General features: G+C 32.2%; 4 protein-coding genes, 2 long non-coding RNA genes and 1 pseudogene across 6 annotated transcripts; 3 read left to right on the top strand and 4 right to left on the bottom strand.

The window, feature by feature from the left end:
* Positions 1–9,609: 9,609 nt before the first annotated feature.
* Positions 9,610–14,133, bottom strand: LOC115960306 (UV-B-induced protein At3g17800, chloroplastic-like). The gene is made up of 2 exons (XM_031079125.1): positions 13,619–14,133; positions 9,610–10,590 (listed from the first exon to the last, which is right to left on the bottom strand). Exons 1-2 carry the CDS (start codon positions 13,996–13,998, stop codon positions 9,786–9,788), a joined length of 1,185 nt encoding a protein of 394 aa, XP_030934985.1. The 5' UTR covers positions 13,999–14,133; the 3' UTR covers positions 9,610–9,785.
* A 16,588-nt stretch (positions 14,134–30,721) lies between these two features.
* On the bottom strand, positions 30,722–31,654 carry LOC115961935 (uncharacterized GPI-anchored protein At5g19250-like). The gene is made up of 2 exons (XM_031080824.1): positions 31,626–31,654; positions 30,722–31,226 (listed from the first exon to the last, which is right to left on the bottom strand). Exons 1-2 carry the CDS (start codon positions 31,652–31,654, stop codon positions 30,722–30,724), a joined length of 534 nt encoding a protein of 177 aa, XP_030936684.1.
* A 2,403-nt stretch (positions 31,655–34,057) lies between these two features.
* On the top strand, positions 34,058–40,772 carry LOC115960486. The gene is made up of 3 exons (XR_004085185.1): positions 34,058–34,176; positions 35,011–35,246; positions 37,851–40,772. It is a non-coding gene; the product is annotated as an uncharacterized LOC115960486 (long non-coding RNA).
* Positions 40,773–40,820: 48 nt separating this feature from the next.
* On the top strand, positions 40,821–43,120 carry LOC115961934 (annotated as a pseudogene).
* A 2,617-nt stretch (positions 43,121–45,737) lies between these two features.
* On the bottom strand, positions 45,738–46,229 carry LOC115961933 (ice-structuring protein 4-like). The gene is made up of 2 exons (XM_031080823.1): positions 46,184–46,229; positions 45,738–46,081 (listed from the first exon to the last, which is right to left on the bottom strand). The coding sequence occupies exons 1-2, from the start codon at positions 46,227–46,229 to the stop codon at positions 45,738–45,740; spliced, it is 390 nt and encodes a 129-aa protein (XP_030936683.1).
* LOC115960922 lies at positions 46,061–47,799 on the top strand. The gene has a single exon (XM_031079927.1). The coding sequence runs from the start codon at positions 46,430–46,432 to the stop codon at positions 47,714–47,716; it is 1,287 nt and encodes a 428-aa protein (XP_030935787.1). The 5' UTR covers positions 46,061–46,429; the 3' UTR covers positions 47,717–47,799.
* Positions 47,800–53,276: 5,477 nt separating this feature from the next.
* Positions 53,277–56,717, bottom strand: LOC115960797. Its single transcript, XR_004085238.1, has 3 exons — positions 56,419–56,717; positions 55,870–55,940; positions 53,277–54,217 (listed from the first exon to the last, which is right to left on the bottom strand). It is a non-coding gene; the product is annotated as an uncharacterized LOC115960797 (long non-coding RNA).
* Positions 56,718–72,089: the final 15,372 nt, after the last annotated feature.

Genomic DNA, 72,089 nt, shown 5'->3' with positions numbered 1-72,089 from the left:
TCATTTTTTTTTAATTTATATTTTTATAGATACAATATGATTTGAACTTATGACATTGACTTTATGATTATTGATTTTTATCATTAGACAAAGATGCTAATTATTAATCGATTTTTAATGTATACAAGATTCAAATCTTGATACCTTATGAGACCATAAGAGATTTTATCAATTGGCCTAATTAGAATCCACTCATAAAATTTTATTAGGATGCAAATTAAGAAACCTTGGTTACATATTTCTTTATCAAAGTCTTTACTTAGAAATTGGGATATATAATGGATCCTATTATTCTTTTTAAAAAAGAACTATATTGATTCTTCAATATTCTAATTTCCAGAAATTCTACAATTCCCTTTTTTTTAGTGGGTACGTATTTCTCAGTAGTCAACCTAGCTACTATAACAAGTCACCAAAAGAGCATTATATAACATTCATGCTGAATGTGTAGTGATAGACTGGTCCTTAGTTAGAAGTGTCAAGTATAACATCTTGAAATCAAGATCCTGCAGATTTTAGCTTCTTTTTTTTTTTCCTTTTTTTTTGTGTGTTCTTATTTTGGGCTAAATAAGATACAGATTTTAACTTGATAATTGATAAGGAAAATAGTTTTTTTTTTTGGAGGAAAAATAAGGAAAAGAGTTGTTTATAACATATTAAGCATAAGGATTAATTATCATATTCTATCATTTGATTCAAAACCAGCTGATACAAGTAAATTGAATCAATGGGCTTTGACTAGTAGCTTTATTATTATTATTATTATTTTATGCCGATGTATATTAATACCTAACCAAAACTTCATTAATAACAAATGAACCTTCACATGGCAGATTTCATTTCTTATCTTTTTAATGCGGGTAATACCTAATCAAATTACATTAAAAATATTGGATAAGAGAAATCGTCAAATATTTCACGAGGAGTTACATCTGCATCTCTGATTATTAGATCCAAAAATCCAGCTAACCCACATTATTTTAAAGAAATTACTATTGATGGACTGACCCTAATATGATATTTTAGTCCAGAGTATCATGATTAATTTCAATAACCTTCTCACTCACTTCCAAGAGTAGCGCCTGAATAGGATTCTTCTATGCTACCTCTAATGTTTTTAAGGCTAGCTAGCTACCACATACTCATGGTCCCATGGAGGCTTTTTTATTATTTGTTTTAGAATCCATTATATGGAGTTATTATATAATTTGACATAAGTTTCAAACTTAATTAATGTCATGTGTGACTATTATTATATGTATAAAACGAAAAAAAAAAAAAATAGGATTCTTCTTTACCTCCAAAGATTAGTGTCAGAAACTCAGAGTAAGATTCTTCTCTGCTACCTCTAAATTGTTTTTAAGGCTACCATACTCATGGTGATTTTTTGTTTCATTTTTAATTTTTTTTTTTTAAGAATCCATCATGGAGTTATTATTCAATTTGACATAAGTTACTATATAATAATAAATATGAAAAAGTTAATGTAATGTGTAACTCTATTATTATTTGTCTATGAAATAACAAAAATTTTGAATATTGTTAACATACGACCTAATGGAACATATCATCAGATTTTTTTTTTTTTTTTTTTTTGGAGAAAGAATCTATCATCAGATTTGATGTAACATATCATCAAATTTGATGTAGAAATGTTTTATTTAAGTCCATCAAAATTTCATGTGTGCAAATAAAAAATTAAAAAAAAAAAATTTGTCGAGTCACTATTTAATGTGTCCGTGAGTTATCAACGAAAGTGACAAATTTAGAATCATATGTGATCCCTATTATTAATAAATGTACCATAGTCCCAAAATAAATAAATAAATAAATATATTTATTTATTTATTTATTGTGGATATTATAGAAATTTCCTTTGGAAGTTTTGTAAACACATAAATTCTATCAAGAATGAGCATTTTCTACGCAGAAGTCAAGGTCTATTTAGTAATATAAGGACAAACCATGCATGATGCGTTTGAATGAATTGTACTCTCTCCGTTCCACTTTATTTGTCCTGTTTGAAAAGTCAAACTTTTTAAGGGAACATCATTTATTGTCTTGTCTACCTTTTAAAAATGTATAAGTTTCCAAAACTATCCTTAAATAAATTTATCAAAAAATTGAATTAGTAAATTAATAGGGGTATAATAGAAACGTTAGTAAATTAATGACTTTTATTTTTAGAAACGAGACAATATTTTGGAACATCCTAAAATGGAATAGAGGACAAACAAAATGGGACGGAGGGAGTAGTAACTTTAAAAGATGTGATTTAAACTTTGAAGTTTGAACATAAAATTTTAAAGTTACGAGTTTCTTTGGGAACAAGCAATTATACCATCCTTGCAAGTTACTTGCAAAAACTGGTTTTCTTATTTTAACGCAACCACGCGTTGCGGCTTTTGATCTTTTAACTTAAGAAGTCAAGCAATTGACCATTAGCTAAGCGATCATTGCTGTACTTTTCCATGAAAACTTTCCAAGGACCTTAAAATAAATTCCCTGAGAATTAACTAGTCTGCTTATTACATACTCCCTTCGTCTCACTTTGCTTATCCTCTATTCAATTTTGAAATGTTTCAAAATATTGTTTTGTTTCTAAAAATAAAAGTTATTAGTTTACTAATGTGCCTATTATACCCTTACTTTATTTTCAAAACTATTTGAAAAGAAAACTAACTATTTTTTTTTTTTTAAATCAATCTGATTGGGGCACTTTTTAGTTGCCTCATTAAGAATAACTCTTTTTAAAATAAAACTGATAAATTTATTTAAGGGTAGTTTTGTAAACTTATACATTTTTATAAGACAGACAAGACAATAAATGATGTTCTTTTTTCAAACATAACAAACAAAGTGGGATGGAAGGAGTATTAGAAAATCGTGTGTGAATCGTCACGTTTCGAAGCACTTGCTGGAAAAGAGAAAATCTAAAGCCGTACCTTTTTTTTTTTTTTTTTTTTTGCCATAATTTTGATGTAATAAACTGTGAGTTGTGAGGAAAAAAATACTAAGTTAATGTGAAATTGATAAAGCAACTGTGTACGGTATATCAAGATAAAATTGTGGTAAAGTTGCAGCAAAATTTTTTTTTGAGGTCCTAGATTAGAGGATTGCAAGCAATGACCACAATTTCTTTTTAAAAAAAAAATAATAATTCAATAGTCTATATATTACTAGGCAAATCTTAAAGAAAATCCAATTAGATTTTACAATTGAAAATCAATTTTGCGCTATGTATCCTAAATTATATATTTTTAGAGAGAAATTATTTCTTAATTTTGAAGTCAAATGTGGGAGCACATCATAAATATCTATCCAAGTGAGTTATTGCGTACAAAAACCAAAGAGCCTAAAATTAATAAACATAATTTTTTTTTAAGAGACAATTTACATTTTCTACCTAATAATATTCTTACAAGACTTTTTAAAGAGTTAAAAAAAAAAAAAATATATATATATATATATATATAAGAATGACTATTAATAATGTTTAAATTATATATGTAAGAATTATACTATGTATCTTAATGTATATCTTTTAAGTATATCAATACATATGCATAGGATTACAAGTTAATTACAATAATGGGAGGAGAAATTCAAAGTCTGATTCTTTTTATAAAGGTGAGTATAAATTTTAGTAAAGTGTCTTGTCATAATAAGAAATTTAAAGTTCAAACTCCGCCTATACCAAAATCAATTGGTGTCTTACCCTAATCATAACAAGCTATCACCATGGAGCGAATGCTAGAGTTTGAAATTTTGTCATACCTATCAAAAATAATTATATATTTATATATATATATATATATATATATATATATATATAATAAAGGGAAATTAATAGTGGTACAATTCTATACGCGTAACGCGTCCCCCTCGCTTTTCCTCTATTCTGAAGTTTACCTACAATTTGGTCATAAGTGGTCAAGTGAATTACGCTAGAATCCAGAGTTGTCAACCTCCAGAAACAAGGTTTTCTATATATATATATATATATTGTACTAGTCAAAACATTAATACTTGCCGAAAGGCTCGAAATATGCCATGTATAGCCAGTACAGGTCCAACCCTGTATTTTTTTCTATTACATTTTAGAGAAGTATCGATACCGGTTTAATGACTAGTATAATATTGACTTCCTTAATTTACATACAAATCAAACTTTTCATTTTCAATTAATTTCAATTAAACCCTTAGTTTACATACAAATCAAACTTTTCATTTTCAATTAATTTCAATTAAACTAGGCAAAAAAAAAAAAAAAAAAAAACACCAAAAAAAAAACCCAAAAAAAAAAATTTTTTGAGAAGACTTGGAAGAGAATTTGGCTAAGGAAGTTATGTGAAACTCAAAATGCAACTTGCAATCAAGCTTCATGAGAGGCTCAAGATCGTTTCCCAACAACTGAGATCATGATAGATGCACATGCCAAATCGGCAAGCTAAGCCTTAATGACCCGGTGAAATGTAAGCCATATTTGCATTATATTCCAAAAGAACTAATTAAGTTATAATTAGAGCTCTTCTTAGTAAGTTATATAGCCTAGTTTGGTTTAGTAAACAATCAAAATGAACCTAGCACCAGCACACACTATACACTCTTATCCAAATCAATTTACATTGTGCGATATCACAATCTTACCCACTTAAATTCCTAACATCCTTATCTCTATCCACATTGTGCTTTAGTGTCTTTGAGCCATATGGTGTTATTAGGTTGGCTTTGATACTATTTGTAAAAACCCAAGGAAACATTAACCCCATTTAAGATATACTCAACATGGAACCTAGTGTGGGACACAAACACACTTGTCCAATCCAATCCACAATTTGGGGCATGACACCAGCCACTAATATGAAACAACATAGAGAGAGAAAAGACATGAAGCAGTAGCGCAGAGAGAGAGAGAGAGAGAGTTCTTATTGATGTTTTTAATAGTAATTTTTAAATTTTTAAACACTTATTATAGGGAAAAAAAATTTGTACTATGTTATTTGTGGGCATTAACAGTACATTCTAGATGGAAGGCGGAAGAGCTATATTAGAAACATATATAAATTAAAGAATTGAAATGAAAAAAATTAAAATTATATAAACAAAAATGAAAACATAACAAAGTTAAGAGTGTGAAATTTTTATTAGCATTATATCGTTGCGATGCATTATTTAATCAAGATTCATGTGTAAACTAAAGAAAATATTTCAATAATATAATTAATATTGAATATAAAATATTTAATAAAAGAAAAAAAATTAAATTAAATTACATTAATGCACATCATGTAAGTCCACATTTTTATCAAAAACCAAAAATTATAATATATTTGTTAGGGACGATTTGAGAAACGTGCTGAAAATGCTAGAACAAGCCCAAAATTCTGCTAAAGTTCTTTAAAGTGTGACGAAATGAGGAGAGTCAAACCCAAAATTCCAATATTTAGTAAATAAAGGCTAGCTAGTGGTGCATCATAAGAACAAGTCCAAAGTGCTAGACAACAAAAAGATGAAGAAAATGCTATATTAAGTTTGAAACAGTTTTACACATACAGCAAAAATAAGAATTTAAGAGAGGTGGTGAGTAGGGGTGTCAAATGGGAGGTTTGGGTGGTCATAATTGGGTTGAGTATATAAAACTCATTTATCCATTAAAACTCATTTAACTAATTGCTTTTAACTCAAATATAACCTAATCCAATTATTATGGGTAAATCCCAACCCACCCAATTACCCAATTATCAAAATTACAAAAATGCCACTAAAGTGAAAATGACCAAAGTACTCTAAAATCTTCAAAAATAGCCAAAATAAATTATGTAACAAGTTGTTAACAATAGATAAAAATAAAATAAAATAAAACTGATGTTAGTAGTAATTTCAAATAAGAACTAATAATAATTTGCTAAATATTATAAAATTATTGTGAAATTATGGTGTGTACTGTATTTTCATGAGTCTTTGTTTTTAATTGTGGTCAGTCCAATTTAATATTTTATTAATAAATTTATTTATTTATTTATTTATTTTACGTTCACACCACAGCTATTGTGATATATTTTATTTTTAATTTGTTGTGGACTAGTATAATTGTAATTAAAAAAAAAATCCCACCAAACCCAATTCCACGAATTTCAGGTCCAAAACAGAGAAACACACAAAACCAAAAGAAAAACACACTTTCAAATTTGTAAAAAAAAAAAAAAAAAAACCAGAGAGGTTTAACAAACCCTAAGCAGCTTTACTTATTCGTTGTGTACTCTGTATAGGATTCGTCGGAAACAGAGGGCTCCGTCCATTGACAATCACCGCCGCGCGAGCCATGGAGAGAAGGAGAAGATCATGCGAGCAATGCAAATCTTCCATAGCCATCTCCATTTCTCGCAAGTGAAAAGAGTAAAAAAAAAATTTAAAAAGCTTTCGAAACCTGTTTGGAGGGAGAGAAAGTGAGGGGGGAAAAAAATCTCAGAGAGTGATGAGAAAACAAAAAAACTTTTAAAAATCTTTTAACTAAATTTCAAGAGGTTCTCTTTCGTGTTAGTAATGAACTTTTTTAACTTTATAGAGCGATTTAAGTGTTGTGTAAGTGTGAGAGTATAATAATGATTTCAGATGTTGATATAGGACTGTTGGGGTTTTTTTTTTTTTTTTTTATGGAAATAGCTGGGTTGAATTTAAGTATATATTTTTTGGGTTAAATGGACCCCAGCGGGTTTTTAGTTAAAACCTAATAATCATTGGACTTAATTGGGTTGATACCCATTTAACTCAACTAATAATTAGGTGGGTTTGGGTAAGCAAAAAGGTTTTAGTTTACTTTGCCACCTTAGTGGTGAGGGAGAGAGAGAAGATTCTTGTGTGTCACTATTTTCACCCCAAGACCTCAAAATGTTACTACTCCCTTCTTGTTGGATAGGCTTTTGTTTTGAAGTTAAGGTTTCAAGGGGAGAACGAAAATTGGTAGTATTAAATATGAGATGTGCTTTATAGGAAGCATTGGGATGTCCTTAGGGACTGCTCTTAGCAAAAGGAGCGAACTTATTGACCCCATTTTGTTAAACAAGTGGAAAAGTTTCAGATTTGCCTTAGGTTAGGTAAGGGGAGGAGTTGCTTTAGTCGTAAATAAGGAAATTCATTAATCAAAGCTGATTGGCTACACATTGCCAACTAATTCAGACCCTAAGAGAGTTGCTTTATGTGGCAGGGTGCATCAAAAGCCTTCTAAGAAGTCAGCTTGTTTTAAGGACCTAGAAATGGTTTGTTTGAAACTTTAACTATACATACAAGAAGAGTTACTTCCATAATGTCACAAGGGTTTGGACCATGCTTAAAAGAATAAATATAATATAATACGTAAATTGGGCCCACAAGGAGGTTGGGCTCGTTTGGAATTAGGGTTGTAGAAAATCCTTTGCAAAAACAACCATCAACAATATTATAAAATAATTTAAAATAAATAATGAAACTCTTTTTAAATATCTTGAAACTTTTAGAAATTTAGTTTAAATATTAAAAAATATATATAGAATTTAATATTTTTAAAACATTGGTAAAAGAGTTTCACTTCTTCTTTTTTCTTTTTTTTTTTTTTTTTTTTTTTTTTTGAGAGAAAAAACAGTTTCACTTAAAGTAAGTAAACCAGTGCACAAAAAGTCATATGGCAAATTATATCATACAACTTGTAATACTTTCATTGAGCTAGGTGGTGTAGGCCTAATGTGTACCACCCAACTATTATCATTAAAACAAAAAAATTGTGTAAGATTATTAAAATAATATAAAATAAATAATAAAAATAATTCAAAATTTCTTGAAATTCTTGTTAATAGAATTTCAATAATAATAATAATAATAATAATATTACTATTATTATTATTATTATTATTATTATTATTATTATTATTTCCAATAGAATTTCATTTTGAACAATCATATTAATTTTTTTAATGTGCATCACATGTCATAAGGAGAGAAGAAAAGGAGAGTAATATAATAAAGGGAATCCACTTGCTGCAACCATAACATGAAAGATACAACTTTTATTAATATAGTAAATGATATCATTTGATTTTGACGTTCGCCTATATAATTTATAATTTTATTGTGAAATTTAGATTACCATAACTAAATGCCATATTATTATATAATTTCACAATCCCCATGAAATATATTAGATGTATTATAGTTTCAATTGGAATTTTTTATTTTATTTAAATTGGCTTTAGTGACTTTCAATTACTTATAGTTAATAAAGACTCATTGAGAATGTGAATTAAAAATATTCTAAAATCTCATGGTTTAAAAATAATTTTATTTTAAATTTAGAGTTTAATTTGAAATCATCTCAAAGTATAGGAAAAATATGAAATTGATCTAAATCTTTAACCAAGGATGATCCACTTAGGACAAGGATAATCTAACTATTTGCTGGAGAGAGAATAATAATTTTTTCAAAAAAAAAAAAAAAAACCAATTAGAATGACGGACTTCTACGCATTATCTATGGTACTATATTCCAAAAGACGAAAAATTACCTTCTATTAATTGTTGAAACTAAACTTGTCCCATTAATTAGGTCAAATATATGCATCCAAACAATATGACAACTACTTAAATTTTGTTTTTGCTGGCACTATGCTTATTCTAATTGAACACTTCGTTTCATGTAAGAGCGACATTTGGTTTATCCGAATGAACTGTGGACATGCTCAAAGGTTTAAAATTAGCTGTTAGATTTGCCAGAACTATTTCATTATATCTTCTATTGGTAAAGAAAATGTCCAATACTTTCTTTTGTATTATTATTATTATTATTTTGAGAGAGAGTTTTACCTTCAATTTGCCTCACTTAAATCTAACCCGTCTTTCAACCACTTTACGTAAAACCTATTGGCTAAGGGTTTAGCTTGGGTCTGGTGCACTAAAACATTGAACGGAAGCTTTACCTATCTGCAAAAGATCAAACTTTTCCTCCAACATTGTTTGAAAAGAGAGTTTCTCGAATTGAGTATCTACGAATACTTTTAATCAATGACTTTTTTAATGGTCCTATAACTTATTCTGATAACTTGATAATATGATTTAGTAGAGGTGGTTTCTCACATGTTTAGAAGAAAGCTTTGTTCCTGAGAAAACACCAATACTAGCGTATTGCCATTACCCAAGCATACTTCATAAGGCTAACATAAATAGACATGCCCCCATAATTCATGATCAAACTTATTAATACACCAATTGAAGAGACTACCATCAATAAAAATGCCAATTTACAATAATGAGAAAGTCTCTCCTAAACCCACTTCATAATGCGGGCACATCAGATAATTTTCACAGTAAAAAAGTCTGGAGCAGCCACATATGGTAATTTTCTGACAGTAATAGCCAAGAAGACAATAATAGTCATGACATTATATGTTAGAAACAACTACCAATTTAAATGATTAAGAATGCATTTAGATATCGCTTATTTTGTTGAAAACTGCAAACTGAAAACAATAAAAAATTACTGTTCATGCTTGAAAGTACTGTTCATGGGGCAATAGGTGCTGGTTTAAAAAAAAGAGCTGAAAACGCAAATAATCTAGACATGGACGCACAAACCAAACCGACCATAAATGAGAGAGAAAGTAGTTACCATTCAAAACTATACATTATTGTACACTATACATCAGAAAATTGTTCGAGTACTTGCAAACCAGAGCAAAGCAGATGGCAGAACCTCTATATACAAAGAAAAGCACTCAAAAGCCACAAATTTGCTATTTATAAGCCTCCCCTTTCAACTAATTATTCTCCTTGAGTTTATACAAATTTTCTATGTATTCTTCTGTGTCCCAAAGGAATGAGCCAAAAGCAACAGCCTCCAAAACCAACCTCTTCATACTAGAAAATGAAGTCAAGATCACCTCATCATTCTCAATTAAACCTGTCTTCTCATCCCCAAAAAGTGCACTACTATGACTCTCAATCAAGTTCACAGCCTCCTTAGATTTAAGTTTTGCACATCTCTGCAATGTCTCAGGATCAAACCCCATCACATAACATTTCAATGGTTCAAGTTTCATTTCCGAGTTACTTGACCCTTGACTACATGACACAGATTGTCTGTTACTGACACGGCCAAAGAGAAGGGTTTCCAATCCATAAGAACACAGCTCTTGGAAGTGAAGGGAGGTCTTGTGACTGAGATGAAGATCCTGGTTTGCCAAACCTACGGTTCGCTCCAAGCAGTGTCTCAACAAGGCGGACTTCAAAAAGTAGCCATACAAGATGGATGCCACATATACTTGGCCAAGTGTGAGCCGTGTGATCTTTGTTATTGCCCAATTTTCTGTGACACTAGAATCTGCTCTCAAGCCAGTGACAGCAGTGACATGTTCCTTAACCATATCCAAAACCTCCAAGCTGTGAATGGACTCCAGCTCCCAGTCCTTCGAAGGCCATATCTCTAGTCTGCCATTATAAATGCATCTAGAAAGCCTTGGAACCAAAGGAACTTTGATTTCAGAAAATTTATAAAATATTGACAGGTACATGACATCTTGAACAGCTATTTGGCACTCATGCTCTTTTAGTTGTGCAATCCTCCTGGCATTCAGATATATTTCAGGTCAAATAGAGAGAGAGAGAGAGAGAGAGAGAGAGAGAGAGAGAGGATAAAATACTTTTCTTCTGATAAATATATATACCAAAAAAAAAAAAAAAAGTTCCAAAAATGGCTATTTCAGTCCACAAACATCAATGGAAGATCAGTGCTAGTTTGTTTAATGTAGTGAAAAGTGTTGCTTAGCAGAAACCCTCTACATTGGTGAGCAACTTTAGCTATAACTAGCACATTCAACAGTGTAAGTAGAACCTAAGTGTTCCGTAGCCAACCATTCATATGGAAAAGGAGGATGAAACACATTTTCAACAGGAACCAAACACTGTGCTCTACTAATTTAACTATTGTGTTATAAAGGATTATGTTGTCCTTTTAAGCAATGGAATTCACCATTATAAGGCTCAGCATATGATATACTACACTACAAATGAGCTTCAAGCATTTGATTTAAATTTCTCTTTTGTTATCAATACATCCTCAATAGTTTTTCAGAGTTTAAGAACATGATATTGAAATGTTGAATGGTTGAAATTCTAACACAGCAAATGGTCAGGAGTCAGACATTAGTAAAGTGAAAATTAACTATATGATCCCAACTTTTTGTGGTGTTCTCTAATAAAGCAAGACTGCAAGACTTTTCAGCCACCTAAAGTCCAACATATGGTACACATTCACCTAGATCCAGTGAGCTGATATTAACCTCAAGTATTGGTTCTACAACATCCAGGAAATTTTTGAACTTGCATCTTAGCCATATATATATATACATTTTAAACTCATTCAACTGACAGAAAGTAATACACATTCAAGAGGGGCACAGGGTAGAATACTTGGTCTCCATCCATAGAAGCCAGGTGACTGAGCAGGTCCATCATAAGTCCATGGACTACTATTATACAATTAATTGATATAGACACTACACCTCTCCTACAGTGAGTTCGCCAACACATGATCACCTCCCATGCAATCAGTGTCGATCATTTAGAGTATTAGAATAGCAGAAACTAAGAAGGTTGTTAAATTACAGATTATCCTAAAAGCTTAAGCTTAAGCTGTCATCAAGATACTCTAAAATATTTATATTTACAAACAGATGGCACTTCTCATTAATTCCATAAGCCTGAAAGTTCAAATGTGCATCAGATTAAAATTTCTAGCTAGCATGCCCATAAAGTTAGTAAACTTTATATAGCACGAGAAGTTTCAAATTATTTCTCTCAATTTACAGGACACCCAAAGTAGTAATAAAGCATTGAATTGCAGTCCTTCATTACATAATCTTTCAAATAACAAAAATGTAAGCCAATTGCAACTGAATTCATCATGAATGGCTTCAAATCCTGTAAAATACTCTTAGGTGCTCAAGTTAGGTTCCACACTAAGCTGTTAATAGATCTTATCTTCACTTGAAAGGGGGATCAGAAAGACCATTTCATGATCCAACAACAACTTGGTTCACAAATCCAACCATCTGATTCAATTCCACACTCATAAAATTTTACCACCCACAAGATTTGAATGAAATCATATGGATCGAATTATCAAAACAAACTGATGTTATCACACATGATCTACAAAATGGAACCTATCATAGAGTTGAGCAAATCCTAATTCACTAGAATTCACAAGCATAATCAATGGTAAGAAAGGAAACAAACCTTAAGAATCCAGAATAGGTCATGCATTTCTCCAATCAACCTTATTAGTTACGACAAAGTTAAAATTGTCTCTATAGGTTATGAAGTTAAGTTAGAGCTTCAATTATAATGTCACTAGTACAAGACTCTCATAATCTTTCATACAGACATAATATCTCCTTTAAAAAAAGGACCACCTCTGGCAAAACACAAATTAAGAAAATTAATTGTTCTATTCAATGAGTGTCCAAACCAAATCTTTCTTTTAATTAGCAGTTTCCCATGCCCAGGACAAAATTTATTTAGGTACCAGGTCATGTCAAACTAGAACATCTAATCTTATATATATGTCTCAATATAACGGCCTGCATCTTGATGTAACAGAGATGTCATTACATGAGCACATGACAATTGATATAGACATTTCTTATTTTAATTGTAAACTGCAAAAATAACCGGTCGGTTTGAACCCATGACCTTATCTTCCATCCATTCTTGTGGGCATTTGAGTTAGAGCTCATTGGCCCAACCAAATTTGTAACGGGACATTATCTTGTACAATAATTGCATAAAAACGCCTCTCACATAGGGACGGATCCCATGTTTGTTGGTCCACACCAATGTGAGAGCAACATAAGACAATAAATCTTATGGAAGACTAGTGTCACAATTTTGCAAGTTTCCTTTTCTTTGCATTTCAAATTGGCTAAAATATTGTTTTGATCCCTACTTATTTTAAAAAGAGGTTCTTTAGATATTTTTTGGGAGTAGAGAAAGGAGCAGTTTGGGTCCAGGGGCCGTGGACCCAGTCAGATAATGATATGGGTCTAAAATTGGACATGTGTACTAGACCTAAGCCAAACCCATTTAGGAAAAAGTTAAGTTATTTTATTATTAGCTTATTTTTCTCCTAAAATGGGTTCCGTTGCACTGTTAAGTGTTCCATTGCTCCAAAAGTCGGCTTTTACCCCCTTCTTTTTTTTCTTTTCTTTTTTTTCTTTTTTAATAAGCGATTCCAAAACTGACCGAGTATAAAATTTGCAATAATTTAAGAGCGTAAATGAACTTCAAATTTAGGGACAAAAAACTCAATTCATGCAAACTTTTTTAAAGACTGATTCAAATTTAAACCACATAAAAATTAAAAAAAAAAATCCCAACAAAAGAACCAAAGAAAATTATATAAAAATAAAACAAAATTCATAAATTAAAGTCAAAGGCCAACAAATTCACCAACTCCACATGGATTCGTGTAAAAAAAATTATTAATATATATTAAAAATTAAGGCTAAAATAACCAAAAGTTTTTTTTTTTAATTTTATAAATATATACTTTTTTATAAAATTTAAAAAAAGGAAAAAAAAAGTAAGAAACCTGTGAAGGGAGGCTTCGTCAGAGTGAGAGCTGAGGAGCATACGGGAAACGGCGGCGTTTCGATCATCAGCCAAGAGCTTAAGTTCTTCAGTGACAGCCACGTGGAACAACTGCCTGTGATTCTGCAACACACTGCTCAAAAACTTCCCCGCCTGTGACCGTTGCTCTAGCGGCGAGTTCAGGCTGCTATTGCTATTGCTATTGCTATTGCTACTGCTAGAAGACTCGCAGTGGTGGCTAGCGCCGGCACTGGCAATTACGGAAACGCCCCTGGGCTTGAGGGAAACAACGGAGGGTTTGGTGGGGAAGGTGAGGGTAGTTTTGGGAGAGAAGTAAAAGTAAAGTGAGCGAGAAGGGAGAGTGGTGGTAGCAAGGTCCATCAACTGATAAGGTGGGGGGATGATAAGAATGGGATTTTGGGATTTGGGTTTGGGATGAATGTGAAGTTTTCAATGATTTATATATATATGTGGTAGTGCTTATGGATAAGGACTTTTGACTTCTTTTTCGTACCTTTTTGCACTCGGACTTGGAGTGTGTGTGGGGGGATATTTATTGGAGAGAGAGTACAACAAAATCTCTAATTATATCAAAAATCGAATTTTGGGAAAAAGTATGGTAACTTTTACAATTTTTTTTTTTCTTGATTAGTTTTCTTGAGCTTCAAGTTTTTGTTTTTATTGTATCCATTTAGAAACAGTTTATTTAATTAAAATTAAAAAAATTATTAAAAATATTGTAAATAAAGTCAAAAACTAGTTAAAATAGTACTATAAAACTTATAAATAGTATTAAAAAGTACAATGAGACATATAAATAGTAGCAAAAATAAACTAGATAGTAAAAAAAACTATTTTTTTCAATCAATGCCAAACACAACCTTAGTAATTTAAGAAAATATGAGAAAAGCAAGGAATTTTTGTTTTGAATTATGGGTTTTTAACCTTAATTTGGTTCCTAAAAGAAAAGAAATTTTCGAATCTAAAAATAAACTAATTTCAAATATATATTATATTTTTTAAATTAGGGACACATGATAGCTTATATGACAAAAAAAAAATTAATATCATTGTTATTTACATATTATTTTAATACAATACCAAAAAAATTAGAGAATAAACCAATATATTTGAAATGATAAGGACTATTTTCACGGATAAAATATACATTAGGAACCAAAATGGTAATTTACCCAATAAAAGGCTTTTAGATCTTTTACCTATATTTCCGTTTCATTAAAAGTAAATTTTTTATTAAAAAAAAAAAAACTCTTAGATTTATTTTTGTTTGTTTTCCTTATTGCCATTAATTTATTCTCTATCATTAATAACTTGTCATATCAACAATTGTGAAATATTTTATAACAGAGATTAAATTCTATAAGGATGGAGTGTAAAACTCATGTTTTACACCATCCAATAAGCGATTGCCACATTAGCATTTTATTTAAAATTCAATACATCCTACCACACCTAATATCATCTCAATAAATTCTCAATTTGGTTGGATTTATATATGGATACTAGAATTGATTGAGTGTAATTGTGTTTATTCTTAAATATGTGATAAGATAATGTGGCATGTTGGGATTGAAGGGGTAAAACATGGGTTTTACACCATGTCCTTAAAGAATTTAATCTCTTTAATCTCCCATAAGTAAATCTTCAATATTGTATATTTGGCATTACTCTTTTACTTCAAATACATTCATAATATCATACAAGTTCTTTAAATTGTGACTAATATCTAATAATACTGAATATTAAAATTAGATGAATAAATGGAATATTTATTGGTGGGTAAGTTTTAGGAAAACAACTTTTTTAAATCTTTTTAAAAAAAAAAAATCTTTTAGATTTTTGATATTCGAAACAGAAGTTTGGGGATTTAAACCCTAACTCATTCTTCTAAATAAAAGAGAGTAGGATATTATCTTGAACTATATGGCTCTTTCTTCTATACATCTTCTTTTAGTTGATATTGGTTATATTGTAATTCAAATAAAAACCCATATTTAACTCTCTAAAAAATAGATATTTCACAATTATATTACTTATTTAAATGATTTAATTGATGGCATGAATAAATGCTTGATAAAAGTGTTAACTCTGTGATTTATTGATCGTGTAAAATACTTTGAATTTTAATTTCCTAAGGAATGCATAAATTAATTGAAATGCATATATAGATAAAATAAAACATTTCATAAATATCATCCAGATTGAATAAAAAAGATTACCTTAATTTATAAAACGAAAAAACTTATGATGTATGATCTTCTTCTTTTTTTCAAAAGTAAAAATTATGAGAAATGAATGTAATAATATAAAACAAATAATACAATTTCTTTTACATTTTTTAAACTTTTAATAATTGAGATTTAAGATAGTAATTTAAAACTATTAGAAATTTGATAATAGAGATTTAGGTAGCTGCTAAACTAAAATAAATTTAATAAATTTTTAGGGTCAAGTTCCTTTTATTTATCTATATATATTTTCTTTTGCAAATTAATGTAATATGACGCATTTTCTTATAGTGAACCCTCAACCATCCGATCATGAAAGTTCGATCGTGATTTACCATTCAACTCTCTCCTTTTGAAAGGTAGAGGAGTCACATCCGTGTACAATTTGGACACTACGGCGGGCACACTGGAATTTTGCCACCCCGGCACACTGTAATGTAATGGACCAGATATTTTATTCTTTTGTGGAACTGGAATTTTGGCCTTTTTCATTAAAAAAACAAAAGAGAAGAAACTTTGTCATCATATTATTATTATTCATCATCACGTATTAAAGAAATAAGAAAAATATCTTGATTAGCTTCAATTATTGTGAGAATGCGACAACCAAGTAATAACCCTTCAGTCACTCTAGCTTATCAACTAAAAAAAAAAAAAAACCTTTCGGTCACTATTAAAAAATTAAAGAAAGCCAAAAAAATATTTTAAAAAATAGGGGGTTTAAATTTTCTAGTTCAACCAATTCATATTTTACTTTTTTTTAATAAATTAACCATCAGAGAGGAAGAATTTGAATTTTGAACGGGGAAGGTATAAAAAATGTTTACTAAACTCTAAAGAGTCTTTATAATTTAACTTGTTGCACCTCCTCCTTTGTACATAATATGGTGAGTTCAAATTTCTCTCTCCATTATAACTATCCAAACTAAAAGACCTTATGAAGTGAGTGATATTTATAAATTGAATAATATCAAGTACAATCTATAGCATTGAACCGTAACAATATTTGGTCCAAGTGGGAACCTACTTATAATAGCAATAAATGAAAAAAAAAAAAAATCTACAGAATTTAAACCCTATCATTTTGGGGTAGTCCAAATTAAATGCTATAAATTTAAAAATATCAATTTAATCTCTACACTTTTAAAAAATTACCAAATTAAAACTTATAGTCAGAATTGGGTAACACCGTTTGTGGAGAGGGAAAATTTCCGACCTATCACAAGCTGACACATCATGCTACCAAGTCTACAAAGTACGGCCAATTACAAAACACCACGTACTGCTACTAGGTTTTGCTATCACTATTCAGAAACCAACAGAAATTTGTCAAGTATCGTTGAAATAGGGACATAAAATGCATGCAAAAACCAATCACACATCGGCATGTGAAAGTAATGACATAAGCAACCTGACGCATGTAAGCAATAACACAGGTAGTCCAATTGGGTGCGGACATGTGTTACCTTGAAAATCAAAACATTTTGGTCAATCAAAAGATGCCACATGTCTTGGATAAAAAGTCTTAAAGCTCCTCTAATCAAACTGTGACACATGTCACCAACCAAATTTCGCCACATGTCGCTCACTCACCTCCAAACTCCTATAAATAAAAGTCTTCCTAAGGCATTTACACACACCAACACATCTTGGAACACACACCAAGACATCTTGGGAGAGATCTTGGAAGACACCAAGGCATCCATGTCACAAGCAGCATCAAAGCAGATTCAAAAGTACAGAAGCTCTGTTAGAATCAAGCCCTGAAGCCTCTAGGAACTTAAAGAACTTCAACCTCGAATACAAAGAACATTCAAACTAGAATCGTCCAATCTACCTACCTAGATCTTAAAGTTTGCTGAAATTAAGCTCAAAAGCCTTCAAAAACTTCAATAAACCACAAATCAGCGAAGTTCTACAAATTCAAGGCCCAAAAGCTCCAAAGAACTTCTACCACAAACCTTCGAATGTGACGAACATTTGAAGAGAAATCATCCAAAATATCTTCTTAGATCTTAAACATCATTGGAATCAAGCTCAAAAGCCTCTAGAAACTTCAAGAAACCACAAATCAGTGAAACTCTATGGATTCAAGCCTCTAAAACCTCGAAGAAATTCAACCACAAACCTTCGAAGACAAAGAACAAGCGAAGAACACAAAGAATACACGAAGAACGTGAAGAACAAAGGATTTCTAACAAGCTCATAGCCAAAGATTCGTTGTAATTTTGTTTCAAAGATCTTTGTGCCATTCTTCAGCCAAATTGAAGGATATTTGTTGTTCAAATCAAAATCACATTACCATAATTCCAATCAACAAATCTTTCAAGGAAATTGAATCAGAGGATCACTCTTTTATAATTACAAAGAATTGTACCACATATTCATCAATACAAATTTGAATTTGTGAAACTATTTTACTTGTTTGACCTTATTTCAAACTCGAAATTTACTCATCCACACCGTTATAACCTTAACTTCAAAAAGTGGGAGGGAGAAAGAAAAAATTGAGAGAGAAGTGAGAAAACTGGATTCGTCATAAAGAGAGAGAAAGGCAGGACTACTGACGCTGGAGGCCACTGCCGTTGCCAACACCGACAGCCTCCCCATTGCAACCAATGGAAGAAGTAGTGACATAAATATGATGAAGTTTTTGCATCAATGTTGTTTTTTAGCTGTGATTTAAAAAGTGTTACATAGGGCTGTTATTATGTTTAGTGGTATGGTACCCAAGCAATTCCACATTTGCTGTTGGTGAAATTGTATCCTTGTCTTTAGAGCTGTATGGGAATGGTTAATGATAATTACGAAGTTAATGAAAAATGGGATTAATTGCAAATCAAACTCGTGTTGATAGTAAGTTGTGTTAAATTCAATTGTAAAAGAATAATATTTTGGAATTTCAATGTCCTTGCCATTGCTTTCTTCTTCAAAGGGTTGCTTAAACTGGTATTCTTCTTAGTATTTTCTTTTTCTTCTTCAAAAACCCACAACGTTAGGGAAGACTGTCATCGTCGCAAACATTAGAGGTGGTGATGGTGGAAATGGAGATAGCATCAACGTATCTTAGCTTTACAATTAGCATGATTCATTAATTTGGGTTGAAATCAAATGTCATTAAGTCTATAAGAAAAAATAATAACAATAATATTATGCTTCCATTACAAAAAACTGGACCTATATACTAAAAACGCCACCATAGGCCCATTTTGGCTTTACTAACGTTTGCTCTAGTGGCATATTGTACCGCAACTATAGAACTATAATGGCGTTTGACAAACACCACTATAGCCTTTTTCAAAAAAAAAAATTGGTCCTATAGGTCTACAGTGACGGTACAATTATGGCATTTGTGAAATGCCACTATAGCCAAAAAACCACCCAAAAAAATTTTGATTACAAAAAATTAATTTTTGGTAATCAAAAGAATTTTTTTTTTTGACGTGAAAAATTTTTTTTAATTGATTTAAGATTGTAATTAAATTAATATTACAATTTTAATTAAATTAAAAGATACAAAACAAACAAAATACAAACACTATAACTATCCCAGCAAATTCAAAATGAAATACAATCTCACCTAAAAAAATTCAAAATCAAACACAACATGCTCACATCCAAAAATTAAGAAAAAAAAAAATTAGCAACTCCAAATAGAAACACTATAGCTATCCAGCAAATTCAAAATGAAACACAAACCCACCTAAAAAAATTCAAAATCAAACACAACATGCTCACATCCAAAAAAAAAAAAAAAAAGCAACTCCACCCCAACACATTCAGCCGCCATAGACCAACCTGCAAAAAGAAATCATCAAATTGATTTTGAATTTTTCACTACTTTCTTGTTTCTATTAACAAAGATATTATCACACTTGAGATAGACCTATCAATAAAAAAAAAAATAAATAATAAAATAAAAAAGCCAAAGAATTAACAAAAATTATTTAGAAATCTCAAAGACCCACGAAGCAAAGTTGACAGCAACCAAGGAATAGACCAAAACTATTATCAAAAAATAAATAGACAAAAACAATCATAAATAGACCAAAGCAATCATAATTTTTTTTTTTTTTTTTAAATGCTTACCTGCAACTATACAACCAATGGCTTCAAACACCATCTGCAAATTTGAACAAAATAAGTAAGCTGCAACACCATCTGCAAATCCAAAACCCATAAACATTAACACCACCACAAATAAAACAAAAGAAATAAAATCAAAATGGAGAGGAAGAGAAAATAATCAATTCAAGTGTGAAGTGAAAGAAGAGTGAAAGAATTTTTGTTTTACATTTTATTTATCAATTGATTTTTTTTTCTTGATAAATTGATAGTTACAACAAGGTAGAGTTATTTATTTATTTTTTTTTAAATGGGACTGGGGAGGGGGATTTGATCATTGTAAGAGGTTCTAGATGTGTTATTATTGTTATTTATCATTCACTATTAAAATGCACCATCATTCAACTTTTATTTTAGAGTATTCTCAACTTTGTTTTTTGTTTGTTTTTATGAGAAAAGATGCAAATCATAGTGTCTAATATTGGATAAAGGTTGATGATGTCGTAAATATCACCAGTGAGCTACACGATCCTCGCACGCTCGTAATGATATCTGCACAGAAAAGAGAGAAGACCTAACAGAGAGCATCGGTGTGGTGCCGGCTGAATACCCTCCGAAGATCAAGTTAGAACTATTCTCACAACTCTAGAGTGTTAGAGAAGGGTAAATTATGCGTACCTTGATCTGTGACGGTATTGGAGCTTTTATAATAATAAAAGGTTGGCATCTCTTCCTTGGCGTAGAAGTCTTTTCCCTATAGGAATCCTCTTATATAATTCCAAACATGATGGACAAGACTTTTCCTTGTAGAGAAGATCTTCATTTACGCGTGTATCTTCCGGAATCCTCTTCACGCTAGGATCCTATTTACCTAGGGATTCTATAGTGATTAAGCGTGTGTCGCAAGTATTTTTCATCTGGGGTTTCTGCTATATCCATCCATAACGGGCCATTGCACAAGTTGGGCTTGCCTTCTATCGGCCCACAGACATGGATCCGTCAAGCCCATTTAATGGAAGTCCGTCAGGCTATATTTTTACCCTCTTCAAAGGTCATGTTTGCAACATGTCTTATTCCATTAATCTATTCCTAATTAACCTTTACCCAACAAGTTACCCACCTATTAGTTTGCTATGTCTAGGATTTTTTTTTTTTTTTTGGTTGAAGAATTGCCAGGTCTAGTTAGAGCACTCACATTAGTTCGTGTAAAATTTTCAGTTTATTTTAACAAAAAATCTACTTTTTTTTATTTTTTTTTTATTTTACACAACCACTTTTCCAAAACACCCACATTAATCAATTTATTTTAGAATATATTTCAATAAAATATTTTTTCTTTATTAATTTTTTATTATTTTCTCTAATAGTCATACTTTTTTTATTTTATGCTTATATTTCAAGTAAACCACCAAAATCGGTGGCTCGGCCAGTGGAGCCTCTTATGTTGGAGGTCCAATGATCGAACAGTTGAAATAGTGTTTCCTGCGACCACCATTAGATTGGTGTCTTCGCCCATTGTGCCGCCAGCACTGGTGGCCAGACCACCAAAATAGTGTCTTCAGTGACAGCCAACAGATCGGTGTTTTCGACCATCATTTTGCCATCAGTAAAATATTTCGGTGTGTCGTTTTAGGGTTATGCATGAGAGAGAGAGAGAGATTATTTACTATTAGTATGATTTTAGTTTTAAAAAAAGGAACTGATTTGAATTAAAATTTTAATATATACTTTAATAAAATTCCAAATAAAATCATGCTTTGTTTGAAAAAAAAAAAAAAAACTTAATTATAATTCTTTTCTAATTAAATTATATTGTGGAGATATTTACAAGTAAGGAAGCTTCCTTTCCCCCCACCACTAAAACATCTGACCTTTTTTTTTTTTTTTTTTTTTTTTTTTTTTTTTTTTTTTTTTTTTTTATCTCACAAAATCACATCTTTTCTCTACTTCCTCCCACGGTCTTTTCTCTTCATTTTTTTTTTTTTTTTTTTGATCTTTTCCTTTGTTGTAGCTCTCAAGCACTTGTTTCTCTCTTCTCTAATGGCAGTAGCAAGCTCTCCAAGAGCAAAGAAAGCAGCAAACTCTCCATGGCAGTGGTCACGGCAGCTTCAATTTGAGTTTGGGTTTGGGTTGATGGGTTTTTTTTGTTGAAACTTTGATGTTGAGTTTTCCATTGAAGGTTTAATTTTGGGTTCGGATTGATTTTCTTTGTTTTTGATTGATTTTGTGATTGGAATATCATGGGTTGTGATGGGTTGTGGTGGTGGTGATTAGGCAGTGTTGAGAGTATGTGGGGGAAGAGAGACTGATGAGAGCAGAGGTGAGAGAAAAAATTAATAAAATAGTAATATACACATCTACAGTAATCGTGCAAATATGCACAATTACTATAGCAAATGTGTATATTTACACAACAATAGTTGGACTGATGTGGAGTAGATTTAGGAAATATTGTGTAAATTTTGCATCTTTTTCTATTTTGTATAATTTTGCACCCACTGATGTGAGTGCTCTTAGATAATATAAATTTGGGTAAATTACAAGGTTGGTCTCTATCTTTTATACCATATCAATTTAATTCCTGAACTTTCAATTGTGTCAATTTAGTTCTTAACTTTTTCAATGTCGTGTCATTTTAGTCCCTACCATTATCTTTTGGATGGAAAAAACTGATATATCAAACATAATAGTAAAAAATTATTTTTTATGCTACATCAACTATTATCTGGATTGCCATATCAGTATAACTTATAATAAAAAATTGACTAACCTCACGTCCAAAATAAAATGATAATTAAAAATTTATTTAACATTTAAATATGCCACACCTGTATTTATATGAAAAAAAATCCAAATAATCAAAAATTTTCATATTCTTTATATTTTCTTTTAATTTTTTCTGCACTTTCCCGATAATCAAACATATTACATATCTACTCTTTACCAAAAAAAAAAACATATCTACATACGTTTTAAAAAGTCCAAATAGGAAAACTACTGTAGACAACTTAGGAGGAGCCCCATGTTAGAACCAAGGCAAACCTCCTGTAAGAAAAATTCGGCAAAAACTTAAATCAAAGAATTTGCAGGAGGAGATTTATTAGCTTCCCTACTAACCCAATCGAAAATATACTAGCCACACGCGCTCACGCGCGTACTTAGAGGCTCTTCTATTTTGTTAGGTAAACGTTAATAATTTGCATTCATTATAATTTAAGATTACTGCATTTTCCAATCACCAAAAAAAAAAAAAAAAAAAAAAAACTAAAAAACTAAGGGTGTGATGAGTATTATGCGTTTGTAGGTGAAATAATTTTTTATCAATACTAATTTAAAATCCATATTTTTTTATTTAAATTATCAGTATTGATACTATTCCTTTTTATTATTAGTACTAAATTCAGTCCCATATTTGTGGGCATATCTAAAATTTTTCTTTTTTAGTGAAGTATAGAAAAAGAATACTTCATTTTTAAATGATTCATTTATCCAAACTTTTATTTACACATCTTTCCCCAATTGTTTCTTATATTTTTTTAAGAGAAAATTCTAATTTATTAATGGGAGTTATCTACTTATCTTCAATTCTAAAATTTAACCACTTACTACACATCCATAACAATAGTCAAAAAGAGCTTAAATTCAAGATTTAACAATTCCCTTTAAAACCAAGAAACTCTGCCTAACATTTTTGATGGATTCCATGCAAAAGGCCTGGAGGTCCACACCCAGGTTGTCCAGATCCCAGTAACAATGTTCCTATTCCAGCTAACCCCTACAAACGTGGTTGTAGCCGGATCAACCTTTGCCGAGGAGGCTAGCTCCCATTGAACCCTGCAATAAAAAGCTAAGCCCTACAAAAGCTAGCCTTCCAATATTGCTTGATTCAAAAGGATTTAATATTGCATATATGAGTTGGCATTTAAATATTGCATGATTCGTTAATTTGGGTTGAAATCAAGTGTCATTTAGTCTATAAGAAAAAAAATTATTATTAACTAATTACTGTTTGTCTAACCATGTTTCTAGGGGAGTCTAATTCCATTTTGGATACAATACTGGCATACTGCATACCCTTGCTTCTTTTTTATATATGAATTGTTTAGCAAATTCAAATGCAATTTATAAACGAACCAAAAAAAAAAAAAAACAGATTGTTACATATCCCTTTATTTGTACTTGAAGTCAATATTAATCAATAGGCTCCTTTAATAAGATTGGATTTGTGTCGTGATATGTGCGTCAGTGTCTTTTCAGTAGCAATCACCTCAGATCCTTTTAAGGTTATAAATTAATATTGCATATATGTAATTAATTGAACAAAAAGAAAATGAAAGTAATGCATAAACTATAAGAAGCAGAATTAACAGTTGTTACTTTAGATCCCTTTTCCTTTGGACTGGTATAATATGCACATTAATAACCTATGAGTTATTTTGTAAGCAATCATTATTCACTTTCAAAAGTATCCAACTGAAAATGATGAATGGGAATGGAGAGTCTCAGATTTAATAGATTTGAATGTGCACGGATGGGATAGGGAGAGGATTTATAATTGTTTCAATCAGTTTGATGCTGAGGCAATTCTGAAAATTCCGTTGAGCAGGAGACATGTACAAGACAGATTGGTCTGGAAGTTTGGGCATAAGGGGAAGTATGAGGTTAAGTCGAGTTATCATGTGGCTCGTATGTTAGATGGAGATACCAATGGAACGGAGGAAAGTTCAGGCCCAAGGAGAAACCACCGCCTCTGGAACAAACTTTGGCAACTCCATGTGCCTAGCAAAATCAAAGTTTTTGGTTGGAGGGCTTGCCTTAATATTTTGCCATCAAAGGTGAACTTAGTTCGACGACAAGTGCTGCAAGAAGATAGGTGTGATTTCTGTAGACGGTGTCCAGAGACGATTGTTCATGCAATATGGGATTGTGGTGCTGCTAAGGACGTATGGGCTGGGTCCACTGTCCGGATATAGAAGTGTGGTGGGGAGTTTGATGATTTTTTGCAGCTTTTTCATGCTATGATGGCCAAACTTTCAGATGAAGAGCTCGAGACTTTTTTAGTCCAATGCTGCCTTATTTGGCATCGGAGAAACTCGCTGTTACATGGTGGTAGCATGCAACATCCTGTGCAGTTAAACAAGAGAGTCACGGATTATCTAAAGGAGTACTGCGAGGCTCAGAGTTCCTTGGCAGTTGGTTCGATATCTACTGATTTTCTGCAGAATTGGAAGCCTCCAACGGGTTAGCTATATAAGCTGAATTTTGATGCGGCTATCTTCGCAAATAGTTCAGGGATTGGTGCGGTGATCTGGAACGCTGCTGGGGAGGTTATGGCAGCTCTTTCTGCAAGGGGGGCAACGGTAATTGACAGTGAGGAAGCGGAAGCGATGGCCTGCCGGAAAGCTCTGGAGTTTGCTATTGATGCAGGGTTCTCGGAACTGGTTGTGGAAGGGGACAACTCGGTAGTCTTGTCCTCTGTTTCATCCATTCACCAGGACTGGTCGCGCTTGGGTGTGATTTATGATGATATTAGACACTTAGCAGCAGGTCTTCATTATGTCTCTTTTAATTGCATTCGACGTAGTGCCAATTCGGTAGCCCATTCACTAGCTAGATATGCTAATGTTTTAGATGAGGAAGTTGTGTGGTTGGAAGAGTCTCCACCACCAGCACTAGATGCCTTGTACTTTGACTCTTCTTTTCTTAATGAATGAAGTTTGACAGGGCTTTCAAAAAAAAAAAAAAAAAAAAAAAAGTAATTTACACCAATACAAATATGCTGATATGAACATTATGAAAAATATTATCATAAAATCTGTGGGGGGTAACAATATACCATAAGGTCCATAACAATGTATTTGAAACATATCTACTTGCTTCAAATGAAATTATATATCAACTCATATAATTGACATATAATCGTCTCCCAAATTCTATAATTATATATACATATCTAGGCAATAGCAAAAATTATAAGAATTTATGAATTTTTTATATGGTATCAATTAAATAAAAGCAAAAACATTATTTTGGTCTTTACATTTTGAAGTCACGATTAATTTGGCCCCTACATTTTTGTAGTAGTCAATTTGGTCTCTATTATTTTTAACTTAGAGTCAATTTGGTCCCTACCGTTAACTCACTAATGGAAAATGTCTATGTGGCTAACAATATGCTTTGTTAGCATACATGTGGCAAAAAATATATATAAAATCAAATATTTAACATTTAAAAGGCCACAGAAGCATTTCAACAATAACTGGAAAAAGGCATGTCAAACCAAAAACTAATCTGGAAAAATTAATTAAAAAAAAAACGGTTTTTTTTTTAATATCCTCAATTTCTTTAATTTTCTTGTGTATTCTTGCACTTTCTTAGCTACCAAACACAGCCAAACAATACACCAATTTGAAAATCCCAACCCAAATAAAATAGGCGGGGACAATAACAACTACATTCTTCACGGACATTCACTTCCAATCAAAAGTTTTGATGGAATTAAGCGGTGAAGCAGGGAGCTTGAGATTTTTGCATTCAAGGTTTATAATATGCCCTTGTTGGAGCTTGAGAACAAAATGCTAGTCCACCAAAGGATACTTTTGACCCTTTAGTTTAGCAGCTCAAACATGTTGTCTTGTTTCTAACATAATATGTGGTCACCATAATAACTTGAAGCCACCTTGTTGTGAAATTTTAAAGTACTTGCAAGCGTACGAACCATACCGAAGTATAATTTGACATGAATGAGGTCGAACCCATAGAGACTAGAATGAACGTAGGAAAATTAAATCAAATCCTAACCAAATTAATCCTAATCTAGTTTAATAAAAATTGATTGTTTGCAATTAAATATACTAAGCAAATAATTAAACTAAGCAAAAATATAATATAAAACACTAGAGAGATGTAAACAATCTAGAGAAAGGAATTAAGGTTTTTGGAATCCGTCTTGTTAATTCATATATTTATGATCATTAATTTTTCCCAATCACTACATGATAATTTAGAAATCAATCTTGCTATCATGAAAAATATTCTCATCAAAATCCTTATTTTAAAAATCAAAAGCATGTTCTTCTTCACTTCTTAAGCATAAAATCAAATCACATAAATATTATTGATAATCCTTAACAAGGTTTCATCATCAACCCTAATTATAAATTTAGCTACTCATGGTAATTGAAACAATACACAAGAATAAAATAATAAACATCAAACTAGACAAATAAAATAGAGAAAGAAATAGTCACAATACTATAAAAAAGCCATAGAGGAAGCTGCATGCTGCCTGCTTCCTGCACTCCAACCTTAGCACTTCCCTTTTATTTTTTTTGTTTTGCTACCTTTATATATAGACCAAGGGGTAGCAAAATCAACCCAAATCCATTTGCCCACCCAAACTCACTCACTTAAATGAGACCCAAATCCACCTAATTATTAATTGGGTTAAATGGGTATTAACTCAATTAAATCCAATTTACATTAATATTTATTGGGTTTTAATTGGGTATTCAATTAGACTCAATTATGATTCAAGTATTATTTCTACAAATCACCCAACTCTAAAATACCCAAAACTACTAAAATTACCAAAATACCCCTTAAACCTAAAAAATGACCAAAATAACACCTAAACTTAAAAATGACCAAAATACCCCTAAAACCTAAAAAAAGAAGACCAAAATACCCCTAAACCTAGAAAATGACCAAAATACCCACAAAATCCAAAAAATGACCAAAATACCCCTAAAACCCAAAAAAGACCAAAATACCCCTAAAACTTAAAAATTACCAAAATACATCCAAAACCCAAAAAATGACCAAAAATACTCCTGAAACCCAAAAAATGACCAAAATACCACTGAAACCCAAAAAATGACCAAAATACCCTCAAAACTCAAAAAATAACCAAAATACCCTTGAAACCTAAAAACTGACCAAAATACTCTCGAAACCTAAAAATTACCAAAATACCTACAAAACCTGAAAAATGGTCAAAATAACCCCAAGCCTAGAAATTGACCAAAATAACCTTGAAACCTAAAAATGACCAAAATACCCCTGAAACCTAAAAAATGGCCAAAATAATCCCGAAGCCTAAAAATTGACCAAAATAACCTAGAAACCTAAAAATGACCAAAATACCCTCCCAAAATTATAAAATGACCAAAATACCCCCTAAACCTAAAAAATGGCCAAAATACCCTTGAAACCTAAAAAATGGCCAAAATACCCTCAAACCTATAAAGTGACAAAAATACTCCTAAACCTTTAAAATAACCCAAATAAACCCAAAACCTCTAAAATGGCCACAAACAACCCGAAACCTCTAAAATTACCAAAAATACCCTGAAACCTCTAAAACGACCAAAATAGCTCTAAACCTATAAAACGACCAAAATACCCCTCAAAATATCTAAAATGGCCAACATACCACTAATCCTATAAGATGAACAAAATTCACCCGAAACCTCTAAAATTACCAAAATAGGGGTTTGGGGTATTTTGGATGTTTCAATGGTATTTTCATTAAATTAAAGGTTCTAAGAGTATTTCAGTCATTTTGTAGGTTTCGAGGGAATGTCACTAATTTTTTAGGTTTTTTTTTTTTTTTTTTTTTTTTTTTTTTTTTTTTTTTTTTTTGTAGATTTTGTGGCTATTTCGGTAATTTTCTAGGTTTTGGAGGTCTTTTAGTCACTTTTTAGGTTTTGGGGATATTTCAGTCATTCTTTAGGTTTCCTGGGTATTTTAGTTATTTTTTAGGTTTAGGTGGTATTTTGGTCATTTTTTATGTTTAGGGAGTATTTTGGTAATGTTTTAGTTTTAGGGGGTATTTTGATAATTTTTTAGATTTAGGGTGTATTTTTATCGACTTACAGGTTTAAGGGGCATTTTTATCATTTTATAGATTTTAGGGTATTTTGGTCATTTTTTAGATTTCGAGGATATTTTAGTCATTTTAAGGTTTAGGGGTTATTTTGGTTATATTTAGGTTTCAAGGGTATTTTGGTCATTTTTAGGTTTCTGGGGTATTTCGGTTAGTTTTAGGTTTCGGGGTTATTTTGGTCATTTTTAGGTTTTGGCGGTATTTTGGTCATTTTTTGGGTTTTAGGGGTATTTTGGTCTTTTTTGAGTTTCAGGCGTATTTTGGTCTTTTTTGAGGGTTTTAGGGTTATTTTGGTCATTTTTTGGTTTCGGGGGTATTTTGGTCATTTTGTAGGTTTTGGGGTTATTTTGGTAATTTTCAAGTTTTGGGGTATTTTGGTCATTTTTGAAGATTTTAGAGTACTTTGGTCATTTACACTTTAAGGGCATTTTGGTAATTTTAATAATTGGTAATTGGGTGGGTTGGGTTTTACTCATAATAATTGTGTTGGGTTGGGTTTAGGTTAGAAGTAATTAATTAAATGAGTTTTAATGGGTAAATAAATTTTATATACCCAATCCAATTATGCTCACCCCAAATCTACTCAAATCCATCTATTTGACACCTTATTATACTTGCACACATGCAGCCGACTTAAAGCTTCCCAGCAAACCCGCAATGACGTAGAGCCTCTCTTATTTGTGGTTCAGTGGAGTTAGATGCAAGCCCAAGCCCACATTTCTTTTTTTTTCTTTTTTTTTTTCCTTGCTCCTTCGCGTGTCTCCAGGCTGCTTCTCTTTATTCTTTTCTTCTTCTTTTTTAAGAAAAAGCTTTATTCTTTATTCTTTATCTCTGCTTTTTATTTCTTTCATTCTACTTCACATGCGGACTTCTCTTTATTCTTTATCCTTGGCACTTTTACCATGTTAGATTGAGCAGTGGGTCACTTCTTATTCTTTAATTTTTTGGTCTTCTCTTGAATTCATGTCTGGCTGGCTTGATTCAATTGGCCTTCCCTTATTACCTGCAACACAAAGATATTATATAATCAATCACAAAATAACATAAAAGCAAGGATAACTATGCAAATCTGATGATACTTTATTGTATATATTTCATGCACATCACGCCCCTAAGCAGCATTTAGTCTTTTACAAAGACACTTGCCACATGTTACAAAAGTTTGCAGTATAGGATCTTAAGTTTGGAAAAATATTGTGTGACATTCATACGCATTCACTATTTCACACCCATCCATAATTGATGTGAAAATTGTTATATTTTAATGCATAAAAGTGGATATGAAAATTGAAAAAGATGTGAATTAGTGGATGTGTGAGAATCAAAATCTTTCAAGTTTTATTACTTAAGATTACCAAAATAACTTTCAGGTTTTAACAATAAAATGAAAACCTCAATAACTTCTTAATTTGCTTTAATAAATATCTTTAATAAACCCAATTTGCTATTAGTCACCTAAAAAGAAGTTAGGATAAAAGGCCATAATGAATAGGGAGAAAAAGGACCTTCCGTTTGTGCTACTAATTTAAAGGAAGACTAGATATTGGACTTTCTAAAATAAAGCATGATCTAAAAAGAATGCTTAAAATCAATTGAATATACTAAATAAACATGGTCAAGTTTAATTCAAGGCCTTCACCACTCTAATTATTACTCCATTACTAGCTAACAAAGCATAGTTATGGAACTTCATATCTTGTTCATGTACTGCACAAGTTTTTGCTATTCAGATCTTACCTATTCAAAAAGAATAAACTTGCCATAAGAAATATACACAATTACAATCATGATATATGTTACGACAAGAAAAAACAATCTCGCCCAAGTTCACAACTTTACACAACAAACACACAAAAATAAGGAAAATCTGTATATAAATGACAAGCACCTGGAGCATTTCAGCTCACTGCAGAAACACAAGAAATCCAATGAACAAAGCCACCAAGGAGTTACCCATACTGACATTTGCAATCAAAGAAGCTGCACCAGAAAAGTTTCCGGCTGATGTGTTAGTGCTCAAAACAACCACCATCCAATTATCCTCGGAGCCAATCCCAGTCTCAGTGTAGTTTGAATCCTTCAAATATTTTGCATATTGAGGTGTTGTAAAATTAAAAAGCACCAAAAATGGGTCTAATTTGGGCATACAGACAGGCAATATGACCCCTTGAACTGTGTGATTCTCTTTTATGTCACAGCCATCCATGAGCTTGTCATATTCGTTATCATTAGGCTTAGTGCCAGGAGTAGAGTTGTAGTGAAAGGCGTTTTTACAAGTTTCGTTCTTTAATTGGTTTGCAATATTATTAGCTAGGCAAGCTGCATTGTTGTTCTCAGTGAAGTTGGGGGAATTTAGTGACAACCTATAAAGATTAAGGTCCTCCAAGAGATATTTTTCGGCTGTAGCTCTGAAGATGTAAAAGTTGCATTAGTGTGAAGATTAAGTAAATGATGCACCAAAGTTGACCCATTTAGCAGTAGTCTTCTCTATGTTCTACAACTAGCTACCAATGTTAATTGATAATTTTATACTTTGATGGAATTAAGCAGTGAAGCAGGGAGCTTGAGATTTTTGCATTCAAGGTTTATAATATGCCATTGTTGGAGCTTGAGAAGAAAATGCTAGTCTATCCTTTGTCAATTCCTTAAAATTTTTTATCTTAACAGGATAGTAAAGTAAAGGTATAGAGAAAAGAAAAAGAAAAAGGAAAGATTATTTAGCACCAAATACCAGTTACTCATCAACATATGAAATGGTTAGTGTACAATTTTTCTTATACAGGCTATCCTATTCTACAGCAAAATACTTTAAGCACTGTTCCAATAACTTTGTCATACTTTCATGATTTTAGAAAAGGTTGCCGCCTGATGGCTCTGGATTTTGTTTGATTAAGTTCACAAAAAACTAGTTTAGCAACTTAATGAAATGTTGTAAGAATCCTATGTAATCCTATACACAGGGCCCATTGATTGGAATTGAGCAAATGCCTGTTCCAAAACTTTGTTTCTCCTACAACTCAAACTGAAAATCAAAATGAATTTTATGTTTCAAGCTGAGGAACTAATTAATTGAAGTCATGATTTCAGTTAAAAACATGCGTGTGTGCAATAACTATTGCTAAAAAAGTGTAAGAGAGAAAAATGAATTATCATATGGCACGCGTGTACACATATATATAGAGAGGGAGAGTGAGAGAGAGAGAGAGAGAGAGTACCATCACAATTATAGGATGCTTTTCCTTGCACAACATGAAGAACAAGAAAAAAGTGGGAGAGTTTAAGTTTAAAGAAGGCCATGTTTCAAACTTGAGTGTCATGCACAGCAGTACCTTATGATGAGCAGTACATAAAAATAGATAAGAGAAAAAAAGAATGCAAGAGCTTTTAGCTTTTTTTATCCATAGTTGTCCTTTGAATATCTTTCCTTGTTGAAAGTTGCCGTGCATGTCAAGGTGCTCTAGGTGCCATCTCTGTTTCTTGTACCAAAGTGAAGTGTGACTTTTATGGCAACATTTTGACTTAGGAACCTTAAATGTGGTGTTTATTGATAGTCTTGGTAATGCTTTTAGTAAATGGTTCTGAGGATAGCCATCCAAACGCAAAATTTTAGTCATTGTTACAGTTACTTTGTCTTTCAAAATTTTAATCCTTTTTTTTTTTTTTTTTTTTTTTTTTTTTTTTTTTTTGATGAGCTTTAATCCTTAAACTTTAATGTATCTCACAAATTGATCATTCTGTCTATTGCCATCTATCGTCGTATACCCAATAAAGTTATACTTAAGAGTTAAGAACAATTTTATGAAAATGTTAAAGTTTAAGGACTAAAATGACAAAAACAATTTTCTCAAAAGAAAAAAGAAGACAAATAAACCTTTAGGAATGAAAATGATATTTCATGTAAACTTAAAGAGTGAAAATTGTGTTTTAACCCAAAATATATATATATATATATATATATATGATGATAAATAAATAAAATATGTGTTGTCAAGAGTTAGTATCTCATCTCCTTCAAAATTTTGAAGAAAAAAACTAATATGAAATATATTGATTAAAAAAGAGGAAAGCTCACATATGCATATCCAATAATAGGCAATTACGCACCTTTTTTATTTTTTGACTGAACAAGAAACTACCTTAAAATAGAAATTAAAAAAAAAAAAAAAAAAAAAACCTTAACCTCTTGTTTCTCAATTTGCTCTTGTTTTCCTAATGTTTAGGAAAAATATTTTGTTTACTAAATGATTTTGGCTGTTCATCAAAAAAAAAAAAAGAAAAAAAAAAAGATTTTGGCTGATAAAATTCAAAAAGCATAAGAATTAAAAAAATTATATATCAAAGTCTCTTTTCCCCCTTAGAATGACCAATATGTCATGGGCAAACCACATAATATTTTTGTTTTAATTTTTTTTTTTTTGAACTCTTTGGATAAATTAAATTCTTGGGGACTAGTTGTAAATTGTTATTTTTGGAGACCAATAAGAATTTTTTTTTTTGGGAGTTCTTGGGAGTAGTTGACCTCTCTGCTTTGTAACCTAACTAGTTAGCACTTCTTGTGTTTCTGATAGAACAATTCAGGGTTCAAATTCTTCAAATCTAATTATTGAAGTATTAAAAAAATTTAAAAGAAGAAAAGTAAAAAATGGAGGAGGTTGATAATTTGTTAAACATCCCTTAGCACCATCACAACAAAGCAATTCTTAAAAATGGCCACTTACATAATTCTATGAATCACCATCTAAATATAAAAGTGTAATGGCAGATTAGTTCTTGATGTATGAAATATGAATAATTTTATATTATTTTTTAAAAGTCAATCATATTTTTATTATTAGTCTATTGGAATTTTTTTTTAAGGAAGGGATTTTATTTTAGATTTATTAATTAATTAAATTATTAGTATTTAATTTAATTTTCTAGAGTAAGAATTCAATAATTAGGCTTCGGCCCAAGTCAATTCGGATGAGAACTTATTCACGATAGACTATATATAATATAATAAATACATTATTGCAGTCCAGTGAGGAAAAATTTAATACTTTGCAAGGAGTGGGGCAGGGATTAAACAATCTTGCAAAAATACGAAGGGGACACATATCACTGTCTTCAGGTAACAAAACGACACATTGTCTGAACCTAACTATACGTGGCATTCTCGGCCCCACCTCCTGTTTTTTATATTACCAAAAATACCCTTACTCTCTTTCCCTTCTCTCTCACACCGACCTCATGCACCGACACCACCGACACACAAACATAATCAGTTAATCACACACAGTCACTCTCACTGTCTCAGTCTCAAATCAACGTAAGCCTTGTCTGCTTTGTAAGATTGAGCCCTCAAATTTGCGTATTTGAGTAAGTGTTTTTATTGCCCGGAGTTCATTATTTTACCATATTTGGCATTAATTTTACAGGGTTGGATTCTAGTGATGCTTGTAATGAGAACAATGTTGTTCCTGGTCCTTTCTGTGGGCTTCAAAATGAGACAATTATAGATATTGCTGATTCTGCTTTTTTTTTTTTTTTTTTTTCACAACTTTTCGGAGTAAGCTGGTATGCAATTCATGACATAAGACATAAAATATGATCTTGAGATTTTTATACTTCTTGAAATGATTTTCATGCTAATTTTTAAGAAATTGTAAGATTGATTTTCCTTTGGTTGCTTTCCCTATAAATTTCACTTGACGGTGTTTTTTTCTTGTCAACCTTGTGTGAACTATTTTCTTGAAATTTGTCAGTACTTGGGTAGTTGGTCACTGTTATTGGGTCATATTTTAACCAAAATATTGTCTGAAAATTTTTATTTGTCTGGAAATTGCCAATTTTCTTTGGGCTAAATGGAACCCATATAAGTATGGGTGGTGAGTAAGGTTGGGGGTTCAAATCCCTTTGGGTGTATGAGTAACTTACCAAGAAAAAAAAAAAATTCCTGGAAATTGTTATCTGGTTTTGACATTTCAAATTGAATTGAAATTCAATACCCTCATAAGCTGTACATATGCATGGTTTTGAAACATTTAGTGTAGATTTCTTCTGTAGTTCCTTATTAATTTCTGTTTGTGGTCATGAAATTCTTTCTGAATTAGAATTTCATTATATAATGGTGCTTTTGTTCCGTCGTGAGAATTGTTCTATGCTTATTGTAATCAGATAATTCAAATACTGATGCTTTATTATTTGATGCAGCCAGTGAAAATAATTGATCCCCACTTGGTTTCATCGTTTTTTGACGATTATAAGAGGGGGTGTATTTGCATGCTACAACAGAGTTAGAAAATAGACATGCCTGGGTTGCTGAGTGTTCTTTGAATATCCAAGTAACAACGGGAGTTGAGTGAAACATTTGTTTAATTAGTAGGGCATCTTCAGACCAACACTTGTCATTCCCTACTGGATCACATGTGCAATATACATTTCCTGAGGTCAGTGATAGCATTCATTCTTATGAGAATTTTGTAAAGAATAGTCTTCTTTCAGCTTGCCTCTTTCTTAAGAAATTCAAAATTTAAGATACTCTTCTTTTACTAAGAAGTTACCAACCATTAAGAGCAAACTTCGTAGTATCCCTAGCACAATTTTAAGTCTTTGCCCCGTTGGATTGCCCCCCCACATGGAAAAAAAGAAAAACAAGATTAGACCAGCTTGGGGTTGAAGTTAGGGAACTAGGCTATAGGAGCTATCTACGTCCTTCTTCCCAATTGAGGTGAAGAAGACTTATTCTAGCATCTTATGCAACCTTTAACACTTATCATAGAAGTCTTTTTATTAATAACCATGTCTTTTTTGGTGTTAATACATTCCTCCTTATGCTTCTGACACTTGGTATACCCTCTCTTTTTTACTCAATTACTTGTTCTTCTTCTTTCAGCTAAAGGATTGCTTTTGTTTCTACTCATTAAATATGCTCTTAGGTCTTATCTTCTTCTTCTTCTTCTTCTTTTTTAAATTTATTATTATTATTATTATTATTTTTTTTTTTTTGAGAAAGAAGGTCTTATCTATTTGATGTATAGAATTTACTGTGGTGATGGTGGTTTACCTTGTTATATATATATATATACGGACAAAACTTAGGTACAGTACTTAGGTGGATTTTTTCTCATGGTATGAAAGTGTATTTTTTAGTTAAGTAACCACATGGTTGAATCTTAAGAAGGGAGTCGTTAGTAAGAGAAACAAATACATATATTTACGGGCAATTAGAGTGAGTTTAGAAATAGTAAGATGAGGAGATAATGGTTGAAGGATATTCATGACCTTCTGCCACCGGAGTGGTCTCAAATTAATTAATACATTAAACAACGGTTTCGTTGTTAGTTTCTCTAGGAACCAGCAGTGATTGCCATGAGGCTATGCGCACTGCACTTGTTGGGTCGGAATCCTACATACTAACTCAACAATAGAAGGTCATTGAGTGAGTCAGAGGAACCTAAGGAACAGCAGGGGGTTTCAAGTTAGAGTTACACCTTTTTATAGCCATTGATTTTCATAAGATCTAAGGGAGAAAGAGACACCACTTAATATGCCATTAATATAGAGTTATTGATTGCCACATTAGCTAACTTTCCTTAAAAAAACCACCCACATTCACTGTACCTAACGCTTAATCTTTTTCCTTTTTTTAAAAAAAATAATAATGATTAAAAATGATATTTTCTTAATATTGTTCATACTTCCTTAACTATCTCTCATATATCGAATTTCACATAGATTTTGCTATTGAGGGAGGTTATTACACAAATAATAAAAAGAAATTAGAAAATTAGTAATTATTTAGTAATCCATTAATAATGATCCCTCCCCCCACTGTCTCTGATCATAACAGCACCAGTTAGTCAGAGCTCATTCTATAGAATTTGTAACATGGGATCCTTACTAAGGCAGAGCTCTTTTGAACATTTAATATTGCATGGCCATGTAGTAAATTGTGTAAAGAAATAAAGGCAATAAGTGAGAAAATTATCAAAATTAAACACAGAATTGCATCATCAACAAAGTCTTGACCAAGTAACAATTATTAGTTGCAATTTTCAGTATCCGTAGAGGATGAAACACAACAAAATCAAATAGGGACACAAGTGCAAATCAGGTTGAATTAAGGTTTTGTATTTTTATTTGTGTAATAACCTCCCTCAATAGCAAAATCTACCAGAAATTCAATATGTGAGAGATAGTTATGGAAGTATGAACAATATTATGAAAATATCATTTTCCTTCATTATTAAAAAAAAGGGGGGGGAAAATGATTAAGTATTGGGAACCGTGAATGGGTGGGTTTTTTAAGGAAAATTAGCTAATGTGGCAATTAATAACTCTATATTAATGATATGTTAAGTGGTGTTTTTTTTCACCCTTAGATGTTATGAAAATCAGTAGCTATAAAAAGGTATAACTTGAACCCATCAAACACATACATACATATCTGTCAACCACCAGATTTTTGCTAGAGCACGTCATAAAGCTGAACTGTTTTTTTATTTTTTTTTTGGGTAAAAAGTTGAACTATTTTTGGCCTCTGCAGTTTTCCTTGTTAGTCTGTGTGTAGAGTAGACTGTCTATGACACTCATATCTTCCTCTTATGATTCAGTAAAATAAAATTAGATTTTTTTTATTTTTTTCCTTCTCAATATCTTACAAAATCATATGATGATATTGTACATTTAGGTAATGAACTTCCTTCTCGATTCATTTCATTGATATTGTACATTACCATTAAAGAAAGGTGAAAGCATAAAAGACCCCCTCCTCCCTCAAGTTAATAAATTGCATACTGTGCCCAAGGAATATGGCCTTCATTACTTATCTGTGCCTTGAATTATCCAAAATGGTATCTAGAGATGTGTAATTTATGATTACTGAGCATTTGGTGCATCCGATTATTATGGATTCAAATATCCTTAATTCTTATTAGGAGATCGAACCAAGGACCTATGGAAGTTGGGGTGGCCCTGTTCCCATGGGCATTTTTATCTAGTTTTAGGCTCCAAATACTTCTGTTGTAGGTTATAATGGAATGAATTTGCAGCTTTTCTTCTACAATCCTGACTTAGGGTGGCTGAACGGTATGGGAAAACAGTCCTTGTACAATGTTCGTGTTATTGTTGCTGTAAAGGGATATGGAGAATTTGATGCTTGGAGCCATCTATTTGGCTTCCGAAAAATTGAGAGCTATATTGATAGGGCCATAGGTGGAAGGTATTGCTTTATATGCCTTCTAGAACATTTTACTTAGGTTTTTGTTTTGATATTATGATATGTAGTCTATAAATTTTTTATTTAAAGGTTGTTCAAGGTCAACGGACAACCTTTCATTATCTGTGGTGGTAATTGGATATTGTCAAATGGGTTACTATGTCTTTCAAGGGAATGTTACAAAACAGACATCAAGTTTCATGACGATATGCATTTTAATATGACTCACAGTTGGGGTGGTGGATTGGTTGAGAGGACAGAATTCTATCATTATTGTGATATTTATGGACTTTTTTGGTGATATCTCTCTGTCTCTCTCTCTCCCCCCTATGTGTGTGTGTGATCAATTATAGAGGGTGTATAGAAATAGAAATATAGAACAAACAACCACACAGAGAACATAGAGATAGAGACTTACAAGGTTCAGATTTAGTCATATGTCCAAAGGCAGACATTGAGAAGAAAAATTTACTCGCAAACGTGACTACAATAGTTGCACAAAACTAAACCCCATATACACCCAATGAGCTCTTTCTTACTAATAACAAAGATTATGGCTACAAAGTTTGTTTGGTGACTTTTTGTGGAGATTAACCAACCAATAGGACTAGGCAGTACTATTTGCTTTCTCGTACACAACAAGAAGATGAAAAACAAACCATACCAAAGTCAGCAACTGTTCATAGTGCACATGTAAGGGTTGAGTTCCACATTGAGAGAAAAAGTAAGGCAAGTGAGAAGTTGATGGACATAGTTGGGTCTAAACCATTTGGCTTAAGCTGTTTGAGTGGTACCCCAATATATATCAGTTGGTACATCAATATGTATCTATAGGCTCTTGTTGGACCCTAGGGACACTTTTGAACCCAAAAAATTGGTGTTAGAGTTATGGTTCAACTTTAATTTGGTTCGAAATTTTCTATCAAAAATTTTTTTTTTTTTTTTGAATGAGTATCTTGGTGTTGATGTGGTTGGTGTGAATTTGGTTATTGCTGCATTTAATGCAACTCTTGTATGCACAATCTGGATTTGCTAATGACTCACACACAGTGGGAAGCTAGGTTGATGTGGTAGAGGCTTATATGGGAGGGAGAGGTCTATTGTGAGTGCATGTGTGAGGGTTGAGTCCCATATAGAGAAAAAGTAAAGAAAATGAAGAGTTGATATATATAGTTGGGTGCAAACCTATTGGATGAAGCTTTTGAGATAGAATGATGTCCCTATATGTATATCAATGGGAGGTTGGTGGGTTAGTAAAATTGGGACAAATCCTGGAACATCAAAGATTTTAGATTCACCAAAATTTGTATGCTTTATAGTAAGGGTATTGTCACGGGATGATTGCAGCGTAAGATGCTGGGAATGCCAAGAAAGTGTTGTAGAGTAAGTTTTATAATTGAAAAAAGCTTGTTAAATTACAAATTCTCCCAAAAGCTTAAACTATTAGGATATGGGAAATTTAATCACTTAATCACATACTTCTAACACACTCATGTGTGGGCTCAAACTCCCTTTTATAAGTTGAGGCCCAACAAATGAGATTTTAAATGGAAGGTTGAGTGGAGGAGCAGGGATCAAACTCAAAACCTTCTGCTCTGATACCAAGTTAAATTATTGATTCTCCCAAAAGCTAAAGTTATTGGGATATGGTAAATTTAATCATTTAACCACATACTTCCAACAAAGCTAACAACTATAATCTGCAGTACTTTCCCATTAATGATGGTGTTCTTGTAACCATATAAATTGATGATATGTTAATCACTGAAATTAGTCCCATTATGAAAGTTACCATAAATTGTGGCATTGTTGATTTTATAATGCTTTTGAAACTTATTAGGGTATTTATATTCTTTGACCTAAATTGTCCATAGATCTTTTACCTTCAACTGTAGAGTACTAACATAGTGGCAATAGTGTGTCACAAGAAAAATTTATTTCCTTTCTTTTAATTGTCAAAATTTGATTTTAAAACAAGCATAACTGATATTACAAGAACAAGTTAATACATGAGCAAGCCTATGCTTGTGAGAAAATTCTTTATTTTCTTCGGTACAACTCAGCACTTCTTGATTTCTAATTTCTCAGGTCAGCTGCATGGATTATTACTACCATCATTATCATTTGACCTTGATCTCTATTTCAGGCTATACACTCTAGTTAGAATTTTTCTTTTACTTTTCTGACTGCCTCTGCCTTAGACCTAATATATTTCTAGCCCCCTCTTGTTCTCAAATGCTTTGAAATATAAATAAAGAAGTCCTTACTATTCAGCTAAGTGGTTTTTTTTTTACATAATTAAAAATTGACTTAATCAAATTGTCTATATCTTCTCCTCAAAGCTACGTCTAGATTTTAGTGAATACATTTATTTTGTATTCTATCTTTTATTGCCATTATTAATGATTTTACTTAATTACTTAGGATAATGGCTTTGTTGAGTTCAGTTTTATTTTTTAATTGCCATTAACCTATTTCAGCATCACTTTTTTCAAAAAGTTATTTGACATTGTTTGCTATTTGGTATATTGCAGTAGGAGCATTTGGTTCTTTAAATTTTGGTACACTTGGTTATTTAGTAACTGAAGTTTTAAAATGTTCCTACCAGAGTGAATTCTGCATTGCATTATTTTGAACGATTTGTTCTCCAAAGACCCAAGCCTGTCTACGGGGTCAAATATGGTTCAAGGCTAACCAAACCTAAGGATTCCAATATTTTTAAGTTATTTCAGTATTAAGTTACTCTAGTATAACTTGGTCCATAGGACTGATTTGGTTTTTGTAGGTGTGGCAAGAGTTTTGGAGTACTGAAGACGTTGAAGTGGTGACCCAATATCAAATCCAAATGGTCCCCTAGATCATGATCTTCTCCTGCTATGTGCAAGAAACACTGTCAAGCTTCTAAGGAACCATCCAAGTCTTGCTCTTTGGGTAGGTGAAAATGAGCAAGTTCCACCAGATGACATCAACAAAGCTTTAAAAAATGACCTAAGATTCCATCCTTATTTCTAACACTCCAATGAAATCAGCAAATCTTTTGAAGATTTATATGTGGTGTCAAAAGATCCTAGCCAATATATTGATGGGAAACATGTTTACATCCAAGGATCCTTGTGGGATGGATTTGCAAATGTAAGGGGGGCTTCACTGATGGCCCTTATGAAATCCAAAATCCTGAAGCATTTTTTAAGAATGATTTTTACGGCCTTGGATTCAATCCTGAGGTTGGTTCTGTCTGGATGGCTATTGCATATACTATCAAAGCAACAATGTCTCAAGAAGGCTGGCAGATTCTGTTGTTTAAGCAACTTCCTAGTGGGTACACAGAAGAAGTTCCAAACCCCATATGGGAATAACATAAATACATTCCCAATTCAGAGCCAAAGAAAAGTGTTGATCAAATTGAACTTTATGGAACCCCAAAGGATCTTGATGATTTTTGTTTAGAGCTAAACCAAAATTTTCTCTAGCTATTCTAGATGCCTATTGCTCTATTTTTTTTTTTTTTTTTTTGGTGACCTAACTTGAAATGATCATCAAGCTTAAGTGGCTAACTACATTCAATTTAGAGCTCTGCTGGAGGGCCGGACTTCCCATAAATACACTAGTCCTGATTTGGAAGGCACAGAACCCTTGGACTGGTCTAAGTGACTAGTTAAATGATCATCTCCTACACCAAATGGCAGGTTTCTATGGCTGTCACTATGCTGCAGAACCAATCCATGTCCAGCTGAATCTAGCTACATATTTTATGGAGGTAATTTCTACACTAAGAATTATAACTTATCAGTTTGAATTGGATTTTGAAATTCAATGATTATTTAATATCTGATGAAATGTTTTCATAGAACGCGTATTGAGCCTGAATAATCTTTTGAATTTAATAAATAAAGTTGATATATTTTTTTTGACAGAATAGAAAATAAAACGTTAAAAAAAAAAAAAATCTAGTAAAAATGCTTATACCTGATTTTCTTTTTGTTTTTGTATGTGTGGGTTGACAAGACCAGGGGGTGGCTGAAATGCTTAAATTTATGTTTCTTAAACCAAATAATATTTCAGAAGGGAGCATATATGAAACTAATTCATTTTAGTCAAAGACATTCTTTGTACTTGATGCTATTTAAAACGATCCCATCCAGAGATGGTATTTAACTTCACAATTGTTTTCTGGTCCCGCCATCAGCTAGTTGTCAATACTACGTCTGAGGAACTATCTAACATAGCTATTGAAGCTTCAGTCTGGGATCTAGAAGGTACATTTCTATACTACCAAGGTTTTGAAAATCTCTTTGCTCCAGTCAGAAAAACAGTACCCATAGTTGAGATGAAGTATCCAAAGTCTAAAAACCCAATGTTGGTCTACTTCCTTCTTCTCAAACTCTACCACACATCAGACTATGGTATTTTATCTAGGAACTTTTACTGGTTGCATCTCTTTGGTGGAGATTACAAGCTGCTGGAGCCCAACGGAATGAAAAAAAAATAACCCTCAAGATTACATCCAAGGTTTTCATCAAAGGTTTCACTTATAAAATTGAAATGCATGTTGAAAATGTGGCCAAGAAATCCAACTCTAACAGATTAACCTATATGAACAAATAATGTAAGAACTTTTTATTACGTTATTCTCGTTAAGATCACTTTTAAGGTGAGACTAAGCTCCATTCATGGAGAGTATGAAAGAAAAAAGGACTTCATATCAAGGATCGACCGTTTGAGAATTCTTCATGTTCATTACTCAGACAACTATTTCTCGCTGGTGTCCATTGAGGTTATTCCCATTAAGATCACTTTTAAGGTTCCTCCAGGTGTCATGCCTCGAGCTTCACTTCATGGCTGGAATTACCATGACTGTCCATTGAGCTGGGTAAAGAATACACTTTTAATGTTTGTTTGCAACCTTGTGGAAGTATAAAATCTATTGAGGTCAAGTTTTACAGAGGAAATATTTATCACAATTTCCTGGAATGCTAGAAATTAATTTCCAACTCTTACATACTTAATTGTCCTTTTTTGCACTGAGAAACATTTTTTACTTAAAGTTTCACCTGTGATACTAGGAATGAAGCACCTAAATAAATTGAGAGAACCTTCTATATTTCTGCCAATGTTGTTTAGTTCTTCTTAGGTGAAATATCTTCAAATTTTTAATATATGGTGTTGACTCCATGTGTAAATAATTTGTAGATATGGACCTTTTATCACTTGCTTGCTTCTTTTTTTTGTGTGCTTTCTCAGTACTTTATTTCTTGATTAAGGGAGTGATGGAATGAAAGAAAGATACAGAGAGGAAGGGTGTTTATTCAATTAAAAAAAAGGGTAAGGGATGAGTGAAAGAAATGCAAATGAATTTAGTTTGTTTAGCAAGCTGGGAATTGGACTTTGAATTTGGATGCTTTGAAATCTAAAGTATAAAATTCTATATAATTTTTGAATTGTCCTTTTTTGTTAACATAAACAATAGAAATCAGTATTATAAATTTCAAAAGTAAAAGTTTTAGTTAATTCAAACTCAAAATTCATCATCTAAATGTAACACGAGATAAAATTTCATTTATCTATAACCTAGATAGAGATGCATAAGGAAATCTCATAAATGAATGAGAACTATTAATGTTAGTATGGACATGATTGAAAAAAAAAAAGAAAAAAAGGAGGGGGAAAAGAAATTGGAAATGTTACTATGAAGATTTAACTCCAAGTTGGCAAGGAAGTATAAATGCCTTGCTTGCTTCTTTTGTTCCTTCTTTCTTTTGTTTTCTTTTGTGTTGGAGAAAATATTTCTTTTGTTTTGAAGAAGGTATATCTTCTTTAACACAATGGCTTGATAATCCTACATATATAATAGAAGTTATAATGGCTTTTCATATGAACTTAGCCTTAAAAAATTTGATACAAAAAATAACTTGGAAGCTTCCCAAAGTGTGTTTTGAAGCCAAAATTGGATTCTTCTTGTTGTAAGTTTTTATAGTTGCCTACGTAAATTTGTTCATATGTATGTGTGTTTTTGTATTGGTATTTATAAACAATAGTTACTTTGTTTACTTAAAATTTGTCATATAAATGTTAATGTAGTAATATTATATTGCACTTCGCTATGTTTTTATGAGATATATTACTCTAAATGGTTTGGTTTATGTTATATTTGATGCAATTTTGATAAATAGTATATCACTCAACTTTTTTATATAAATCATTATTTTTTTGAATCATGTTTTTATTTAATATTGATTATAGGTTAATCACACTTAAAATTCAAAATAATTAGTTGCCATTTATTGATAAATTCATAAGGTAGCCATTTACTATATTTAAGAATGCAATATATATATATATATATATATATATAATGGCTCTTCATACATTAATGAGCTTCTAATGTCCAATCATCCTGATATTCGAAAAGAATAATAGATTACTTTAATATTTGGTAAGCATGATAGTTGGAGATAAGAAATTTAGTCTAACAATGGAATTAACAAACTGTTATTATAGAAAAAAAGCATTGAGGAATATGACTTCAGTAAAAGTTACCGAAAAGTCTAACTCAAACCAATCTCTATTAAATATTTGTTTTGTCCTTTATTAGTACTAGAATAGATTATATTCTTTCTCAAACATTACCAAAAATTTTTCTACCCTATTTATCTCATATGGGGAAGAGAGGAGTTAAACATATATTCTTTTCATGAAGAATATCTACCAGTACCACCGAGCTAAAAAAAAAAAAAACACTAGGCAAAATATTAATATACATAAATGTTAAGGGAGCGATAGACTCATTAAAATTAATATATATATATATATATATATTTGTTAAATGAAAAAAAAAAAAAAAACCATAATGTTGTTTTTTTTTTTTTTTTTTTTTTTTTTTTTTTTTTTTTTTTTTTTTGGTAATTGGATTAATAGAACCAAGCTCGTATGAGGTTTATGTAAAGCTTTAAAAGGCTTTACTCTTTCATTTTTGTATCCCCATATCACCTTTACTACTAAACTTTTTCACGGTGATTTTGTTGGTTTAGCTTTGTTGTTATGAGTTATAATGGGTAACCTAGATTAAGTAAAAGCTTGTGTAAAGAAATTACAATATATATATTTATATATATATATATATGAAGGCAAACTTAGTTGCACTATTTACTTATATATTGAATAAAGGCAAACATAGATATATGTTAGATGATTTTAAATAAGTGATGAAGAATTGACATAAACAAGAGAAAAAAAAAGTAAAAACCAAATTATATTTTTCTAATGACAAGAATGGAGGATCAATTAAAAAAATAGTTTGAATTTTTGTTGTGCAAGCATTCTATTTCTAACTTTTAGATGCATTCCGTTATTTTTTTTTTTTTTTTGAATCACGTTTATTTTTAATGAAATCAAGTAAAGTAATTCCAAATTTACACAATACTTATATGCTTTCCCAAAAAAAAATCACTTTAATTTTTAATGAAATTCAATAAAAAGAATTCCAATCAATATAGTAGTTTTTAAGCCTTTCACTGTTCACGTTAAAAAATTAAAAAACCCAGTAACCCCAACAAAAATAAATACCCACGGGCCACACACAAGCCCAAAGCCTTTAAAGAACATTCACGATCAAATCTCCCTCCCAAAACCAAACCTTCTTCCAAATCCTTCCTTTTCTTTTTTTTACTTTTACTTTTTACAATTCTGAAATTTATTCACCAATAATCACGTTTATTCAACTCTAAAACCCACCAACAGAAGAAGATGGAGCAGCAGCGGCTGCTGCAGCATCAGGAGCAGCTGCAGCAGCAGCAGGAGCAGCTGCAGCAGCAGCAGGAGTGGCGGCGGCAGCTGCAGGAGCGGCAGCGGCAGCTGCAGGAGCAGTGGCGGCGGCTGCTGCAGGGATGGCCGTGGCAGCTGCAGGAACAGCCGTGGCCGTGGCAGCTGCAGCGGCAGCAGTATCTGCAGCAGCAGCAGGAGGGGCAGCAGCAGCTGCTGCAGCAGAAGCAGTGGCAGCTGCGGCAGGAGCAGTGGCAGCTGCAGCTGGAGCTGGGGCGGCTGCAGCAGCAGCCACACCAGCAGCTTCTACATTTTTGCGATTCGAAGCATCCCTTGGTTTTCATTCTAGACTACAGAGGTGGAGCTACTTGTTGTGGGTGCCAACAATCAATTTATGGTCCTAGCTACTGGTGTCCAAGAGATGAATGCCCGGGATACTTTCATCATAAATCATGTGCAGAACTGCCCCTTGGGTTGCACAATCCCTTGCACCCAATCCATCTTCTTGTTCTCTCTCCCAAATAGACAGATTATGGCAAAGACATACAATTTAGCAATTGCGTATTGTGCAAAAAAAATAAAGATGAATACACTTATCGGTGTTTCAGTTGCGACTTCAACCTTCACATTACATGCGCTGCTGTACCACTCATCATGGAAGCTGAATTCCATGACCACCCATTGATTCCCATTTGGAAGTCGTTCACGTTCACTTGCGACATTTGCGGCAAAGAAGGCAAAGGTATGCCTTACATGTGTCAACTATACAGTTTCTGGGTTCATGGAAGATGTGCTTATCAATTCCCACGCATGGTCAAAGTTGTGCGTCACAAGCACCTCCTCCACCTCACCCATTCTTCTTTTGAATTCCATCAATCCAACTCCCGATTTTGTCAAATCTGTGTTCAAAAGGTGGATACACACTATGGGCTTTACTATTGCTCCAAATGTGATTTTGTTGCCCACCTTGATTGTGCAATGGAAAACAAGGAGAACATAAACTTGCAAGAATTTACAAATGAGGATGAAGTTTCAGAGCTCAATGAATCGGTTGACTCAACAACTTACAAAGTAAAAAAATTCAATATGAGGGAGGATGGAACTAAGATAGCTACAAAAATCAAACACTTCAATCATGAGCATGACTTAAAGCTTACTAATGAGATTCTAAATAACCAAAAATGCGATGGGTGTGTAAGAGCCATTCTCCCTCCGTTTTATAGTTGCGTAAAGTGCAACTTCTTTCTTCACGAATCTTGTGCTAATTTACCAAAAAAAAAGCGACATCCACTTCATCAACACCCACTAACCCTGCTCCCAATGGAACCAAGTATGCATTTTGAGTGTCATGCCTGTCATCGTTTTTGCAATGGCTTCACCTATCAGTGTGAGATATGCTGGTTTAGTCTTGATGTTCAATGTAGTATGATCTCAGAAATCCTTATCCACCCAGGTCATGAGCACCAACTTCTTCTCTCTAGCATTCCATTTGAACAAAATTGCAGTTGTTGTGCTTCTTCCATTTACCCAATATTCCGTTGTACCACTTGTGATTTTGCTTTGGACTTTAGATGTGCTACAATGCCACATTCTACAAGATACAAACAACATGAACATCCCTTTGCTCTCAGTTATAGAGTTGAAGATGACTCTGGTGAATATTATTGCGATATCTGTGAAGAAGAACGGCAAGACTCAAAGTATTGGTTTTACTACTGTGAGGATTGCAGTTATCCTGCTCATTTAGATTGTATTATTGGGAAACACCCAAATTACAAGTTTGGAGGTGCTTACAAATTTGAACACCGTCACTCACACCCTCTTACTTTCATTGAGGAAACTAAAGACTGCCCTCGATGTAACAGATGTAATAGTTCTTGTGAAGAGTTAATCTATCAATGTCCTCAGTGTAATTTCTACATCCACGAGGATTGTTTATAAAAAGGACAAATGTGATGTTAATTTTTATTTTATGCTACATGTAGTCCACATAAGTTTTGGTGCGTGGAATTCATCAAATGAAAATGTAGTAATTCTTTTGAATGCTCCTTGTTGGCATCATGGTTCAAATACAATGTAAATACATTGTACCAACTCATGCTTGTTTGTGTATGGTTGTACCCTGCCTTGTCCACTTTAGTTAGAAACAATAAGCTTGTTGATAATAGGAATTTTCAGTTTTCAATGTTTTATGGTTGTACATTGTTTAGCAATGGAAATTGGATTTCAGTGTAGAACATGAAGTTTAGGGTTGATGAGCAACTACTGAAAATGAAAGGCAAATTTCTAGTATCTCATATCAGTTGTGTATGACTACTTTTCCCTCTATTTTCTATTTATATGCAATTCCGATTGCATTCATTTTTCTTGAGCTAACATTAATTGCCTATGTCTTCTTCTTCTACATTAGGTGAACATCCGTTATTTTGAGGAGGGAAATGAATAATTAGAATCAAATCATGAATGCAAAGATTCAATAGCATTTTAAGTTATTATAGATTTACATGTTTATCAACAACTTTTATGTCATTAGTATCAGTGATATTATTATTAGGCGAAAACAATATTTTAATCGTTACATTTTGGAGTCAATCAATTTGGTCCTTATTATTTTCAACTTAGAGTTAATTTGGTCCCTACCATTAACTCACTAATGAAAAATGCCTACATGGCTAACGGTGTGCTTTGTTGGCATACATTTGGCAAAAATATATATACATAAAATCAAATATTTAACATTTAAAAGGCCACATAAGCATTTCAATAACAATTGGAAAAAGCCATGTCAAACCAAAAACTAATCTGGAAAACCAAGCATAGCCAATCAATACACCAATCTAAAAATCCCAACCAAAATAAAATAGGCGGTGACAATAACAACGCGGGGACAATAACAACTACATTTTTTACGGTTTTTCTCAGGTAGGCTTCGGATATCTCACGCATCTTTATTAGGACCATGGATGAGATTTCCTCAGCAGCAAAGTGCTTCTCTTCGCCTTTATAGTTCACAACAATCATAGGCTTGGCACCAGGACCTTCATTGACCTTGAATGGCCACGAGTTGATATCAGTTTGAACCATGAGATCACTAAATCTCCTACCAATCAACTGCTTTGCATCTGCAATATAATACCCTATTAAAAAACATGAGGTTGCTAGATCGGCCATGGAGGCCAGATTACAGGTCTGGGTTGTGTGAGTGAGAGTGTAAGAGAAAGTGAGATAGAGAGAGCTTTAGAGTGAGAGAGAAAGAGAGGTTTGCTGAGAGAGCTTCAGGGTGAGAAACGAAGGGAAAGGCCATGGAGGTCAAGGTTTAGTCAGAGAGAGAGAGAGAGAGAGAGATTTCCAGAAGATGGGGATTTTATTTTGGTTGGGATTTTCAGATTGGTGTATTGTTTGGTAGATAAGAAAGTGCAAGAATACACAAGAAAATTAAAGAAATTGAGGATATAAAAAAAATGTTTTCTTTATTTTTTTATATTAATTTTTCTAGTTTATTTTTTGGTTTGACATGGGCTTTTCTGTTGATACTAAAATGCTTATGTGGCCTTTTAAATGTTAAATATTTGATTATATATATATATATATATATATATATTTTTTTTTTTTCCATGTGTATGCTAGCAAAAGCACATTGTTAGCCATGTAAGCATTTTCTGTTAGTGAGTTAATGGTAGGGACTAAATTGACTTTAAGTTAAAAATGACAAGATTATCAAGAATTATAACTCAATTATTTACATTTATATTATACTTGTTATTGTCATGGTGAAAGTTTCTAAACTTAAAATTTGAGAGTTAGAATTCAAGCCACCAACAATCTATTAACAAATTGAAACGCCCACACACTTTAATTAATTTACAAACCCATTTTAATACAAATAAGTAGCATAATTATAAGAATTTTCATTTTACATGTTATTTATCAATTGATTTTTTTTTCTTGATAAATTAATAGTTACAACAAGGACAAAATTTAGTTACAAAATTGGTTGTAACTTAGAATAACAACCGTACACAATATCTTTTTCTTGGAGGTGAATTTTGATAAGTCCATCATTGGATTACATCTTCTTCTTATATCCTCCATATTTGCAAAATTTACAGAAAATTAAAGATTAATATCTATGTCATCAATAAATTGTTTAAATTGCAAATTGTCGTAGTTTAAAATTATGTATAAAATTTAAACTTATGGATCATATAATAAATAATATCTTATTGATATAAAATTTGAAATGTGTATTGAGTAGGAAAGCACATATGCGGCTCCAGGGGTGTCGCACCCGCAGCAAACTTACACCATCGCAACTGCACGCGCATCCATGGCAAGTCCTCCTTTTTTTGGTTCTCCGATTCGGGCTGATATCGTCTGATTTGGTTCAAAATGAACTAAAATAGGCTCTAAATCGGTCTGTTTTGGTAAATACCGACTGAAATTTAAGATTCAATCAACATGAAGTTTTTACTTTAAAAAAAAAAAAATCTTGAAACTGAAATGAATCTGTATTCTATTAAATCTATACTCCTAAAAACTTCAAAAGGGAAAAAAAGAAAAGAAATGAACAATTGTACCTATACAACTACAACAAAATAAATAAATAAAGTCCCGGTGAGAAGTGGAGAAGATGCATTGTTACTGGGTAGTCTGGGTTTATTGGTTTGAAGAATCAAGAAGTTAGGAAGAAAGAGGAAGACAAACAAAATATAAAAGATAAAAGTGGCATAACGATGTGATGAAATTAAAAGCGGGAAGTGTAGAAATCAAGGTGGAAGACGTGTGGATGACAAAAAAACAAAGAGAAGAAATTAAAAATAAAAAGAAAGTGAAATATGGCTTGGAAATAGAGTTGGTTGGGCAGTGTGCTTAGCTAAAATGATGAAGCCACTGTCCACCTTATTTCAATGGGTGAATCACAAATTGCAACCCTAGAATTTGGGGGTGTTTAAATTTTACACCCTGAAATTTTAAACTTTGGATTTTACCTCCTGAAATTTAGGGTGTTTGGAATTTACATCCTAAGGTTTCAAACTTTGGATTTTACTCCCTAAAAGTTAGAGAGTGTTTGGATTTTACACCCAAAAATTCTGAAACTTTAGGTGTAAAATCCAAACATGCTCAAACATCAGGAAATAAAATCTAAATTCTAAAACTTCAGGGTGTAAAATCCAATCACCCTCAAACTTTACAGGTGTAATTTGCAATTTACCCTATTTCAATTTTGCCACTTTATTCAGTTTGTTGCATTAAAAATAATTAATTAGTATTGTAATAAAAATAATATAGTGGTTTAAGTGAATTCATGAGATCAATTTTAAAGTATCAAGTTTTATGAATGTATGAAAATGTAACATGTAAGGACGCGTTTCGTGGCGGACCGTAACAGTGTCGGGTTCGCACGTGAAAAGGCCCCTAACAATATCATTTGTAGAGCGTGGGTTTGGAAGGCTAGGCCTTGGTTGATAGGCGGTGGGTTTTTCACGGTGTTCGTACCAGTTTAAGTTTTCCTACACCCCTGGAGTCTTTCTCCTGGAGGTAGGCTGGGAGGCTCAGGTTTCTGGCCATTTTTCCCCACCCCCCTTTTTAGGTTACTTATTTTTCCTTTTATATTTGCCTGCGTTCATTGTCCTTCGTCCACGTATGGGATCAACCTTTCCTAGATTGATACTTGTCCCATCAGCCCATATTCAAAGTCGGTGGGGGTGGTTGTAAAAGCCAAAGAATGCGACTTTGTCAGGTTCAGAGCATTGAATGGCAGTAAGGGCAGCTTTCCCTGGATATTTTAGATCTTTTTTCCGAGTTTCAGTTTTATACCATTTTTACCCTTCTTTACGAGGGGGCACTTTGGGTCTGCCGAGGACTGAACTACCCTCGGCGGTACCCAAAGTCTATTTCGTTGAACCTGGGCCATAATCCTCCTCGGCTTGGCCCATAAATCTTTTACACCCTACATAACATTTTATGTATCTTAAAAAATAATAGGATATAAAATTATAATGATAATAATAAAAATTTATAAATAAACGTATCCTGCCGCACCCGCACCCTATATTATCAAAAATTATCGAGTCACCGCACTGCACTTGCACCCGCACTCGCACTCGCACTCGCACTCACCGAACCCGAATCTGCACCCGTGCTTCTTACGTATTGAGAGTGTAAAGAACATGCAATTCAACGGTTAGCTTTTCAAAATATGCAGTAATGTTTATTTTACAGGACAAGTTTAACTACAAAATTGGCTGTAATAACTAAACTTTGTTCGTACAACAATGGGGGAGGAATTTTTTTTTAATTTTTAATTTTTATTATGGGATAGGGGAGGGGGATTTGATCATTGTAAGAGGTTCTAGATGAGTTACTCTTGCTATTTATCATTTACCATTAAAAAGCACCAACATTCAACTTTTATTTTACAGTATTCTCAAGTTTGTTTTTTGTTTGCTTTTATGTGAAAATGAAAGCTCACTTAGTGTGTAAAACACTAATGAATGTTTAGACCCCCAATTTCAAATTAACCAACATAAGCTTATACTCAAATAATAAATATGCGGAATGATAAGTATAAGCAATACCCAAATAAATAAACAATTCTAAACCATAATTAGTCACAACACAGTAGCAACTAAAAGGTAAGAATACGAGTTAGAGAGGTGCAAACACAAAGCAAACACCGACACGTGTTATCAAAAAGGTAATCAAAGAACTCGGCGAAAAACCTCTCTGCCGCCCTCCAAGCGGTGAAATGATCCACTGAAAAATAAAGTTGGTATACACGAACAGCAATAGACCCTCCAAATCTAATCTACTCAATGTACCTAAGCCCTCCAAGCTTTTTGCTCCAACAAGGTTTAGCCTAACCGTGTATCTTTAGCTTTTCGGATCCCGCAATAAGTCCATTGCATTAACTAAATAAATTGGTCATCTCCAAACGGATTCCCAAGCACCAAATTACCTCCTCACTAATATGGGTATGGTGAGATAAAGATTTGGCTATTAAACCTCTTAAGGGTATGTCAATGGAGAGGGTGAAAGTAGAAATTTGAAGAATCAAACGCCTAAGATTATGGATGAGTCAATCTTTGTTTTCTCTAGAATTTCTTTCTCAAAATTCTCTCTCAAAGCTCTCTACATTTATAGTAGGGTACGTGAGGAATGTGAAGACACTTTTTCTGCAAAACAGGGCATTCTGGCAACTTACTCTTTTGACTGGATTGAGTTGCAAGTTTGAGTCATGAAATAACTGCCAAGCCAAATTGTACTTTTTGTCTTGTAGTGCTCCAGCAATCGTGACCCTTTAGCTTCCTGCATGCTTCACACATGTGGCATTTTGGCGAGTCGCCAGTCGCGAGTCACTCGCAAGATCCAGTTGTGTGAATCCTCTTGAATGCTCACACACTTGAATTCTTCACACTCTCTCATACAAAACTCTTACATGATTCCCACATAAATACAGGGTATCTAATTGTTGAAATACAAGCAAATTTGACATGAAATAAAGCCAACACATGATTGAATAAATTCAACCTTACAAAAAAGATAGAAATAATACCAGGCTGGCCTGATGCGTCAAATATTGGATAAGGATCATGTTTGCAATGTGCTATTCAATCTATTCTCTTTTTTTTATGTGAAAAGATACAAATCCTACCTGGATGGATGCCTGATGTCAAATATTGGATAAAGGTCATCTTTACAACTTTTTTTAGCTCAATCTATTCCTAATATCAATGGCTTAACTGTGATGCTATTTTCGGGTTAAAAAATAATGGATATGTTAAGTCATAAAATGAAAAATAAATCAAAACCAATAGAATTTGTTTCAAGTATGCACCCATTTTTAGCATTACAAATTCTCCCTGAAATTGGCATTAGTCAACATAGTTAATCTTTTGCCAAGATGTTTGAATTTGAGAAAGAATTAGTCTTAAACGTGGAAAAAATAGATACGCCACACCCCAAGTATAAATATATAACCTGTCAATAGCATTTACTATTATACCACAACATAGAAAAAATTGTAGGAGTAAAAGTTGACAAAAAGAAAAGAAAAGAAAAAAAGATGAGCTTAACTTGGTTCAACATGAAGTCATGGTTCTTGTGCTTTGTTTTTTTAATAAGCATGGTGGTTCTGATCAATGGCGTCGCAGCTAGAAATATCAATGAAGATGGTAACTATGTTCCTGTTCCAGCTAATTGGCCTTGATAGTAAGTCGCATTAAATTTAATTGTAAAAGAATAATAGTTTGGAATTTAATGTCCTTGCCATTGCTTTTTTCTTCAAAGGATTGCTTAAACAAGTATTCTTCTTAGTATCTTCTTATCATCTTCAAAAATCCCGATGGTGGGGAAGATAGTCGTCATTGCTGTCGTCACCATCTTCGCCATCAGAGATGGCGGTGGTGGAAATGGAGATAGTATGACAACAATTCATTCAACCTTGAGGCGCACGATTCAAAATTAGCATCAGCGTATCTTAGCTTACAATTAGCATGATCATTAATTTGGGTTGGAATCAAGTGTCATTTAGTCTATAAGAAAATAATAATATTAACTAATTGCTGCTTCTCTTACTATGTTTCCAGGGGAGACTAATTCCATTTTTTATAAAATACTGCATACACTTGCTTCTTTTTAACATATGAATTGTTTAGCGAAATCAAATTCATTTTATAAATTTGTAATGGTTAGAATTATATGGTTAAAATAATTAAATTTATCATCTCTTAATAATTTAAACTTATAAAAGAATTGGTAATTTAACTATAGTCACTACAAGAAAAAGTGCTGCTAAAGGTACATTTGACTTATAATGGCAGGTGCTATTGCGGCAGGTTGTCCCACCAGTGCTGCAGTGCTGCTATAAGTCAATTGCAAAGGTCATGAAAAGCGCCGCAATAGATCTGCCATTAAGCGGCGCTTTTGGTCTATTGCGGTGGGCTAAAAACCACCGCCATATGAGGTTGTCATTCGGGTCAAGTGGCCTTTTAGCGGCGGTCAATAAGCGCCGCTATAGGGCGTCATGTACAACATGTACCTTTTAGCGGCGGTTTTTGCCCACCGCTATAGGTTTTTTTTTTTTTTTCCTCCTAAGTCGTAAAACCACATTTCTTTTACAAATAACCTGTAATAATTTTAGCTCCACTAAAACATTACCACAAATGTCTCCAAATTAACATTATATTAACATAGAAATATTTTATAATACGTGCTACCCTAGGCAAACCAAATACTAAAAATAATAACTTGGAAACTCAAGGTGTTAAAACACCTCCTAACCCAGAAAAATCTAATCCAATCACTGCTCCTAGTAGCCACAAGCTCTCTAGAGTCTTGGCTTATCTGCATGATATCCCAATTGGGAATGGTAGAAAGATTTTAAAGGACAGGTAAATATCCCAAACTTTTTCCAAGTTACAAGTTCCTAAAATTTATTCCTAAATAAAATTTCCAAATTTGTTTTCCTAACTAATCTCAGCTCCAAGCAAAAATTAAGTTGTGAACAACTCAGGTTAAGTGATGAAATGAACCTAGGAGCACAACAATGAACAAAATGCAACATAATACAGCAAAAAATAAATAAAGAAATTTGATATATATGATCCTACATGTATGGTTAATTGGTTATCTATAATGATTTGTTTGCAATAATATGCAAATTGCATTTCACATTATCTATTCAAAATGTTTTTATTTCTTATTTTAATAAGTGGAACTCACAAAACCCTTGAGAGTTTTGCACATTATTTCTAAGTTATTATATGATCATAATTTTTATCTTATTCTTTCTGGCAATTATATACAGATTGTTGTAACCTCCAAATTTCTACTTTTTTTTTTTTTTTTGGGCAACTACTCACAAACCAATGAGATTCAAACACACACAAAAAAAAAAAAAAAAAAAGTGCATGCAATTATTCTTATCACTTTTTCTCACTATAAAACCAGTATAGTTTTTCTTTACACAATTTTTTGAGTTGTGAAAGTGTATGCCAATAAAGTGGTAAATAAAATTTTTATATATAAAAAAAAAAAAAAAAAATCAAGCATTCTTGTAAAAAGAAGATAAAGATTGGGTTTTGTTTCAATACCTTTGGGATTTCCGACTCTAGAACGAACTATGGCATTTGGCTGATCCAAGTTACAAAAGAAGCAAGTAGACCTATAGATTCATCATTTACAAACCATCAGAAAAGTTAAGATAGAGCGGCCAATAGCAAAGATTTTAACTTTAGAGGACTTTGACTTTTCCTTGAGACCCATTAATTGCAGATGGTGAAGGAAATTTAAGAAAGGATAGAAATATCAACATAATGCTTTTCATTAACTTTAATTAATGATTAATTTTTAAAAAATAAATAAATAAAGGGCACTACTGAAAGGTCAAAATGAATAATTACAGAAGGAAATCTCCTTCAAAATTAAGTTGACCATAACCACAACTAATATTACAGCTATAAGGCACATCATAGGGTCCAGAACAAGCACAACAGCTTAAGTTATTCTAGAAACATAATCATAGCCTAGCAATCACAAATATCTATCAAATATATTAAGCCATGAGACTTGATGCAGCCTTGAAATAGCTTAGGCAAAACCGAAGAAGAGAGGAGGTTGTGAGAGGACGAAGGGCAACATACAAAGTGTCTGTCGGAATGACCCAACAGCTCCCTATTCCAAAAGATCGACAATCAGCTTCAACATAAAGCAAGCCACCCTCCTGATATTTTCATTCCAACAACAACAACAACAACAACAACAACAACAACTAAGCCTTACTTTTTTGGGGTCAATTACAGATTCGCAATAGATTAGTTAGGGTCAGTCACATTAACATAGTCATCAAAATTGCATATGTATAAGGTCACTTTTTAATTACAATTCTCCAAAGCAAGTGTCAATAGAACATATGGCTCCCATTCAATTCCCAATATATATATATATATAAAACTGAAAATCACATAAATTTATTCCTCACGGGTTTTGTAATTATCAAAAGCATATAGTTCAATTCAAAGAAATTAAAAGACTATAAACAGAACACATAAAATAAAATAAAATAAAATGCTTTAGAGATGGAGAAAAATACAGATCCAAATGTAAACTAGAATTTTTTTTTTTTTTTTTCAGAATTATCAAAACAGTTTTGAGTAAAAACATTCATGATAGTATTACTAATTGTATGTGCCAACGTGCTTTTGTCTTCCAGTTACAATGAATTACAATCTTTTTTTCTTTTCTTTTTTTGCAGGCAATTTTTTTTGGTTTTTAGTTACATGTTTTGCTAGGGAGGAACTTTAAGAATACAAAATCTTGAACTTCCCCTAGAAATCGGTGCCAAGTTATAAAACCATGCTCCTATGTGTGTACACTCTCTCCATATGTAGGTGTCAACTTTATGTCCAGTCATGGAGACAAATCAAAGTTACAGAGTGGTTCTTCTTTTTTTAGAGAAGATTTACTGTTTTCTATTTTCAATTTAAGAAAAATAAAACATTGAATAAAAGTTTGTTTGTAACATTTTATTGTGTTTAACTCGCTGATGAAGCTAATAAAGTAATTTACAAATTGCTGCATAATGAATGTTTGTGAGTGCAAGCTTTCTGCCTGTAGCACCTACTGCTAAGAGAATATGGTATTGTTCCTCTCCCTAAGACTATGAGCCAACAATTCAAACTAACCCCATATAGAAATTTCATAAATTGTAAGACACAACGGCAACTTACAAGCAATACAAACACGGTATATATTTAATTCAACATTGGGTCCATTCAAATTGCCTTTGAAAACACTTTACTTTAGTAGTTATAGCTCAAACCAATTATAGTTTCTGACTGCAATTCAATTCCAACACCTAGTTCAATTCAATAGCAAAGTACTATTAGTGAAATCAAGTTCACTCACTACAAATAATCTACCCGATATACCTAAGCTCTCCAAGCTCCTACTCCAACTAGGCTTTTCGGAACCGTGTCTTGTTTAGCTCTCCGGATCCCGCAACAAGCACCATGTTGATTTGCCATCCTTGAGTTCTTCCAATACTTCCTAGCAGTACCAAAACCTCACTTGACACTCTGAAAGGGTGTGTAAATGTTTGGGCTATCAACCTCTCAATGATATGGAAATGGACAGGTAGGAGTTGAGGAAAATCCATAAGCAATTGTGTAGAGAATTGTGGGTATAACAATCTCTGACTCTCAAGGTTTGTGGCTAGGGTTTTCTCTTTGAAATATTCCATAACTTTTGTGGGTAATGTGGATATATATAGTGTGGGTACAGAAAGTGTGTATTAGATAGCACAGTCTGGCAAAACAGAATGTTTCGCGAGTGTCTCATGGGAAGGCCTTACCCGTGAGCTACTCGCGAAACACAGTTGTCTCCATCTATCCTGGCTCTTCGCATTTTAGTCATGTGCAAGGCACATGCATCATTTCATGGGATGCTTGGTCGCGAGCTACTCACGAAAACTCTTCTGTCTTTAGTTGCTTGAGTTTTCACACACTCTCTCTCTTTATCACATAACCCTTACAATTAAATCATACAATAAATACATGGTACAAAAAATTGAATAAAATTACAATCAAATTTGGCACGGAATAAAAGCCAACAAAACACATAGTTGTAAATTACAACTTTATAGGTTAATACCTAAAAATTTAATTTATTGGGTTCAGGTTAGCTCAACTAGTAAAGTCTATGATAGTTGTATAAGAGATTTAAAGAACTACTATCAAGAGCAGACGACATAGGTGTGAGCATAACGGAAAATGGAGGCATCACCTAGTTATATGGTCTAGGAACCATGAATATAGTGTCCTTCCAAGGAAGGACCTTTAATTTTACTACCAGAGTTTGGATTTAGAGTTTAGGTACACTCTTGAGAAGGTGTTAGGCACTCAAAATCACCTAACCCTAAGATTGGTCTCTCATCGTTGTGTCTTATACCTTAACCTCATTAAAAGCACTCCCAACACTTGCATCTATACTCTCACACACACTATCATATATCTATACATACATTCATGGTATCTTTCATCCCAATACACACATACTTATCAATCCAAAACAAAAGAGAGCTAAGGCATAAAAGAAAACCCCTAGCATCCATCTAACATGTGAAAACTAATTATACATCTACAACAAGGCAGCAAGCAAACATATTACGAGACCTTAATCATACATTTAAATATGTTCTATCATATCATCAAGGCAAAACCCTAATACAATGCATGGACATTATCAATGCATGACTTATCATTTACTTACCTCTCAGCAGAATAGTACATATGGTATTAATGCATGAACATGTGAATGAATGACATTAATACTAAGAAACCCTAATCTACACATCTGATAACAATCAAATATGCTAAAAGGTAAATAAACAGTTATGGGGCTTGAAACATATGAAAAGGAGGCTACACAAAATACACATGTGAATACAGAAACAAAACACACAAAAATTAGGGTTTTGGCGTGCATAACGCACGCTAGAACAGGTCTGCGTACGCATGAGTTTAGCTTGCGTGCGTAAGCTAAATCATGCGTACATAGGCTAGATCATGCGTACATAGATCCTTACCCAGAAAGCCTAATTTACATAGAAACAAAGCAAAAGCCAAACAAAACATAAAACATAAAATCTAGCAACCTAACATGCTTAAGGACATAAAGAAAACCTAAAACTAACCTAAGCAAATATGTGTAAACATAAACTGAACAAAAGAAATAGATTAAAACAAAGATTAAAGGCAGAAAAGAAAAAGAAAAGTTTAAAAGGATACCTTAAAGCAAAAACTCCTAGACTTGATTTTTTTACAGTTCCTCTCACTCAAATCTATCATAATTCAATAAAATAGTAATTAGCAATCTTAAACTCAAAGGATTGGGGCCAAAAAATGTCCCAATCAAATAAAAATGACTTGAGGGTGTTTTATGAAAAACTCTCTTTTGATTCACTATTTTCTAGTGAATCTTAGATTTTTTTTTTTTTTTTTTTTTTGTAGGATTTCTGTGTGTTTTGAAAATGTACTATGTAAGGTTTTATATAGTGGAAAAAATAGACGGCTCCCAAATGATGTGGGATTCATTCCAAACTTCATCCATTAAGGCAAAAAGCTTGTATTTCTTATGTTTCTGAAACCCTAGCTTCGTACACAGGAATGTGCCTACGTACGCATGCTTTGGCTCGTGTACGCAGGTCGCGACTCACGTGCGCAGGTCAAGGGCTTCTTTGGTCATTTTATTTCCAAAAATAGATTTTTCGCTCATTTAAAGGATTATATTTTCTATTTTAATCTCAAGTCAATTTAATATTTGATTGAACTCTAAATTGGCCTTAGACCTTAAAGTTCAAGCATCATTGGAGAATGTGGGTCCGAGTCGTAAGGGGTACAAAATGCGTTATCTACAATATGTTGAAACTCTCTTAAAAAGAAACTTAATTTAAGAACATGCAATTCAATGATTAGATTTTTAAAATTTATGCTCAATATAAATACATATGAGGAGTTTGAAGGGTTTTTCTCTGAATTAGTTTAAAGAGAAACTTCATTCAAGTTTTGATATCATTTTTATAGGAAATATAAATAATTTTAATTTTTTTTTAATTTTAATTTTCCATAAAATGTTTTAAAAAAGTATTTCTTATATAAATACATTTAGGGTATCCGTTAACAAAATCATTTAAGATTTATCTTATCGTTTATCCATCATGTTTCTGTTAATCTTTTTTGTTTGCTAAGTTTGTTAAACCTATCTAGTTTATTTGGAAATTGGAAAGTAATTCAACTTATTATCAAAAGAAAAATATAATTATTTAAATAAGAAGTTTCAGAAGTAGCCAAATATATATATATATATATATATATATATAAAATTCTAGGAAGCCAATGAATTCCACACCTATTTTCACAAGTATCCTATGTGGCAGGTTATAATTAGTTGTCGGTCACTTTTATATGAATCTACCAAAAAAAAAATTTCCACAGCTCACTATCTACTATATCAGATAGTTGTAAAAATGAATGTAAAATTGGTTGTGATCCTAAATTTTTTTCCAAAAAATTGTACACTGGCAATATTACTTTTGAATGAGAAAGTTTATAGATAGAAATAATTGGACACTTATTAATGTGGTAGATAGTTAGTAATATATAAAAAATATGATGTTAGTAGTAAGTCAAGATGAGAATCAGTACAAACTTGCCACATAACAAGTGTAAAAAATGTTGTCAAATTTGGTGTGTGAGCGCAGATTGCTACTTTCTGAATTAGCCGAAGTACATATATAGTTATGTAACTCATCCCAAAGCCTACTAGGTTTTTGAATCACACACTAGATTGCTACTTTCTGAATTAGCCGAAGTACATATATTGTTATTTAACTCATCCCAAAGCCTACTAGGTTTTTGAATCACACACTTTTATGTTTCTGATCATTTTGAAAACATTGTTTGATTCTAGTAAAGTTAGACTCGTCCAAGACAGAGTCGAGTGAAATGCATGACTCCAGTTCAAAACGCAGGAAAGTTAGAAGAAGAAGCCTTGGTTCGACCATAATGCGTAGCGCATAGGTATTGGCCCAAACATTTCGAGACTGTGAGGAGAAGAAAGAGAAGAGGCACCAAGAAGTAATGGGAGTTTAACAACGAAGGCTTCAGATTGAAGAAAAGCGAAATGAAGTGAACAGCCAAGGAATGACCAGTCTTGTAGCGGCCATGACCAACCTTTCAGGTGCAATTCAGTCACTCATTTCGGCCAGCCATTACAATGTCAATATGTGACATGAAACATTAATTTTATGCTCAAATTTATTATTTCCTAGAGTAGCCATTCTTGATTTCTTTCTTTAAATTAATTGGCATCTTCAAAATAGATTTAGTTATATCTTGGGATTTTTTTTTTCGAGGGGATGTATAAATGGAATCATGGGTTTTACGGGGTTACTTTTAATTGCCTTTTATGTGGTTTGAGAGCCAAATATGGCTGGCTGGTACTTTTTTTTTGAGCCAAATATGGTTGTGTTTTTTTTTGGTTGTTCCTGTTTTTTTTTTTTTTTTTTTTGGTTGTTCCTTGTTATGCATTGCTGTTTAACAAAAAATAAAGTAGTTAACTTAAGTAAGCACTAGCATCAAAAGTAGCATTTTGTTTTACCCTGGTTAGCCATCCGAAAATGCTATCGACTGATTCAATATGTCAATATAAAATTATAGGATGTTTAAAAAATTTTCGTTATTTTCATCTACAATCTCTTAAAAATTTTTTTTGATAAATCAGAAAATTTTATTAGCACAGACACCAGAAACAACCTGAGACGCTATTCTCAAAACAAGACAAATTGCAAGCAAAAGTACAAAAAACCAAATTCTGTACTAGCCAAAATGCAACACAAAATCTCTCAAACTTTAAAACTAGAAAACACTCAAAATTTGATTCCAAGATGCTGCAACAACTACAGAATTACAGCTTAGATGTACATCACATAGAAAAGAAATGAAATAGAAACAAAGAAATAGCAACTCTATACCCGTGTCCTCCCTAGGACACGAAAGAAAAAAATTTATTTCTTTATAAAAACGCTTCCACCTTGAATACACAGGTGTTGCCTTTTTCCTCTACTAACCAATAAAATAAAAATAAAAAATAAAATAAAATTTCAACACCATACTAACAAGAACCCACACCCCCCAATAAGCAGAACACACACAGAGCCACAACAAGAAGTTTTGGAAAAATTGAATCCCTAAGAAGTATTTCTACAAATACTTTCTGTGCCACTTCACCTGTGCAGAAGTGTGCCAACATTACAGTAAAATGAAATTTAAGAGCGAAATTTCAAAATTCTTTCAACAATTTAAAAAGAAAAAGGGGAACAAAACAATGACAGAGAAATTAGGGATTTGCTTGATACTTACCTTAAACAAAATCAAAACAATTTGATCCTTTAAGAAACCCTCAATGGTGAGTAAATGAGGGACACCAATGGGATGACGTGAAGAAATTGACAGACATGGGAGAAGAAGCAATCTGAGTTTTATTAAGGGAAGGAGCACACGAGAGAGACAGGGTATGAAGTTGAGAGAGACCCACCTATTTTTCGTTTCTGTTTTTGGCTTTTATATATTGATCTAGCTTACCGGTAACAGGTTTCAAACAAAACTTAAATCAACGGTTACCATTAAAATAACACTACTTAATGGTTTAGATTTGGGTAGGTATAGTACCCACTAAAAAATATAAAGGGTACAGTAGAATGACCCTAATCTTAAAGTACAACCATAATCTATAATGATAATTGAATTCTTATTGTCATTAATATTTCTGATCATAGTTCTCCTATTCTTTTTAAATTTGTAAATTTCTCCGATTTCAAGTTCTTTTCATTTTGTCTATTTCACTATTAAAATTTTATTTTTTAAATCTAATAATGTACCTGCTATCACGTCTCATTTAAATTTTTAAATAATGTTGTATTCTATACTTTTTAGAATTTGTAAAATTTAATCTAAACCACAAAATTAATCTATTTAAAGTAGAGATTATCATTTCCCGTAAATTTTTGGGTTATACCTTATTACAAATATTAATATGTGAGTTTAAAAGTTATATTATCTTTAATAAATATTAATATATTATCATTTCTCATTTCTTCTAAAAAATTTATCATTTCTCATTTAACATTTCATTTCTTTTTCTGGATTTTCGGTATGAATAGCAGTCCTAAACTCCTAAGCGGGAAGGCAATGGTCTAGCACACACCTTGGCCTAGTATGCCAAGAGTATTTATGATTATGTAACTTAGATAGACAAAAATCCTTGTATGATTGAGTCCTATTTGGTTCGATGTATTATCTTTATCTTCTTCTTAATAAAAGTTACGAAATTATTATAAAAAAAAAATTTAATTCATTAATGGCTATAATTATTTAGTGATATTAATTAAAAAGAAGGCAAAAACACTATTTTGGTCCCTACATTTCGGAGTTATAGTCAATTTACTTCCTCCATTTTGATAGCAGTTAATTTGTTCATTGTTATTTTCAACTTGCAGTCAATTTGGTTCTTACCATTAAGTCACTAACGAAAAATGCTTACATGGCAAACGACGTGTACGCAATGCACACTGAAGCTAATGTGGCAAAATAAAATAATATTAAGTTTTTTTTATAGATTTCAAAATGCCATGTCAGCATTTAAATTTTTTTTAAAAGCTAAATTAAAAAAAAAAAAAAAATTGGTTTCTCAATTTAAAGAAAGATTAAAAAAAAATTAGCAACTAATCCGGTCTTCCATGCCTGCACAAAACACATTGAGATAGATTACCATTTTGTTCGATAAAGGGTTCTTAGGCATGATCTTCAGGTCAAGTTTGTTGCCTCTGAAGATCAGTTGGCAGATATTCTGACCAAGGGTCTGGCCTCTCCCCGTTTTCAATTGTCAGCTTCCAAACTCATGTGGAAATTCCCCATGAGCTTGAGGGGTGGATGGAAAGCAGAAGGTAGAAGCTGACTCTGATGAAGGATCTACAGATAACAGAACGATTTCCAGTTCTGCAAGAGTGAAATTGAAAACGGTGACGTGTTGATGTCCATCAGCTATACACACCGTATCACTTAATTGAAAGCACTGTTGTTTTGTATCAGTTATTTTCACACGTACGTATAATAGGTGGTTAAGTTTGCTATAACTGAATTAATTGCGTCTTTTAAGCCTCAGTTTTCTCTCCTCTGTGTGTATATAAACACAGCAGGGCTCAATGATATAATCAATTAGCCATTTTATGAAATAAGAGAAATCTTTCTATTTTAGCTTTGTCCATCAGAAGGTTCAATATGAAGTCAAAGTTCTTGTGCTTTGTTCTTATTATAAGCATGATGATTTTGATTAATGGCGTTGCAACTAAAAAAATCGATGCAGGGGTCCTTGATCCATGCAAATGGCCTGGAGGTCCACACCCAGGTTGTCCAGATCCCAAGAACAAAACTCCTCCTGGTCCAGCTAACCCCTACGACCGTGGTTGCAACCGGATAACTCTTTGCCGAGGAGGCTAGCTCCCATTGAAGGGCTATCAAGCATTTTGAATCTGTGTTATATTTGCACTTTCATGTGTAATTTATCTGTGGACAATGCTTATATGGAACGCCGTCAATTTTTTCTTTTGTCTTTCGTATCTTTTTCTGGATTTCCTGAATGAGCAGCAGTCATAAAAGTAATTTTGTGATATTAATTAAAAAAATTGATACGAAAGTGCAATTATTAATTAGGCCACTGATGGCTACAATTATTTAGTGATATTAATTATAAAAACTATAGTGAAACTATTAAGCTATTAAAATATTAAAGGTAAAAAATTCAAATTACATCCTGTAGGTTTGGAGAATTATTATTATTATTATTATTATTTTTGAGGATCGTTATTTTAGTCTTTTAATTTTACTTTGGTCATTTTAATCTTGTACATGTTTACAATTTCACTTAATGTTAGTTCTTCCATCCGATTTAATATTAATGGTTAAAAAATTTTTATGTTAGAAAACTACTAAATTTTCTTTTAAATATTAAACTAACAACTTTTACAATTTCATGACTACTGTCTAAAATTTAAATGGCCCATCATGTGTAAAGCTATTCAGATAATGTTTTGATAAATTTTATGTTAAAAAAAATGCTTACTCTTTAAATATTGTTCACAACTTGACATTTAAAAAGAAAGAAAGAAGATGTTAATGGGTTTGTTGTGTTGACTTTGGTAATTGCATAATGGGTACCCAAGAATCTTGTTTGGACTCGGGAAAAAAACTAAAATGTTGGGTAATGAAGTTGAAGAATGAAGTGCATCTGATCAATATATATATATATATATATATATATATATGGATATATGAGAAATGATATGTTCGTAATATTTTTACAACAAATCATAAGTGACAGGTTGTTATTAGTAAGCAAAAAAATAATTTTCATAATAGATTCAATTATAACCAATAATAACTAACCACTTATGATTTGTTATAAAAATATTGTTGACGTAGCACTTCTCTTTAATTAAGGGAAAGTTGGTGTTGAGATCAGCCACCTTTATTTTTTCACAAATATTTCCATAACGGTTTTAGCCAATTGCCATCTGAGCTCTCTAATCTCTATGACATAAATGAATTGTTTTGCTATATCATAGGCATTCTTCACTGTGAAGACTAGGGTTTTTTTCATTTCCAAGTGAGAATCCTCTAATAGATGTGGGGAGGGATTACGTGTATCACTTCAGCCTCAAAGTTTCAATAAAAAAAAAAAAAAAAAGACCTCAAATGGTAGGAGAAGAGTATGCAGCATGTCCCTTCGCCAAGATTGTGTTTCCATGTTAATCAGGAATCAGGATTGTAACCTAATTTTGTTCTTCACTAGTATACCACCAGCCAGCCAGCCAGCCAACCCATAGAGCTGGCGAATCAATTGAAAATAGTAGTTTTGACTAGAAAGGTCGTCCTAGTTAGCAAATTTATACAAAAAATTATATTTTTTTAGGGATTGATTGGTTTTAGACAAGTAATATGTGTAACTATGAGCTTGTCGGTTGTCGCACCAAAGTTGGCACTAAACTTTTATAAATTGACAATTTACTTTTTATTCCTAAATAAATATTATATATATACATATATATATATACATATATATATATATATATACATATATATATATATATATATATAATAATAAAATTACAGGTTAGCATGTCGGTCATTGCTGGGTTAGTAAAATCTCTACCTATGAGTCAAACTAACATATTAATTTGATGGTCATGAATTTTCTAGGAGTAGGCTTGTAACTTAACTTTTAGGAGCAGGAATATGGAAACTTATAGCTCGTTTGGTTTGGTCACAACTTAGTTTTCATTACTCCATACTCATAACTCAAATCCAAAACCCATAACTCATAACCCAAACTCCACTATCACTCAAAAACTCCAAAACTTTTGTTTGGTTACAAAACCTAGTCACATAACTCAAATTTTAAGTTCACTTTTTGCCAAAATGGTGGAGCCCACATAACTCAGTGGTTTTATGGTTGCTACCCACGCGAATTTTCTCTTACCTCTCTTTCATATTCTCCCATCAGAGAGCACCTCTTTTCCCAAAAAAGCAGACCCAAACCCCATATTCTCCCACTTTGACGTTGGTGAAGATCAGTTCTCTTTCATTTTCTATTTCGTTTTCCCTTCATCAACCAAAAGAAAATCCAACCATCAACCAAAAGAAAATCATTTAAGATTTATATTATCATTTATCCATCATGTTTCTGTTAATCTCTTTTTGTTTGCTAAGTTTGTTAAACCTATCTAGTTTATTTGGAAATTGGAATATAATTCAACTTATTATCAAAAGAAAAATATAATAAAATTAAATAAGAAGTTTCAGAAGTAGCGAAATATATATATATATATATATATATGTACACATATATAATTCTAGGAAGCCAACCAATTCCACATCTATTTTCACAACTATCCTATGTGGCAGGCTATGATTAATTGTCGGTCACTTTTACATGAATCTACAACTTTTTTTTTCCATAACTTAATGTATATCAGATAGTTGTGAAAATGATTGTAAAATTGGTTGTGATCCTAAATTTCTTTTTTCAAAAATTTGTACATTGGCAATATTACTTTTTGAATGAGAAAGTTTATAGATACAAATAATTGGACACTTATTAATGTGCTAGATAGTTAGTAATACATAAAAAAGTAATGTCAATAGTAGACCCAAATGAGTATCAATACAAACTTACCGCATAATAAGTGTAAAAAATGTTGTCAAATTTGGTGTGAGTGCAGATTGCTACTTTCTGAATTAGCCGAAGTACATACTTATTTAACTCATCCCAAAGTCTACTAGGTTTTTGAACCACACACTTTTATGTTCCTGATCATTTTGAAAATATCGTTCGATTCTAGAAAAGTCAAGACTCGTCCAAGACAGAGTCGAGAGAAATGCATGACTCTAGTTCAAAACGCAGGAAAGTTAGAAGAAGCATTAATTGGTTCGACCATAATGCGTAGCGCATTGGTATTGTCCAAAGATTTCGAGACTGTGAGGAGAAGAAAGAGAAGAGGCACCAAGAAGTAATGGGAGTTGAACAACGAAGGCTTCAGATTGAAGAAAAGCGAAATGAAGTGAACAGCCAAGGAATGACCAGTCTTGTAGCGGCCATGACCAACCTTTCAGGTGCAATTCAGTCACTCATTTTGGCCAGCCATGACAATGTCAATATGTGACATGAAACATTTATTTTATGCTCAAATTTATTTTTTCCTAGAATAGCCATTCTTTCTTTAAATTAATTGTCACCTTCAAAATAGATTTAGTTATATAGTGGGTTTTTCTTTTTTTAACTTTTTTTTAGAGGGGATGTATAAATGGAATCATGGGTTTCACGGGGTTACTTTTAATTGTCTTTTATGTGGTTTGAGAGCCAAATATGGCTGGCCGGTATTTTTTTTTTTTTTGAGCCAAATATGGCTGTGTTGTTTTTTGGTTGTTTCTGGTTTTTGTTTGTTGTTTCTTGTTATGTATTGCTGTTTAACAAAAAATAAAGTAGTTAACTTATTCTTAAAGTACAACCATAATCTATAATGATAATTGAATTATTATTGTCATTAATAGTTCTGATCATAGTTCTCCTATTCTTTTTAAATTTGTAAATTTCTCCGATTTCAAGTTCTTTACATTTTGTCTATTTCACTCTTAAAATTTTATTTTTTAAATCTAATAATGTGCCTGCTATCACGTCTCATTTAAATTTTTAAATAATGTTGAATTCTATACTTTTTAGAATTCGTAAAATTTAATCTAAACCACAAAATTAATCTATTTAAAGTAGAGAGTATCATTTGCTGTAAATTTTTGGGTTATACCTTATTACAAATATTAATATGTGAGTTTAAGAGCTGTATTATCTTTAATACATATTAATATATTATCATTTCTCATTTCTTCTAAAAAAAATTAGCATTTCTCACTTAACATTTCATTTCTTTTTCTGGCCATTCCTGTATGAATAGTAGTCCTAAACTCCTAATGTAATTTTGTGATATTAATTCAAAAAAATTAATTTGAAAGTGCAACTGTAAGTTCACTAATAGTTGGATTTTAAAAAAGTGCAAGTGAATCACGTTAAGCGGGAAGGCAATGGTCTAGCACACACCTTGACCCAGTATGCTAAGAGTATTTTTGATTACGTAACTTGGATAGAGAAAAATCATGGTATGATTGAGTCCTCTTTGGCTCGAGATGTATAATCTTTATCTTCTTCTTAATAAATGTTATGAATTTATTATCAAAAAAATTTTAGTTCACTAATGGCTACAATTATTTGGTGATATTAATTAAAAAGAAGGCGAAAGCACTATTTTGGTACCTACCTTTTGGGGTCACAGTCAATTTACTCTCTATATTTTGATAACAATTAATTTAGTCATTGTTATTTTTAACTTACGGTCAATTTGATTCCTACCGTTAAGTTATTAATAGAAAATGTTTACATCGCAAACGGCGTGTACACATAGCACATTGAAACTAATGTGGCAAAATATAATAATATTAAGTTTTCCAGATGAGCTTGAGGGGGGAATGAAAAGCAGAAGGTAGAAGCTGACTCTGTTTTGTATCGGTTATTTTCACACGTACGTATAATAATAGGTGGGTTAAGTTTGATATAACTGAATTGCGTCTTTTAAGCCTCAGTTTTCTCTCCTCTGTGTGTATATAAACACGGCAGGGCTCAATGATATAATCAATTAGCCATTTTATGAAATAAGAGAAATCTTTCAATTTTAGCTTTGTTCATCAGAAGGTTCAATATGAAGTCAAAGTTCTTGCGCATTGTTCTTATTATAAGCATGATGATTTTGATTAATGGCGTTGCAGCTACCAATATCAGTGAAGGGGTCCTTGATCCATGCAAACAGCCTGGAGGTCCACACCCAGGTTGTCAAGATAACAAAGCTCCTCCTGTTGCAGCTGGCCCCTACGACCGTGGTTGCAACCGGATCACTCTTTGCCGAGGAGGGCACGGAGGCTAGCTCCCATTGAAGGGCTATCAAGCATTTTGAATCTGTGTTATATTTGCACTTTCATGTGTAATTTATCTGTGGACAATGCTTATATGGAACGCCGTCAATTTTTTCTTTGGTCTTTCGTATCTTTTTCTGGATTTCCTGCCTGAGCAGCAGTCATAATGTAATTTTGTGATATTAAATAAAAAAATTGATACGAAAGTGCAATTATTAATTAGGCCACTGATGGCTACAATTATTTAGTGATATTAATTATAAAAATTATAATGAAACTATTAAGCTATTAAAATATTAAAGGTAGAAAATTCAAATTACATCCTTTAGGTTTGGAGAATTGTTATTTTAGTCTTTTTTTTTTTTTTTTTTTTTTTTTTTTGAGAATCGTTATTTTAGTCATTTAAATTTACTTTGGTCATTTTAATCCTATACATGTTTACAATTTCACTGAATGTTAGTTCATCCATCCAATTTACTTTTAATGGTTAAAAAATTTTATGTTAGAAAACTACTAAAATTTCTTTTAAATATTAAACTAACAACTTTTACAATTTCATGACTACTGTCTAAAATTTAAATGGCCCATCATGTGTAAAGCTATTCAAATAATGTTTTGATAAATTTTATGTTAAAAAATGCTTACTCTTTAAATATTGTTCACAACTTGACATTTAAAAAGAAAGAAAGATGTTAATGGGTTTGTTGTGTTAACTTTGGTAATTGCATAATAGGTACCCAAGAATCTTGTTTGGACTCGGGAAAAAACTAAAATGTTGGGTAATGAAGTTGAAGAATGTTGGGTAAGAATTTTGCTCACAAGGAATAGAGAGATTTAGCACAAGGACCATATCAGACAAACTCACTGAGATTGAGTCTTTTGCATCCACACTCTCTTAGATGCAAACTTAGGATTGAAGTTTCTAGACAAACTAGACTTAAGTTCAACTCTTGCATTGGTATAAAGGTTAAGAGTCTTTACCAATTCATAAATAAGTGTCATAGGGCCTTGTGCTTATGGTAGAGACATTTTTTGTTTGGTTGCTTGCTTTAAACCTTGCAACTTAAAACACTTTGGGCATGTATGCCCAACTCCACCACAAAAGTGACAAAACCACTGAGGTTTGTGTTGTTTCTTACTTTCAAGATGATTAGGGGATTTCTTGGGTTTTGACTCACTTAGATCTACCCTAATCTTCCTAGTAGCTAGAATCTCTTCCTTAGGTAGCTTGACTTCTGGTGTAAAAATAGATGTAGCAGGTACAAACTTAGGAGGACAAACAATAGAAGCAGAATAACTCTCAACAAACCCTAACCCTGTCTTATCAAAAGAAGAGTTTTGAACATTCAGCATGTTATCCAATTTGGAAGTTGAAGTCCAATCAAGTTGTTCTTTAGCAACAGATAATTTTGATTCTAAACAATAAATTTAGGGATATAAAACTTTTTTAATGTTTTAAATTCTTAATTTGTAGATTTTATTTTATCAAGATTCAAGAGCTGCACTTATCAATTTCTTTTTAAAAAAATTAATTAATTAAAAAAGATCAAGAGCTCTATATTGGGGAACATATTCAATTTCAGGTGTGTTAACAAATTCTATTAGTTTATAATCAAGTATATATATACATATTTTTTAATGTTCAATAGCATTTTTATAATCAATATAGGGGGTAAATTGCAAATTATACCCCTAAAGTTTGGAGGTGATTGGATTTTACACCGTGAAATTTCAGAATTTGGATTTTACCCCCTGAAGTTTGAAGGTGTTTGGATTTTACACCTTGATGTTTCAGAATTTGGATTTTACCCCCTATATTTTAGGGGTGTTTGGATTTTACTCCCTACAATTTGGGGGTGTTTGGATTTTAAACCCTAACGTTTCAGAATTTTGAGGTGTAAAATCCCAACACCCCCAAACTTTAGGGGGGTAAAATCTAAATTTTGAAATATCATGATGTAAAATCTAAACACTCCAAACTTAATCCAAATTCTGAAACTTTAGGGAGTAAAATCCAAAAACCCCAAAACCTTAGGGGTGTAATTTGCAATTTACCCTAATAACAATTACTATACAAGACATTTTTTTCTTCATTTCATAACATATAACTATTTAATATATGTTTTAGCTATATAGTGTTATTTATAAATTCAATATCTGCAACTGTAGTAAAATAAACCAAGATTAAATCATATATCATATTCAATAAATTTCCTGTGCATCGCACAGGTTAGCGACTAGTT

Source organism: Quercus lobata, chromosome 9 (genome assembly GCF_001633185.2).
Source record: "Quercus lobata isolate SW786 chromosome 9, ValleyOak3.0 Primary Assembly, whole genome shotgun sequence".
Taxonomy (NCBI): domain Eukaryota; kingdom Viridiplantae; phylum Streptophyta; class Magnoliopsida; order Fagales; family Fagaceae; genus Quercus; species Quercus lobata.
The sequence above is the reverse complement of the archived record's forward strand: the minus strand, read 5'-3'. Positions and strand labels throughout refer to the sequence as shown.

Bases quoted from the DNA above. Each gene is read 5' to 3' on its own strand.
- LOC115961933 (XM_031080823.1), bottom strand. From the start codon at position 46,229: ATGATTTATGATGAAAGTATCCCGGGCATTCATCTCTTGGACACCA. The intron at 46,082-46,183 runs GTAGCTAGGACC...GCAAAAATGTAG, and splicing joins CATTCATCTCTTGGACACCA to AAGCTGCTGGTGTGGCTGCT.
- LOC115960306 (XM_031079125.1), bottom strand. From the start codon at position 13,998: ATGGACCTTGCTACCACCACTCTCCCTTCTCGCTCACTTTACTTTTAC. The intron at 10,591-13,618 runs GTTTCTTACTTT...TCTGAATGCCAG, and splicing joins GACGAAGCCTCCCTTCACAG to GAGGATTGCACAACTAAAAG.
- LOC115960922 (XM_031079927.1), top strand. From the start codon at position 46,430: ATGGAAGCTGAATTCCATGACCACCCATTGATTCCCATTTGGAAGTCG.
- LOC115961935 (XM_031080824.1), bottom strand. From the start codon at position 31,654: ATGACAAAGTTATTGGAACAGTGCTTAAA. The intron at 31,227-31,625 runs GTATTTTGCTGT...TTACATCTTCAG, and splicing joins TTATTGGAACAGTGCTTAAA to AGCTACAGCCGAAAAATATC.